Source organism: Crassostrea angulata, unplaced genomic scaffold (assembly GCF_025612915.1).
Source record: "Crassostrea angulata isolate pt1a10 unplaced genomic scaffold, ASM2561291v2 HiC_scaffold_169, whole genome shotgun sequence".
NCBI lineage: Eukaryota > Metazoa > Mollusca > Bivalvia > Ostreida > Ostreidae > Magallana > Magallana angulata.
Genome location: NW_026441722.1, coordinates 278,244 through 350,332, shown reverse-complemented (window position 1 = coordinate 350,332; position 72,089 = coordinate 278,244). Strand labels below are relative to the sequence as shown.

Genomic DNA, 72,089 nt, shown 5'->3' with positions numbered 1-72,089 from the left:
TGTAAACTGGTATCCTTTATGCCAGTTATACGCACAAATACCCCGTTTATTTGCCAAATAAAACACAAATACATGGTAACAAGTTTAGCTTTTTGCACTCACATTACGTGATACATGCACAAAATATTATTGTTACGACATTAATAAGATCATAATGAACATATTTTGCAGAGACAGCCATATTGAAATCTTAACCGCTTTTGAGTTATAGAGCTAATACTTTCAAGAACTCTAGGTCCCTAATTTGAAGGACCAGCCCCTTTTTCTTGATGTCAAATGAAAGATCTTTTAAACATAAATCTTTTTCGTTCTACATGTCTAAACAAAATATTTCCGGACAAAAAGATAAATTAAGAAAACCATGCAAAATCACAACGCTTTTTTATCTCATTTTTGGAGCCCCACCGAGCTTCGGCACTTTTTGCGCTGAAAAATAATAAATGCCCTATTGCAAATCTACATTCTTTGGACTATCATTCCTAAAATTTTGAACTCAATATCTTTTTTAGTTTATGAGAACCTTCGTGGACAAGCCGACCCTATAAAAATCATTGAATTGTTAATATCTCAAAACCGGAAGTGATGTCACCATTAAAAAAAATTTCCAATAAGGTTCAGAGTAATATCTATCAGATCTGAAAGTTTCATGTTAATCGACCAGGTAGTTTCTGAGAAATCGCCTGCACAAAATATGTAAGAAAAAAAAAGAAAAGGGAAAAAGAAACCGAACGAAAACAATAAGGTCTTCCGTTGGAAACGGAAGACCTTAACTAGACACGATCTCGTTGCGAGCAACGAGTGGGTCTTCCGTCCAATTTTTGAATAGATTAGATCAAACTTATCAATTCAAAGATAAAATCGTAGATCTAAGCGAAAAAAAGAGAAAAAATTTTGCGGCACTCGAGGCTTGAACCCGGGTCGCCTGGGCCATGCCCACGACTATAACGACTGAGCTACTCGGACTCTCGCTTCAGAACTTTGACGCTTAATTTCTCGAGAATGCCTTAATCGATTTTAAAACAAATTACATATTCTGAATCAGTAAAAAGGTCACTATAAGGTGTAAAAATTTCAAAAAAAAATATTAAAAAATAAAAAAGTCGAAAAATTCAAATTTTGAAATTTCCTTCCGGTGACAACCGGAAGTGACGGCTGACATTCTCTTGACCGAGGTGCACCAGAAAAACGGTAGTACTATCATCTCTGAAAGTTTCAGCCCTATATCTTTACTCGTTTTTGAGAAACCTGAGAGACAAAATTGACTTTAAAAAGTCGTAAAACGGCGATAACTTCCGACCGGAAGTAAATTTTGAAAAAATATCACGGGGGTACAAACTTCAGATGGCGAAGCATCATCAGTGAAAATTTGAAGGAAATCGAATCAGCCATTTCCGAGAAATCGCCTGCACAAAATGTGTAAGGAAAAAAAGAATAATAATAACTAGACACGATCTCGTTGCGAGCAACGAGGAGGTCTTCCGTCTAATTTTAGAAATTGAGATTGATGTTCGATCTTGATTTTGCTATTTAACAGCTATACATGATTTAAAACAGGAAAAGAGGGTCTACATTTTAAGGGCCACATACTATTTTGTTTCAGGTGTAAGAGCTTTGTTCAACAAGTGTTTAGAAATTCGTCACCGTTCTTGAGATATCTGTGAAAATTTTTTTTAGGTTGCATGCTGTTAAGTATATCATTTTGAGCATCTTTTCATTTATACTACATTTCCAAATATTTCCCCTTTTTGAGATATAGGTGATCAAAGTTTTGGACTTTTGACCCCTAAAAACCCCTAATTACGTAATACATTAGAAAATCATTATTTTGTTAGGGTACATAAATGTAAGAAAAACATACTTGCTTCTATGATCTATTACAAAATATCCCTCGGTAAAAAGCTATAGAAAAAAGACTTTAGAGCCCTCTACGTCCCTATCTTTAGGGGACAGCCCCTTTTTCTTGGTATCAGATAAAAGGTCATTTGATTATAAAGACATTGTTCAACAAGTGTTCAGAAATTCGTTACCATTCTTGAGATGTCTGAGAAAGAATGTTTTAGGGGCCGGTCCCTTATCTCCTTGTTGGGGCCGCTGAACCAATTTTTTTTAGGTTGCATGTTGTTAAGTATATCATTTTGAGCATCTTTTCTTTTTTACTGCATTTCAAAATATTTTTCCTTTTTGAGATATAGGTGATCAAAGTTTTGGACTTTTGACCCCTAAAAATCCCTAATTACGTAACATATGAGAAAATCGTTATACTGCTTGGCTTCATAACTGTAAGATAAACATATTTGCTTCTATAATCTATTACAAAATATCCCTCGGTAAAGAGTTATGGGTAAAATACTTTAGAGCCCTCTAGGTCCCTAATTTGAGGGGCCAGCCCTTTTTTTTTTATATCAGCAGAAAGGTCTTGTAAATTTAAACTTTTTTTACGTTGCATGTTTTAACAAAATATTTTCCAGAAAAGAGATAAAGAGAAAAAAGCACAAAAATTCACGACGCTTTTTTAATGTCAATTTTCGAGCCATAGCGAGCTTTGGCGCCAGTAGTGCTAAACATACAAAACAACAATCATGCAAAACTTCAATCCTTCTTTTACCTACCGTAGAAATTTGAGCTTAATATCTCTTATAGTTTAGGAGAACAACAGAAGACAAAATACCCATATAAAAATTAGAAAAATCTCAATATCTCAAAAACGGATGTGACGTCATCAACACAAAAAATTTCCAATCAAGTTCAGACCACTATCTATCACATCCAAAATTTTGATTGAGATCGGCCGAGCCGTTTCTTAGATATCGCGTGCACAAAAAAAGGGGGAAAATAATAATAACTAGACACGATCTCGTTGCGAGCAACGAGGAGGTCTTCCGTGCGATTTTTTGAAGGTTATATGAACTTGACTTTGATATTTGACCCTTTATCTCCTTATTGGGGCTACAAAAAAAATTGATGGTTGAATTTTGTTAGGAACATCATTCTCAGCATTTTATTCTATATTGATTTTCAAAATAATGCTTTTTAAAATATTTGTTCTGTTTGAGGTATGTTATCAAAGTTTTGTACTTCTGGTCCCTTAAAACCCATTAAAACCCTTTAATACGGAACACGTTATAAAATAATTATAATATGTTGTTAAATAAATGTGAATTGAACATTCTTGCTTCCTAAACATATAACAAAATATTTTTCAGTAAAGTGCTATGGAAGAAAGACTTTAGAGCCCTTTTGGTCCCTAAATTGAAGGGCCAGCCCCTTTTCTTGGCATCATACGAAAGTTCTTTTGATATTAAACATATTTTGTTCAACAAGTGTTTAGAAATTCTTTGCCGTTTTTGAGCTATATGGGATATGACATTTTAGGGGCCTACCCCTCATCTCCATATTGGGGCCAGATAACGAAAATTTTATGATTGAATATTGTTTAAAACATCATTCTAAGCATCTTCTATTCTTTATTGCTTTTCAAAATATTTGTCCTTTTTGAGATATATTCGATCAAAGTTTTGGACTTTTGGCCCCTTAAAACCCCTAATTACGTAACGCATAATAAAAATTTATAATGTATAGTTTTATTAGTAAAAGTTGAACATTTTTGCTTCTTAAACATATTACAAAACATTTCTCAGTAAAGTGCTATGGAAGACAGACTTTAGAGCCCTTTTGGCCCCTAAATTGAAGGGCCAGCCCCTTTTTCTTGGCATCATATGAAATAGCTGCAGGACTGTAGCTCCCGGTCTGAAAAAATTCGGATGGACGACCTGGGAGCTACAGTGCCTCCCATAGTAAAAAACTGCAATTTACTGCGCACTAAAAAATGCGCTAGTTTTGGACCGATTAATCTCATTTACGATCATATTCTGTACAAATATTTGATCCCAAAAAATTCCTCGGACATTTTACTACAGATATCGTCACTTCACTTGCCTCTGATATTCTTTTAAACACCATCAGCAGCCCTGTAAATTAAAGTGGTGCAAGTTTGTTTACATTTAAAAATGGCGACTCTCGATCTCGACGTAAATTAACATACTTCATTTTCTGAGGTCGGTTATCATTTTTAAGAGAAAGTCTGAGGCAAGTAAAGTGACGATATCAGTAGTAAATTGGCTGAAGAAATTAATGGTACTAATTATTTTTACAGAATTTGTGTGAAAATAAGGTTAATAAGTCAAAAACTAGCGCAATTTTTTGTGCGCCGTAAATTGCAGATTTTTCCTATGGTAGGCACTGTAGCTCCCAGGTCGTCCATCCGAATTTTTTCAGACCGGGAGCTACAGTCCTGCAGCTACATATGAAAGTTCTTTTGATATTAAACATAGTTTGTTCAACAAGTGTTTAGAAATTCTTTGCCGTTTTTGAGCTATCTGGGATAGGACATTTTAAGGGCCGACCCTTCATCTCCTTATTGGGGCCAGATAACGAAAATTTTATGATTGAATATTGTTTAAAACATCATTCTAAGCATCTTTTATTCTATATTGCTTTTCAAAATATTTGTCCTTTTTGAGATATATTCGATCGAAATTTTGGACTTTTGTCCCCTTAAAACCCCCTAATTACGTAATGCATAATAAAAAATTTATAATGTATGGTTTAATTAGTGAAAGATGAACATTTTTGCTTCTTAAACATATTACAAAACATTTCTCAGTAAAGTGCTATAGAAGAAAGATTTTAGAGCCCTTTTGGCCCCTAAATTGAAGGGCCAGCTCCTTTTTCTTGGCATCATACGAAAGTTCTTTTGATATTAAACATATTTTGTTCAACAAGTGTTTAGAAATTCTTTGCCGTTTAAGAGCTATCTGGGATAGGACATTTTAGGGGCCGACCCCTCATCTCCTTATTGGGGCCAGATAACGAAAATTTTATGATTGAATATTGTTTAAAACATCATTCTAAGCATCTTTTATTCTCTATTGCTTTTCAAGATATTTGTCCTTTTTGAGATATATTCGATCGAAATTTTGGACTTTTGGCCCCTTAAAACCCCTAATTACGTAACGCATAATAAAAAATTTATAATGTATAGTTTTATGAGTAAAAGATGAACATTTTTGCTTCTTAAACATATTACAAAATATTTCTCAGTAAAGTGCTATGGGAGAAAGACTTTAGAGCTTTTTTGGCCCCTTATTTGAGGGACCAGCCCCTTTTTCTTTTTTATCAAACGGAAGACCTTGTAAATATAAATTTTATTTGCTCTATATGTTATTGTAAAATATTTTCAGGAAAGGAGATAAAGAACAAAAACCATTAAAAATTACGTCGTTTTTTTAAACTCGATTTTCGGGTCCAGGCGAGCTTCGACGCCTTTGAAGCCAGACAACCACAAATGCCTTTAAACACATCTACAATCTTTTGTCTACAATCCCTGAAAATTTAAATTCAATATCTTTTTTCGTTTAGGAGGAGATAGCAGGACAAAATGACCCTCTAAAAATCACTAAAACGTCAATATCTCCCGAACGGAAATGACGTCATCAAAATAAAAAATTATATATAAGGTTTTTATCAATATCTACAAGATCTGAAATTTTCACGAAAATCGGTCAAGTCGTTTTCAAAAAATCGCTTGTACAAAAAAGCGTAAGAAAAAAAAAAAAATAAAAGGGAAAAAGAAACAAAGCAATAACAATAAGGTCTTCCGTTGGAAACGGAAGACCTTAATAAGAATAGGGAAAAAGAAACCGAAGAATAACAAGAAGGTCTTCCGTTGGAAACGGAAGACCTTAATAAGAAAAGTGAAAAAGAAACAATAGAATAATAGAAGGGTCTTCCGCTGAAGACGGAAGACCCTAATAATAATAATAACTAGACACGATCTCGTTGCGAGCAACGAGGAGGTCTTCCGTTCGATTTTTAGAAAGTGAAATGACGTCATCGACTTTAATTTTCGACAACAAAACATGATATGGAAATAGGAGTGAAGTACTAATTAATGCTTTCCTGTAATGCTTTTTTATAAGTTCTCTTACGTTGCCTTTTTAAATACTTCCATTTCTTCCAATTGAAATAAAAAAGATTAAACTTTTTTACCTCTGGTCCCTAATATCCCTAGTTAGGTATTGCATGAGAAAAACATTATATTGTAAGGATATATAAACGTATTATACCTAAAGTCTGTCCCAAGATATTTTTGCCACACACTTTCTTAAATTATTCGATATTTGTAAATATCTCTTGATTCAGACGATATTCATTCGATAGTATGAAAAAATCAAAAGATTTCCTTTTTTTGCAACGCCCCCTGCAGCTTGTCAGGTTTCAATACACGGCTAAAAAAATGTCTACGGGGATTTTGCATCAGCCATTATAATGCCCGGATGATAACGTTGAAAAATTGTGCTAGATATTCGGAGAGACTTCCGAATTGAGAAAAGATGTAAAATACCCCATTATAAATCTCTCTAGTAAATCTGTTTTCGATCCTATGAATGTTTACGAAGGAAAAATGGTAATTTGTGAATTAAGTTTGACTCCTAAAAACGTTATTACCTAATTACGTAACACATGATAAAATCAATAGATTTCTTGGATACATAACAGTTGAGATCTACACAAAATTTAAAATTTTGTTTAATTCATGTGATTTTGAATGACAGCAGTTGTGAATGGAATTGGAGATCATTGTGGAGAATAAGCAGGTATTGAAAATAATTAATGCACATGATCATGCACATGACAAATAAAGTGTCTTACATGTAAATCTTAATGTTAAAGCTGCTTGGTCCGATTTTCAATAAAATAATTGTACGCTTTTAAACGATGGTTATGCTAAGTATGTATGCAATAATATACGTTGCAGTAGTTTTCCCGGTCAGTTAAGCCATATTTCAATGAAAAAATTATGTACATGTTGAAACTCGTTGAATCCGGATGTTGTGTATTACGGCATGCTGCCAAATCCTGCGACATTATTCAGCCCATTGACATTTTCCCATCATTTTTGTTTTAAATTTGTGCAATCCGGATCCTGTCTATTCTGTAAACCAGTGCAATGAAAAAGCCTACTGCTTATAATTAGTGAGAGTTATCTCCCGTAGTCCGTCCACTTATCGATCGATCGGCCTTCTGCGAGATATTAATGGTCTATTATCCACAAATTTTTCTGTCGTTGCTATTGATTTAAACAACTGTAAATATAGATCCAAAGTAGCAACTTATTTCAGTTAATACCGTAAAGTCTTGTTATGAATTGCAAAAATTTGATAATTAGATCACCCAATTTTTTTCAGGCCGTGATTCAGGATACTGTGAGAGTAAGACTACCGATATCGTTTGTTATCCCTGTTGTATGGCTACACGTACAGAGTTGCATATTATTCTGTAAAAATGCTCAATTTTTTTAAAAATAAAATTCTCATTTATATTAAAATTTATCCATTGTTTCCCTGCATCAAAACAGTTCTCGCCATCAGGTATTTCAGCCACCTGTTGACTTTTTAATGTTTTGTTTAACAATTTACGGTTAAGCATGCACTTTTCAGGTAAATCGGAAGTTTGAAAAATTATCAATAACGATGTTTTGATTCAATAAGTATTTCCATCGTATGTATTCCGTTATGGATTTATTGTTTAAAAAAAAAATGAAATAAATGAAAATTGGTACCGTAAATAAGATCGATGAAATCTAAAATATTTCAGAACAATGGAAAATTTTGCAAGAATACACGATCAGGACCTACTGCATTAAATACTAAAATTAATTTGCAACAATGTCCTCTAAACCGGCCATTTTTTTTCAGAACCCCCCCCCCCCCCGCCGGATTAGACAAGTTGTATATTCACAAAATAATCGACATAAAAGAGTTTGGCGTTATTAAACTGGCCCCTTACGTCGAAGCTAGTATGATTATATAACGACTTTGACATCTGTCTTTTTTATATAATCTATTATAACACATAAAATATACGGCATGACTTTTTAAACAAAATTAAAGCAGTGTACATGTGTTCATTATAGTTTTGATGTCTACGTTGTTAATAATCATTACAAAACATGCAAAATGAATAAACCCAATCATTCGGAGGATAAAACCCAACGGTTTCCTTTTTTAAACATTCCATCATTGGAATAATTTTTTTTTGGGGGGGGGGGGGGGTTGTATGCCCAAAATTTATTTTTATTTACTTTGAATATTTCTAACGTTGAAAGGAGAGCAATTCCGTGTAAATACGTCTATAACTTTGTAAGATCATTCATTTGGTTTGCAGGGAAAATTATTTGATACTGTAATGGCCGACAAATCGGAACATGCAGCTTAAAGAAATTTCTCAACTTATTATACTTCGAAACGTTATTTCAAATCAGGCACCAAACAATGAAGGGAAATGGAAATATTCGGCGGATCCAAATGTTTAAATATTCTTATGATAAAAAATTGTATTTATGGCAAACATAGATTAATCAATTTTTATCTCCTACAAGATATAATCGCACCTGTTTTTTGTGTCCATCTCTTTTAAACTTTGTCCAAATTCGTGGTCGTTTCACCCTGTAAACCCCGCTGAAAGTTCACAATCGATGCGCTGTTGAACGACAGACTCGACTAGAAAAACTTGCTGCATGGGCCGTCTAACATTATTTATTTTAATGATGAATTTAGGAACTATTAGATTTCAAAAGGTGTCATTTTTTGTTAAGATACAGGAACATTGTTATTCATGCACATAAAATTTGTACAAAATAAGTTATATGTTATCTAACCAGTGTTTGAAATTTGAGACCGTTATTGAAATATTTGGGAAAGGAATTTTAGGGGTCATCCTTTCATCTTCTTATCGGGTCCGTGTAACAAAATTTGAACCATTTCCGAATAAATGTGTGCACAAAAATCGTTAATAAAAGAATGCAGGTAAAGTGAGCTTTTAACAGGGGAGCTGGGAATGCTTTAAAATTCATATTTACATGTATTAATTTACCTTGTAAAATTATCAGTCATAGGCATTAGATAACTGCTATTGCCTGATTGGTGAATTCGATTTGCCTATTGACTCCATGACATCTACAATTTCGCTTAGTTAAACGTACACATTTTTTTAAAAAAAAATGTATATAAGCATGTACTCGAATCAGGTGTTGTACTTTACAGAACGTTTTTTACGCGATCGCAAAGCGCTTCTTTTTGGGGAAGAACAGTCCTAATCAGACAGCAAATACATAATACAGCATACAGACGTTTTTATTTATATAATTATATATAATTTATGTATTAACTATTTAAGTGTGCTTGAATATGCAAATTTTAAAGACAATTCGATTTGTATTAGAGAATTAATCTACTAAGTACATGTTGTATTTTTAACCATGTGTTCGCTACTCGATCTTCACAGCTGTCCGAATACAATCAAAACTTTTACAATGAATGTACATGTACATAAAATTTTTAAAACTCACATATTCTTTCAGAATCAAAAAAAAAAAATTAATTAGTAAATGAATGAATTCAGCAATGATTATGCTTTTTAATGAATCTGACTACCATTTAGAAGAGGTCATACCAATATTGTGACCCTTATTATTTTACGGCCTGAATGTAAATAAAACTTCAACTTGTTTAAAAATGGTGAGTGAATTACGAGAGCAAAACAGCAATACTTCGTAGGTAATGGTATAATCCTTTTTCATTTTCTCTTTTATATCGTTAAAATATGATGTCTTTGTGTTTGCAGGTACATAAATAAACCCGTGTATGCATTACAGCAAGGCGCATATCTTGTGTATTGGATAACGGTAGACCGCTCGCTAGTCCAGCCGCGACCCATTTCCTCGGCCGCTGGCAAGAATCGGATACGTATAATTGTTTACATACATGAAGCTCGGAATACAGCTAGCTAGATTTTAAATGCGACTCAAATCAATTGCATAGAAGCAATTCTTTTACCCATAATGTGTTTCCCTAGAAAAGAATTAAACTGTTTAAACACTTTCTGAACGCAAGTACACTTGTCTATGGTAGTAGGTAAAGGTATAATCTTTTTTATTTACTATTAAAATCGGAATTTTTGAGTTTGCAGCTACATAGATAAAACCCACGTGTGCATTACAGACAGACGCAAATCTTGTGTATTAGATAACGGCAGACCGCTCGCTAGTCCAGCCGTGACCTATTTCCTCGGCCGCGGGCAAGGGATTGGATACGTAATTGTTCACATACACAGCTCGGAATTCAGCTAGATTTTAAATACGACTCAAATGCATTGCATAGAAGCAGTTCTTTTATCCATAATGTGTTTCACTATAGAATAACTAAAATGTTTATACACTTTCCGTATGTAAACTGGTATCCTTTATGCCAGTTATACGCACAAATACCCCGTTTATTTGCCAAATAAAACACAAATACATGGTAACAAGTCTAGCGTTTTGCACTCACATTACGCAATACACGAACAAAATATTATTGTTACGACATTAATAAGATCATAATGAACATATTTTGCAGAGACAGCCATATTGAAATCTTAACCGCTTTTGAGTTATAGAGCTTATACTTTCAAGAACTCTAGGTCCCTAATTGGAGGGGCCAGCCCCTTTTTCTTGATGTCAAATGAAAGATCTTTTAAACATAAATCTTTTTTGTTCTACATGTCTTAACAAAATATTTTCGGACAAAAAGATAAATTAAGAAAACCATGCAAAATCACAACGCTTTTTTATCTCATTTTTGGAGCCCCACCGGGCTTCGGCGCTTTTTGCGCCGAAAAATTATAAATGCGCTATTGCAATTCTACATTCTTTGGACTATCATTCCTGAAAGTTTGAACTCAATATCTTTTGTAGTTTATGAGAACCTTCGTGGACAAGCCGACCCTATAAAAATTGTTGAATTGTTAATATCTCAAAAACGGAAGTGACTTCACTATTAAAAAAAATTTCCAATAAGGTTCAGAGTAATATCTATCAGATCTGAAAGTTTCATGTTAATCGACCAGGTAGTTTCTGAGAAATCGCCTGCACAATATATGTAAGAAAAAAAAAGAATAGGGAAAAAGAAACCGAACGAAAACAATAAGGTCTTCCGTTGGAAAACGGAAGACCTTAATAAGAAAAGTGAAAAAGAAACCGAAGAATAATAGAAGGGTCTTCCGCTGAAGACGGAAGACCCTAATAAGAAAAGTGAAAAAGAAACATTACAATAATAGAAGGGTCTTCCGCTGAAGACGGAAGACCCTAATAATTTTAGGCTGTTTTTGTCAAAATCGTAATGAAAGAGTGTTTTCAACTTGTACTAAAGTCAAACAACCCCTTTAAATTGAATATTTCGGTTAGAAAATCAAAAAAAAAAAATGGAGAGAAAGAAATAGAGAGAAAGAAGAAATCTTGGCTCCGGTGTAATGAAGAATAATGACCCCCGTAGAATAATGACCGGGGGTCATTTTTCAACGTAGAATAATGACCCCCCTAACTGAAGAATAATTGGATTTTTCTGAAGAAAAAAGACCCAGGGGTTATTTTTCTTCATGTTAAACATGAAGAAAAATTACCCCCATAGAAAAATGACCCCCCCTGTAAATATGAAAAGAAATAGGTTATCCCGTAAATAAATCGCTGTATATAGTTTTTCATATCCGTTGCCACAAATTGATAGTTAACAGTTACGTCACTTTTCATATCCGGGGGTATAGGATTAGCTCCCCTTGACTTCGTCTCTGTGAGCTAAAAAGGCGAAAGCGCGAAGATTCGAAGGCGAGAGTGCGAAGTTGCAAAGGCGAAGCGATGGTAGTATCATTTCTTCGCCTTCGCAACTTAGCACTTTCGTCTTTGCATCTTCGCGCTTCGCCGTCGCATCTTTTACACTAACATGCCAAAAGTAAGTCAACTTTTCTTTTTTCTCTATATATTCTATTGAAAACAAGACTTATATTTAAAAGGGTTTAATTTTTGTTGTTATTTTTTGTCAGATTTTGAAGAAATTTTTAGTTTTTAAAGTAGATTCAATTGGCACATTTTGACATACATTGAAATAGTTTTTTTGACAACTCATATGCAAAATTTCATATTTGTAACACAACACGAAGATATTTTTTAAGGGCTCTACTATATATCCTTTGCAATATTAGAGGCTTTAGAGCCGAAAATCTTACTTTGGATTGTAAACATCAAATCTCAAGAACTGAAGGTGGGAAAAATATTTAAATATGATGCCAAAAAAAAGCTAGAGAAATTCTGAATTTATCAATCCAAGTCTTTTCAAAATTTGTCAAGGGGTTATTTTTAAATGAGTCTTTGAAAAATGTTGGATTTCAATGAAATATATAGTGAAAAGAAAAAAATTGACATACTTTTGGCACTTGAGTGTATATTCTTCATACAATGGTTTTCTCGGGGCATCAATTTCAACTGTTACCCTCCCAAACAGGCACTATTCATATAATGTTGATATATATATATATATATATATATATATATATATATATATATATATATATATATATATATATATATATATATATCAACATTATATATATATATATATATATATATATCAACATTATATATATATATATATATATATATATATATATATATATATATATATATATATATATATATATATATATATATATATATATATATATATATTATTGTATCATATGATACAATATGTATAATATAATTGTATTATATAATATTTTATTTTATCCCATGATATTGTATCATTTGATATGATACAATATTGTATCAAATTATATTGTATCATATAATATAATATTAATCATATTATTTATCAAATATGATACAGTATCATACAATACAATATCATACTATATTATACAATATTATTACTTATTAGGTTAGTTACTGACTCACTACGGATATATATTGGGTTGATCAATCTCATAGATGGCGAGGCGAAGAATCCATGAATATCCAAGATTATAAAGGATGGTTTTCATATAATATGATAAATGTGGTCTCATTAAGGTGATGCCTCATAAAGGTGATGCCTCGTCTTGGTGAGCTTTGTAATCTGTGATTACCTATTTTTTATTATTGCGGAGCTCTCTATCGTTTAAGGGTTCCGAGGCATATTTTGGCAATTTTATTTTTATAAAATTAATAAAATTTAATTATCCAGGGGGATAGGGTCAGGACCCCCTCTCCCCTTTTACTGCGTGAAATTATTAATATTAAATTTTCCGGGGGGACGGACCCCCTCTCCCCCTCTAGATCCATGCATGAGCAAGGAGTGTCGCATAATGAAATTAGAATGTTACTGTGTTTGGTCCACGGTAAACAGACAACTGGTAAGTGACAGGAGTCTGGAAGTGCATATGTACACATTATGGTGGACATTAAATTTTATGTGGACTATATAGGCTATTGGTACTTTGCGGAACGGAACGGAACCAGTTAAGAGGCCCATATACTGATTAGGCATAACCAGCACTGGTAAACATATATGTCACATGTAAACATTAAAATATTTATAAACATTCATATTAAGCGCGATGGCCTAGCGCATGCGTACCAATAATAGCCTGTATTAATTGGAAAACATTGGCAAGTGCGGTGCCTGCATTAAATTCTATGTAATCGACCGAGACTTGCTGAATGCAATCAAAAAAGGTGAAAGTGCGAAGATGCGAAGGCCAAACTGCGAAGTTGGGAAGGAGCGATAGTAGCTAGTATCGCTCCTTCGCCTTCGCACCTTCGCACTTTAGGCGGCATCACATCTTCGCGCTTCGTCGTCGCATCTTCGCACTTTTGCTCCTTCGCCTTCACACAATCGCCTTTGCAACTTCGCATCTTTGCCCTAAGGTCGAAGTGGCCCTATCAATATATGTAAATGTAATTGTTAAAGGGGCATGGTCACGATTTTGGTCAAACTTTATTTTTCTGTTTTCATTATTTACAATGCTTAAGGAAAGCATTTCTACTGATCAAATGGAATTTGAGAGTCAGTTGTAAAGTTATAAGCAAGATACAGGGCTCCCAATTCTTTGTCATGTAAACAAGACTCGTGGCCTGTTGTCGTTTACATAGGTTCAATATACCAGTAAAAAATCTTTTTCAAGCTGATTTGTCTATCTTCTTATTCATTTTAAGCATAGATAAACAGTTCCTTGCGTTTAACACATTCATTAGGTCTAAAATCGGAATTTTCACTTCAACATTCAAAATGTAAACAAAAGCTTCGTTTACATAGCAGAGAATGGCAAGATCTGTAACTTGCTTATAACTCTACGAATGACACTCAAATTTTGGTTGCCTATTGAAAATGCCTTACTAAAGCATTGTAAACATTAAAATCGAAAAAATAATTTTTGACTAAAATTGTGTCCATGCCCCTTTAAAATGACACCATACCCCGATGCAATACGTCAATGCCTTGTTAAAACGGAAGGATTTTTATTTTCTAAGATATACCCCTTTTTCACTTTAAGTTTATCTAAATATGAATTATAATTTCTGTCACTTTCTGTAAACTGCAGCAATAAAAATTACAATAGTGTAAAGACAATTTCACAAATAATAAAAAAATATACTGAAAAAACTTTAATCTACAAGGGGGTCATTATTCTACAGGGGTCACTTTTCTTCATGTGGAGTGTGCTCATTTTTATGAAAATGACACTTATTCTTCAGGCAAAGGGGTCATTTTTCTACGTAGAATAATGACCGGGGGGTCATTTTTCTGCGTAGAATAATGACCGGGGGGTCATTATTCTACGTCGAAAAATGACCCCCGGTCATTATTCTACGGGGGTCATTATTCTTCATTACACCGGCATGGCCTTTGCAGGTGTCATAACAGTATTTCAGCAAAGGTTCACGTCAAAACATGGCTGACGCTAAATAATTCCCGAATTTCTCTTTGAATTTGGGGCGTTTCCGCCTGGGAGAGGAGCTGAATTTTTGTATGAGATGAGGAACGATGTGTGAGATGTCTGACTACACAGGTTTGATAACAGTGCGATGTCATTTGAAATATTGATGCGTGTTTTTGTCTGGAGGGGGGTGAAAAGACCCGAGCTTGATTTTTCTCGTAAGTAAATCGAAAGTAGAATTTTGAGGTGTGGATCTCGGATTCGGTTAACGACAATTAGGGGAAGTAAAGTCCTAAAACAATGACTGATGCATTTTACACATGTATTTCAGTGTTGAGATTTTTTTTCGTGTCGTTTATTATTGTGTTTGACTGTTTTATTTCAACAGGATTGATAAAATCATTATAAATGTAGAAATAACGAAATCAGTAACACGTAATTTTATTCGGTAAAAATTTGATGACAGTAATTTCCACAGTTCTAACATTCAGAAGTAGTTCACACGCTATCGTAGATACAGACTAAACGGAAAACAAGAAATATACATGCAACAGAAATATTACGCGGCTGCTTACATCCCTTGTACTGTGTACATTTTAAATCCTCGTACAGGCTATACTTGCCGTTTGATCTCAGGAATTTCTTCTTAATTGTTCAATCCGCTGCATATTTGGCAGATAATAAGAATGGGGTCCGGGGTATATTTACACAAAATTTCATTAGGATTGTGTGAAGGGCTCGGGAGTTAGAATTTTTTTCTACAGTACATGTCAAGCACGCCAATCGAAACTCAAATGTCCAAAAATTCATAACTCTCTTAAAAGTGAACGAATTGGTCTGGTAATTAGTACAGTAATCTACAATGGTACTAGGTTGAAAATAAAGGTCCAAGATGAAAGATTCAGTCAAATCAGTCCAGAAAAACTTAATGATTTTGTGAATGGGGGGGGGGGGGGGGTCGGTGCGTGTAGTGTGTAAATTTTTTTTCCGCGTATAGGCTATAAGCGCCGTTTGATTCTTCTTAATTGTTCAATCCGCTGCATATTTGACAGACAATAAGAATGGGGTCCGAGGTTTATATTCACGAATTTTCATTAGAATTGAGTGAAGGACTCGGGAGTTAGATTTTTTTTGTACAGTACATGTCAAACACGACGATTGAAGCTCAAATGCCAAAAAGTTCATAACTCTGTTAATAATGAACGAATTGGTCTGGTAATTAGTACAGTAATCTAGAATGATACTAAGTTGATATTAAAAGTCCAAGATCAAAGATCAAGTAAAATCGGGTCAGAAAAACTAAATGATTTTATGAATGGGGGGGGGGGGGAGTCGGTCAGTGACTTCTATATTAAACGGAGAATATTAAATTCTAAATATCACATATTACACAATTTTTAAACAAAATACATATGTTAGAACAATGTATAAGCGTTGTTTTAAAGATGTAACTTTTGATTTTTTTCAACATGTTAACTTTATTTCAGTATGAATACATAGCTATGGATCTCAATACTCAAATACGTGGAAAAGCGATATTATTGTAACTTCTTTTACTAAATCAAAACAGAAAAGAACAGAATCCATCATTTTAAAGATAAAAAAATCAGATCTAAGCACAAAAAGAGGGGGAAAGAAATTCGGCACTCGGGGCTCGAACCCGGGTCGCCTAGGCACATGACCACGACTCTAACGACTGAGCTACTCGGACTCTCGCTTCAGAACTTTGACGCTTAATTTCTCGAGAATATTAAAAAATAAAAAAGTCGAAAAATTCAATTTTTGAAATTTCCTTCCGGTGACGACCGGAAGTGACGGCGGACATTCTCTATACCGAGGTGCACCAGAAAAACGGTAGTTCTATCATCTCTGAAAATTTCAGCCTTTTATCTTTACTCGTTTTTGAGAAACCCGACAGACAAAATTGACTTTTTAAAATCGTAAACGGACGATAACTTCTGACCGGAAGTGTTTTTTCAAAAAATAAAAATTATATATCAGCTTTAGCTAAAAACACGTTTATATTGAAAATTTGAATGAAATCGACCGAGACATCTCTGAGAAATCGTCTGCACAAAATCGGTAAGAAAAAAAAAAATTATAACTAGAGCAAAGCTCGTTGCAAAGCAACGAGTGGGTCTTCCGTTAACGTCAAGAGTAAAGCTTGATGTTCCTGCAACAAGCAGAGTGTTTAAATCAATAACAAGAGCAACTTAAAGTAAAAGATAAAAATAAATACGAATGTTACTATGTACGAATTAACAAAAACCTTAACGATTCTAAGAACGACTTAACAAAAAAATAATTCCGAAGGTGTCAAAGTACTTAACAAATTTCGAATTATTTTTGGTACGAGTATGAACTTTACGCTATTTTTGAAACCAAAAACGCAGAATCAAAATTTCTGAATGATCAATTTTTAAACCCCGATATCTGTTATGCATCGTCCGATTAAAAAACAGATTCTAGTTTTGTACTCATCATGAAAATTACCGTAGGTTACATATCTTTAATTTTTAATATTGAAAAACAATGAAAAACTAAAACAAGAGGCAAATAGGCCACATCGCTCACCTGAGGGACAATAGGTATGATAAAATCAGCTTAATGGGGTCACAATGTAAACTACCTGGACAATGTACAATAATACATGTAGATCCTGTATAAATAAAATCCATCCCCCCCCCCCCTAAATATTCTTATGTTTATAATCATTAGTTCCTTTTCTAAAAGGATGATTTTATATTGATTTTATAGTCATATCGCATGTTGAGTATTGCAGTTCTCAAAAAGATCCTTAACAATAGTTTATATATGGGATATAAACCTACATCAAACTCTGAACCTTCTTGTAAGGCCAAAGAACTGTCCTGGGGCCAAAGTCTTAACAATTATAAAGAATCATCTGGCTGATTAGTTTCTGAGAAGAAGATTTTTAAATATTTACTCTATATATTCCTATGTAAAACTTTGACCCCCCCCCCCCCCCCCCACCCATTGTGGCCCAAACCTATCCCCGGGGTCATGATTTTCACGACTTTGTATCTACACTACCTGAGGATGCTTCCACATACATGTAAGTTTCAGTTTTCCTGGCTGATTAGTTTCTGAGAAAACGATTTTTAAAGATTTTCTCTATATATTCCTATGTAAAAATCCATTCCCCCATTGTGACCCCACCATACCACCTGGGACTATGATTTGATCAAATTTGAATTTACACAGGATGCTTCTACTTTAATTTGAGCTTTTTTGGCCTATTAGTTTTTGAGAAGAAGATTTTCTCTATATATTCCTATGTAAAACTTGATCCCCCTCTTGTGGCCCCTCCCTACCCCCGGGGACCATGATTTGAACAAACTTGAATCTACACTACCTGAGGATGCCTCCACACAAGTTTAAGCTTTTCAGGCCGAATGGTTTTTGAGAAGAAGATTTTTGAAAAATACCAACAAATTTTCAATAATTCTCAATTACCTCCCCTTTAAAGAGGGCGTGGCCGTTCATTTAAACCAACTTGAATCCCCTTCACCTAGTGGTGGAGCTTAGTGCCAAATTTGGTTGAAATCTGCCCATTGGTTCTTGAGAAGAAGATGAAAATATGAAAAGTTTACAACAACGACAACGACAAATTGTGATCAGAAAAGCTCACTTGAGCCTTTGGCTCAGGTGAGTTAAAAACAAAATAAAGGAAACATAATTGCATACTTTTATTGAAAAACAATTTTTCACAGCTAACAATTCTAAATTACTTTAAACAGCCATAATTTTGTTTGTTATAATTTCTTATCAAACACAAACCACAACAAGGCATGATGCTTTCTTAAAGTTCCATTACAGTAACTGTTCATGAATTATCCGATTTTATTAATTTGAATTACTGGTAAATAGTCTGTAGAACACATTAAGGAATATGCATGTAGGTAGAGGTGACAGGTTAACCTCAAGAGCTGTGGCCACCAATAGCTGAAATCAAAAAAATCAATAAGCTGTGTTAATACATGTACCGGTACTAATAATAGCTGTGTTTACATTAACATATACATAGTATTTCTGAAAAAAAAAATACACTGACTATGCAGTGTAATTAGTATGACATATCCCGATATGTGACATTAGATGGCACAGGACAGTTTTTTTGATACATTTCATTGTAGCCTGGGGACGTGTGTCTTCGGAACCCTGTAACTAGAATTTTGCATTTTTACTTCTGAATCTCATGTACCTAACATATGGGGTCTACATATTGAATATCAATTTCAACAAGAGACATCCCTCTAACTAATGATAATCATTAAAAAAACATTTCATGAATTTTAGCAACACTCATAAGCCTTCAAGTACAGCAACTCTCAATTTTACAAAAATATTGACGGGTACATTATCCGAAACTGTCCCTTGCTACCTTTAACTTACACTGACATTCTCTGAAAAGTCATCTTGTCTTAAACTTACAAAGCTTATGCTATTCTGAGAAAAAGTATACCTCATTTTGCCAATTCCATTAGGGATTAAGAAAAATATGGCCATTTAAGTGAACCCAGCATTTTCACTTTCTTCTATTTAACACAGATTCATAGGGCTCTCCATAAATAAAGCATCTTTACCTAATCTTTTAGAGGTCAACTGTTGTTCAACCTCCCTAAATAAGAAACCTTATTCAAAACTACAATACATATACATGATATTATCATGACAAAAGCATCACATCACTTAGAAATACCCTTACATGTATACCCTCCCCCTATCTTTTGATTTTCCTAAGAAGCATTAGTTTGAATACTTTAACCTAATATTAGGAAACTTGTGGCAATTCCCTTGAGTCATTTCTCACACATATTTAAAAACAACCATCACTGATATTGATAATTGATCTTTTCTTGATAAATGGATGAAATGTAACATTTTTTTCACAAAAAGACATGCCGCCATACATGTGATTTCTTGTTTTCATGAAACAGTAAGCTTATAATCATTTTTAGTGAATATCTTATTTATTCTGGTTTCTAGTCTCCTTTTAACTTTGCTAAAATAGTAAGACCTACAAGTGTGATGTCTGCTCTTTATTAAAATGAAATTCAAACACAACCGGGTACCTGGGGACGGATGAGAATTCCATGATAAATGTTCAAATTTTACATGTTTTCCTACATTTTTGATGCATATATACAATAAATGGGTAAAAATTTGTTGTTTCTTGATCATTTAGAGAGTAATTATTATAGCAGATGTTATTTCAAGATCAAAAGTACATTTGCATATCCAACATGTAATGGTAATGGAGACAATTGGAAAGAGGGGGTAGCTTTTTGAATTCTGTAAATATATCTAAAATATCACTTTTGGATAGGAAGGAGCAAAAACTTGAGTTTTTTGACATATTGTATACTTTGATAACTGCATTTGTCTACATGTGAATTTTATTTGAAAGAAAAATATGCTGTTTTAAAAAAATTGAGTTATGTAAGTCAGGTTGCTTAATGTTATTTCATGAAATCAGACAGCAAAATTGCTGCAAACTTATAATTTAAATAATTCAATTGATCAAAACTCTTTTACTGTGCAGTATTAATTCTTATCTCGGTAATTAACTTAAGCCTATTAATTATCATCAGGATAGGAAATACCTACTTTCTAAGCCAATTTACTCTAGTGGGGGTCATTCTACAGATTTAAAAGGGATTTACTTCCCTTGTATATTATAGCTAATAAATCATGTAATGACATATATAACCAACAAAATCATCCATTTTCCCAAAATAGACTACTTTTGGTACAAAATCCACTCAAAATTACAGTTAAATGAGAAATCTGAAAATACCATCTTGAAACTTACACTAACTTTCTCTGAAAAGTCATCTTGTCTTAAACTTACAAAGCTTATGCTATTCTGAGAAAAAGTATACCTCATTTTGCCAATTCCATTAGGGATTAAGAAAAATATGGCCATTTAAGTGAACCCAGCATTTTCACTTTCTTCTATTTAACACAGATTTATAAGGCTCTCCATAAATAAAGCATCTTTACCTAATCTTTTAGAGGTCAACTGTTGTTCAACCTCCCTAAATAAGAAACCTTATTCAAAACTACATACATATACATGATATTATCATGACAAAAGCATCACATCACTTAGAAATACCCTTACATGTATACCCTCCCCCTATTTTTTGATTTTCCTAAGAAGCATTAGTTTGAACACTTTAACCAAATATTATGAAATTTAAATGCTTCTATTCTGATCAATTGAATTTTTAAGCATCGTGAAATTAAAACCATCGCACTTGAAACTTTAGTAAAAATCATGAAATTTTAACACGGTGGAATTAAAACTACTTACAGTATTTCATCCGAACAGCCTCAAAGTATAATTTCTGCTATACCATTTTTTTAAAATGAATTCTACTGGGTGTTTTTTTTCTGCAAATAAATTTAGCGAGGATTTTTTTCTCTTTTCTTATTAATGACAGGTTTTAAAAACAATATTATGTTTAGTATGTATAAAATTCCATAAACAATTTTACAAAGCTTTGGATTTTAGTGGCACAATGAAAACATGAGGGATTGCACGATAATACATGCTCATTTTGAAACTTAAAGCATTGTTGATTTCTTTTCCTAGATAGAGATATGCACAAAATGATGTTGCTCTGTGATGCTTTGCCAAGATTAAAAGCATGAGAGAGAGAGAGAGAGAGAGAGAGAGAGATCTGAGGCATATGTAGTAAAAATTATTACATACATTTGTCTTACTGTAAAAATTGTTTACAATGTAGATGTGTTCTGCATGTAAAGTTTACCTAAAATGAATCAATAAAATTCAATATATATAAAAGATCAACTAATCTCAAAGAATTTACAATGTTCTGTGCAATAATCAAATCTTGAGAAGAATGTTTTATAGATATCAGGGAACATTAACCTAAAATCTGAACTTAAAGTTCTTTTCATCTTGCACTCTGTTTTACATGCTCTTTCACAGGCGATAATCATATAAAACGGCGAGCCAGACAAAAGTTCTAATTTTAATTAGACTGAATATTTACCAAGTCAAATATATTTATATTTAATTAAGCACAATTCTGTCTGAGTTCTTTTTAAAATTCATTAATTAAGTGGAGGTGATATGGTAAAGATCTGCTATATTCAAATATTTAGGGTAAAGTTATCATCATGCAAACATGCACTCTAATCACAACATTCTACTCTTGTGTGCCTTTGGACCCCCACCCCATTTAATTGCACTGTTTTACAGTCTGTGGTGTGTTGTTCAATACAAAATAAGACATACATATACATAATAATAAATAGAAATTCAAAAGAGTAGTGTGCAAAACATACACGTGAAAATACATTGGACAGATAATATCCCGAGATTTCTCAGACTCAAATGCCCGCTGTTATATTGTTACGCACGCCAAAGGCGGAGGTTAGAGTCAGAGGAATGTCGGATTAGATTGAAAAGTGCACAAACACTTTGAAAAGAAAAAGTCAATACGACATATCCTGTATTGAAACATACCTTTATAATCTGTCATACGTTAGTTGAGCTGAAATTTCCACTATCGCGGTCTTGCAGGCCATTCTTCTGACACACCGCTATCAGCTGTTGTTCGCGGTCAAAACATGGGGAATCGTACGATAATTATTTCGATTAAAACTAATAAGACTAATAAAAAACTAACAACGTAATTATCGATCGAAGTAAGGAAATCGTTTCGATAAACACTCTGATTAACTATATAAAAAACGAGTTCGGTTTTATGACCTGTACGAAATCTTTTCAGCGGGAGTTACTTTCAGTGGGAAGTTTGCACTATTTTTTAAACCAATAAGGAGGAATCAACATTTCCGGAAAAATCAATATTTAACCCCCGATATCTCTGCAATGCAGTATCCGATTTTAAAACGAATTTAAGTTTTGTATTTAGCTTTGCAAACTATACAATATGCATATAATTTTATGTTTTTTATAAAGTTTTATGATCAGTACGAATTGTTACAGTAGAAGTTACTTTCAGTGTGAATTTTGCACTATTTTTGAAACCAAGAACGCGGCATCAAAACTTCCGTGAAAATCAGTTTTTAAACCACGATATCTCTGTAATGCATCCTCCGAATTTTAAACAGTTTTCAGCATTAGATTCAGCTTAAAAAGCTCTACAAAATACGTATACGTTTTTTGTTTGATCAAAAAATTCAATTTTTCAAAAAATTTGATTCGCTTTCCAGTTGCGACCGGAAGTGACAGATTTTTATAATATAGCTTTATTACAGAGGTAAATCGACCAAATCATAAGCATTGAAAATTTCAAGCCTCTATCTTAAAGCGTTTTTGAGAAAAGTCCAGGACAAAATGACTTTTTTTAAATTTTAAAAATGACGTAACGTCAAAACGTAAGTGACGTTGTCTTTAAAACTTTAACATCTTTGAGGTAAGTTTCAGTGAAATCGTTTGAAAACTTTTTGAGTTATGAAGCAAAAAAGGAGTCAGAAAAAAAAGAAAAAGTATAATAATAACTAGACACGATCTCGTTGCGAGCAACGAGGAGGTCTTCCGTCCGATTTTTAGAATACGGAATGACCTTGCTCTTGATCTTCGTCAACGAAACGTATCTGGAAATGGAAGCGGGGTCTAAGAGTAATGGGTGAAAGACTATCTACCCCTTTTGTGTACATTTTTTGAGGGATTAGCTCCTTTTCATTCATTTTAGTTAAAAGGTATTTTTGTGTACTGCTAATAAGTGTTTAGAAATTGGTTATCGTTTTTGAGATATATGTGAAAAATCATTTTGATATTTGGTCCTGAACTCATTTTAAGGTCTAGATTACAAACAATATATGGTTGTACATTGTAAAGCACATTATTTTGAGTATCTTTTGTTAAATACTGCTTTTCGGAATTGTCCTCCATTTTGAGATATAGAGGATCAGAGTTTTGGACTTCTGGCCCCTTAACATCCCTAATTACGTAACGAAGGAGTAAATGATTGCCATGTATAGGTAAATAACGTTAGAATAAACATAATTGCCTCTATAACGGATCAAAAATATTTCACAGTAAATATTTATCATTAAAAGTCTTTAGAGCCCCCTCAGCCCATTATTTGAAGGGCCAGCCCCCTTTTTTTATGATGTCATAAGAATGTGTTTGTCAATTTAAACACATTTTGTTCAACAAGTGTTTGAAATTCTGTACCGTTCTGGAGATATCTGGAGAGTGTCGATTTAGGGGCCGACCCTGTAATTCCTTTTAAGGACCGTATCACACAGAAAATATGGTTGCATATTGTTAAGCTTAATTTTTTAGCATCTTTTGTTCAAAATTGTTTTTCAAAATGTTCCTCCATTTAGAGATATAGAGGATCAAAGTTTTGGACTTCTGGCTCCTTAAAATCCATAATTACGTAATATAGGAGTAAATGATTGCCATGTATAGGTGAATAACGTTAGAATAAACATAATTGTTTTTATAAGGTATCACAAAAAATTTTACAGTAAAAAGTTATCATCAAAAGACTTTAGAGCCCCCTCAGCCCATTATTTGAAGGGCCAGCCCCTTTTTCTTTATCTCAAATGAAAGCTATTGTCAATTAAAACACATTTTGTTCAACAAGTGTTTAGAAATTCTGTACCGTTCTGGAGATACCTGGAGAGGGTCGTTTTAGGGGCCGACCCTGTAACTCCTTTCAGGGACCGCATAACAAAGAAATTATTGTTGAAGATTGATAAGCTTAATATTTTGAGCATCTTTTGTTCAATATTGCTTATCAAAATGTTTCTCCATTTAGAGATATTGAGCATCGAAGTTTTGGACTTCTGGCCCCTTAAAATCCCTAATTATGTAATATAGGAGTAAATAATTGTCATGTATAGGTGAATAACGTTGGATAAACATAATTGCTTCTATGACGTATCACAAAATATTTTACAGTAAAACGTTATCCTCAAAAGACTTTATAGCCTTATCGGCCCCTAATTTGAAGGGCCAGCCCCTTTTTATTGATCTTAAATGAAAGTTCGTGTCAATTCAAACACATTTTGTTCAACAAGTGTTTAGAAATTCTGTACCGTTCTGGAGATATCTGGAGAGGGTCGTTTTAGGGGCCGACCCTGTAACTCCTTTCAGGGACCGCATAACAAAGAAATTATTGTTGCAGATTGATAAGCTCAATATTTTGAGCATCTTTTGTTCAATATTGCTTATCAAAATGTTTCTCCATTTAGAGATATTAAGCATCAAAATTTTGGACTTCTGGCCCCTTAAAATCCCTAATTACGTAATATAGGAGTAAATGATTGCCATGTTTGGGTGAATAACGTTAGAATAAACATAATTGCTTCTATAACGTATCACAAAATATTTCACATTAAAAAGTTATCCTCAAAAGACTTTAGAGCCTTATCAGCCCCTTATTTGAAGGGCCAGCCCCTTTTTCTTGATCTCAAATGAAAGCTCTTGTAAAAATAAATTTTAATTGCCTTACATGTCTTAACAAAATATTTTCGAGAAAAGAGATAATTAAAGAAAACCAAGAAAACTCACTACATTTTTTATATCTCAATTTTCGGGTGCAGGCGAGCTTCGGTGCCTTTTGCGCCAAACATAAATGGCTCACTTTAGACAAAACTACAATCATTCGTCTACAATTCCTGAAAATTTGAATTTGATATCTTTTATCGTTTAGGAGGAGTTCGACGGACAAGCTGACCCTCTAAAAATCGCTAAAACGTCAATATCTCTGAATCGGAAATGACGTCATCAAAATAAAAAATTTCCAATAAGGTTCAGATCAATATCTATCAGATCTGAAAGTTTCATGAAAATCGGCCGAGCCATTTCCGAGAACTCGCGTGCACAAAATTTGTAAGAAAAAAAAACAAAAATAATAATAATAGGGAAGAAGAAACCGAAGAAAAACAATAAGGTCTTCCGTTGGAAACGGAAGACCTTAATAAAAAGAAACCGAAGAAAAACAGAAGGGTCTTCCGTTCGAAAACGGAAGACCCTAATAATAAGAATAAGACTAGACACGATCTCGTTGCGAGCAACGAGGAGGTCTTCCGTTCGATTTTTAGAATGAAATATGACATCATCGACTTTGATTTTCGACAGCAAACATGTTATGGAAAAGGAGTGAAGTACTAATGCTTTATTGTATTGTTTTTGTATAAGTTCTCTTGCTTTTTTAACCTAATCTAGCTTTAATAACCTTTCACAAAATGGCTCTCATTATAGGGCTATAGATAAAAGATTTTAGAGCTCTTTGATCCCCTAATTTAAGGGGCAAGTCCCTTTTTCTTGGATTCAAATGAAAGGACATTTAATTCTGAACACATTTTGTCAACAAGCGTTTAGAAAATTTTTGGCCCCTAAAAACCCTTTATTACGTAACACATGATAAAATCATTTCATTGCTTGAATATATAACTATAAGATAAACACATTTGCTTCTATAACATTTCACAAAATATTTCTCAGTAAAGGGCTACAGATTAAAGAATTTAGAGCCCTTTGGTCCCCTTTTATTAGGGGCCAGCCCCTTTTTCTTGATATGGAATGAAAGGTCATTAAATTCTAAACAAATTTTGTTCAACACATGTTTAGTATTTCGTTACCGTTTTGGAGATAGATGAGAGAGAAGGTTTTAGGGGCCGGTCCCTTATCTCCTTTTAGGGGCCGTTCAACGAAATTTTGACGGTTGCAATTTGTTGAGAACATCATTGTGAACAACTTTTCTTTTATACTGCATTACAAAATATTTTTCCTTTCTGAGATAAGGGTGATCAAATTTTTTGACTTTTGGCCCCTAAAAACCCTTAATTACGTAACACATGATAAAATCATTACATTGCTTGAATACAGAACTATAAGATAAACACATTTGCTTCTATAATATTTCACAAAATATCTCTCAGTAAAGGGCTACAGATTAAAAAATTTAGAGCCCTTTGGTCCCCTAATTTGAGGGGCCAGCCTCTTTTTCTTGATTTCAAATAAAAGGTCATTTAATTCTACACAAATTTTGTTCAACAAGTGTTTAGAATTTCGTTACCGTTTTGGAGATATATGAGAAAGAAGGTTTAGGGGCCGGTCCCTTATCTTCTTTTAGGGGCCGTTCAACGAAATTTTGACGGTTGCAATTTGTTGAGAACATCATTTTGAACAACTTTTCTTTTATACTGCATTACAAAATATTTTTACTTTGTGAGATATGGGTGATCGAAATTTTGGACTTTTGGCCCCTAAAAACCCTTAATTACGTAACACATCATAAAATCATTACATTGCTTGAATACATAACTGTGAGATAAACATATTTGCTTCTATAATCTATTACAAAATATCCCTCGGTGAAGAGCTATGGGTAAAAGACTTTAGAGCCTTCTAGGTCCCTAATTTGAGGGGCCAGCCCCTTTTTTCTGATATCAGCCGAAGGTCTTGTAAATATAAGCCTTTTTTACATTACATGTTTTTATAAAACATTTTCCAGAAAAAAGATAAAGAGAGAAAAGCACAAAAATTTACGACGCTTTTTTAATGTCAATTTTCGATCCCTAGCGAGCTTTGGCGCCAGAAGTGCTAAACTTACAAAACAACAACCATGCAAAACTTCAATCTTTCCTTTACCAACCGTAGAAATTTGAGCTTAATATCTCTTATACTTTAGGAGAACGACAGAAGACAAAATACCCATATAAAAATTAGAAAAATCTCAATATTTCAAAAACGGATGTGACGTCATCAACACAAAATTTTTTTGATCAGGTTCAGACCAATATCTATCATATCTGGAATTTTCATTGAGATCGGCCGAGCCGTTTCTGAGAAATCGCGTGCACAAAAATAGGAAGAAAAAAAATAATAATAAGAAGAATAGGGAAAAAGAAACAAAGCAATAACAATAAGGTCTTCCGTTGGAAACGGAAGACCTTAATAATAGGGAAAAAGAAACCGAACGAAAACAATAAGGTCTTCCGTTGGAAACGGAAGACCTTAATAATAAGAAAAGTGAAAAAGAAACATTACAATAATAGAAGGGTCTTCCGCTGAAGACGGAAGACCCTAATAAAACTTAAATTCCTTAGTTTAAAACTATAAATCTTTCAAGAGAGACATTGAATGAAGATTTTTTTTTACCTCAGTTTGTGGTGCAATTTTTCTGTACTTCGTTAATTCGCGGAATGGGGACAGTTTCACAGGTGAAACAAACGAAACTTTGGCGAGGGGGTTTGCCGGTCCACTGCAAGTACCACTCGTGTCAGGGGGGTTCGGATCAGGACGTAACTCTTAGTAACAGACGTCCGTCTGGGAGAGGGGAGGGATATAATCTGTGTTCTATATACAAAATCTATGCTTTCCCTGATCTTTTGTTTTGCAGCTTGGTTTTTTTCATCTGTTTTAATGACAGACTCAACTGATCTGAAGCGTTTTCTGCAAATACCCCCGTCACATTCTTGGATGTCGGATCTTTCATTCACTTTCTTAATGTATTCGATCCTTTCCGAGTTTAATTTAAGCTTTGACTGATAGAATTTATGAATTATGTCTTTACCGTCTGCAGTCCTTTCATGCTGTACGAAAGAAAACCCGCAAACAATGCACGAATCTCCCAAAACACACGTTTTCCTAGGTGTCATATGTTTTCTTTCGTTTAGAACACCTCGGGTATCTACGTACGCTGATGATAAAGCCGAGAAGTTCGAAGTCTCACCCAACGAATCGGAACAAGTTATTTCATTGGTTAGCTAAAAGGTCACACTGACGTGACCCTCTATGGGATGTTGTTAGATGTTTGTGTAGCGAGTAAGCGAGCGGATCAAACATCTAATTTTAATTAGATTGCCATAAAATATAGTTCCTTACTAAACTCTGTAAATTCATAACTTTCTTTTAACAATTTTATTCAATATGGTTCATTTGGAACTGTAAAATATAAATATACAAATAGAATCATGAAACAATGCAAAATTTCTGGATAAGAGGTGACATAAAATGATTACACAAAAAGAGAGGAGCGACCCTCTTTAATGGCGTTATCAAATTTATATGTCGTCTGACATTATTTTTTCACTTGTAATTTTTTTTTTAAATGTTGATATAAAAAGACCATTAAATTGTTCAAAAGTCGTAATAAAGTAAAGAAGACAAATGTATCTGTGTACATGTATGTATGATCTAATTGTGACCGCATAGATTAGCACGGTGCTAGGGAATTTTTCTGGATCTGCATCGGTCGTGTGCAATACGAACCGGGTGAGGGAATGTTGGCGTAAAGGGTATAAGGTATAAGGTTGAGGCGCGCTGTGGGCCGTAAGGTAAAAACGAAGGGTAGGTTTGCCGTATTCCCGAAGGTCCACCAGTATACAGTTCCAGAGAAATAAACCAAGTGATGAAGGATTCCGTATTTATTGGACGAGATTCAACGATGGCAACATTATAACATTTTAACAGACAAACATTTTACAAACAAGTCGGATATGGCCAGTAGTGGCCTCCGGACTCAAGAATCTGGGTGAGTCGGACGTGGCCTAGGCTGGCCGCCGTATTCCAGACTGCCGATTGACAATTGTACATAATTATTTATAAGAATCTGAACAATGAGTATAAATTGACAGGTGATGACATAAGTAAGCTGAGTGAAAGGTTCACATATATAAAATAATTAAATAAACTCAATGAGTCTTTGATGTCCAAGACATGAAAAACTGATAATTGCACAATGTTGTTTTAAGAGATTAACAGTCCTTGAGACATGGCACTCCGTATCTTTGAAATCACATATAGAGTCCGAAAAGTGTCAATCACTAAATAAATAAGTAACTTTGTAAGAAATAAACTGTGAGAAAATATTACGAAACAGATGTTGAATTTTAAAAGAAAAGTCCAAAATAAAGTTATAATTAAACAGTGAATTTTGCACGGTGATAGTTTCCCACCAGTTTAGCTTGTTGGTAAATTAACGTTATTCACTCTTCTTAATTATCGTGAAATTCCTCCTGACTATGATGTGATAGAATGTAAATTAATGTTTATCAAACGCCTTAACTGTAACAAAGAAATAGGACATCAAAGTAATCAAGTGTAGCTTTGGGAAAGATACTTATTAGAAAGGCGGGATTGAAGGACAATGGTTTCAGCTAAGAAATGTGTGTTTGACACTAATAGAGTTAATGCAATTACATAACAATTAGCGGATTAACGCAGGTGAATAAATGGGCGTTTACCTGAGAGATGGTCAGTTTAGGGATAAAGAAATATTCTCTGATTGGATGATTTATACATGTCAGTTATTTAGAGGGTCACGACAGTAAAATATTATTATATGTTTTAGAGTTGATAGTAAGTTAGTTGAAGAAAGTAGAGAGTCAGAGTTCGATAGTTAGAGGTTAAGATTCAAGGTACAAGTCGTCCGTCTAATCCGTTACGTTTTCCCTCACTGTCATATGTAGGTTAACATTAAGTTAGAATTATTAACAAGCGAGTTCCCCCTTTTTAATGTGTACGGAGTGGAGAGTAACTGTTTGTATAATTGTGTTATTAACTGGAATAAATGTGGAAAATACAGCGAGTGTTGAGCTAATTCCCTAGTAATCGCCCGGTACAGAAAATACCCCTTACGGTACAAACCCGGCGGTTATATAATAATAAAAACTTCCTGGTTGTTTCTCTAGTGGTTGACTGATAAAACCTGGTCAAAAGAGATATTTGCTTAGCTTAGTTATTTAAAGGCTCCTGGAAACTCAAATCATGATTAATTTTAACATCATTAGAAGCAACAAATATCGTTTGTTTTGGCTTATTTGTATGGTTTCAATAACAGAAGGTAAGTGAGGCATTCAATGTATTTAATTCCCACAGCACATTTTTAGTTTCTTCCTTCTTCTAACAAAAAGTGCGTTTGTTAAAACTAGGTTAGACTATATAATATCTAAACTTTGGATTAAAAGTGTGTACCTTTCATTCATTTTCAGGATATATCGATAACATTATACACTATTTGTTGTGTAATCGTGTGAACGCAATGACCAGTACTTCCTGCTTGACGCGTTATTGTTTTTACAAAACTGTTTCACGTACTTCCTCTATGAATTAAGAAATTGATTTAATACATTTTCTTTCGATTGACGTATAATACGAAAAACTGACCTCAAAATTTCATCAATGAATGTAGTGCATGTTTTTGTCATATGTTGAATATTTTTAAATCTTAAAATCGAAAGTGTCACTCATCAAAAGTGTAAAATTCTATTAAGTCGTACATACAAGACACAAGTCGTACGTACGAGATAATTAATTATACGTATGAAATATTAAATCGTTCTAACGAGAAAATATGTCGTACGAACGAGATAATATGTTGAACATACAGTATGATAAGTCATATATATTATACGATAAAACGACGTAAAAACTACATATACTAAGTCATATAAACGACATAAATTTAGTCATACCGGGTGATCCAAAATATTTGATACTGTTTTGAATATCCATTACAGTTTTAAGGAACAAATTTAAATTTAGTGAAACATACCGTATGAATATACCAGGGGTACAGTTTTATATTATGTAGGTTAAGTGCAGTTTGCGTGCTTTACATAGCAGAACTGAGATATTAAATATTAGCATCAAAATAGCAGAATTACTTCCTTTGGTTAACTTGACTTTTTTTTGTTTTGCAGGTAAAAAAAATATAGTTTTTATAATAAATTGCCATAGCGCCCTGTTTTAGACTTCTGTTTGGTTCCTCTCTTCATTTTATTCGTTTAACAGCTCTTATATTTAAGATTGTAAGGATTAATTTAATAACTCGAACATTGAATAAAATCAAATTAAGGACTCCCCACCCAGGTTTACACTAGGGTTATGAGTAGCACAACAGTAACTCATCATCAGGGCTCATCTCTAAAAGAAATGAAACTTTCTTCAATTTTGTTTCAAACCACACAACCATTCTTGATTTGTTATGCTTAGATCTACTGTTATTCACAATTATGTTATTTTGGATATCATTGAATACACTTCTACAATGTATCTAAAATATTCAGCTGTTTCAGATGATCTGTTCGAGAAATCTTGATTTTCCTTGAATGTTGTCCATAGTTGTCCTTTGTTCTTCTTTCACCATATAGGCATGAATGGTGAGCTCTAGTTTTCTTCGATCTTTACTCTTTTACTACTCTACTACTCTAAAAAGTGTTAATATGTCTGCAAAATCCAATTCATCATAGAACGGATTACAATTTAAGGTGAACGAGTTTCAAAGAACAATAGCTCGAGTTTAAAGCCATTTGGTAAAAATGGGACACCATGAAAAACCCACCACCAATTTTATGACGGCTTTTTTCATTTTGAAGTGGATTTTGTGTCGTACATTACAAATGAAATAAAATTTAAGTCACTGGAGATCAACATGATACCTTATTTAACAGTTTATCTCATCGGGTGAGAGTTTTAAAATAGTATCAGAATTTATGAATCTTCCTTTACGTATAAAAATTCGTATATGCGAGTTATTTAGTTGTAATTGCGAGAAAACTTGTCTCAAATTGAATTAAAATGTCGAGCGTAAGAGATAATAAACCCATCTTCACTAGCCAAGAATTTTCTGTCCACTTCGCTCCCCGTTAACCCTCCCCAGAACTCAGGGATGCGGTGGCGCTATCTTGTGAGCAACTTGAGTTCTGTCCCTTGCATAATTACATTTCAATTGAACAAAACAACGGGTAATATACACGCTACGGCATATATACAACTTGAAACCATGTAGACTAGCTAGAATCCGAACGTAATTAACGATGCTATTGGACTGACGATATCACCTAGAGAAAGCAAGGAATGTTTTATTTAGAGCTGCTGTATAGTGTTTGTACGATGATCGGCTAGCTTCAATTATGTAGCCCTCTCCGATTTTTTTAATATCAGGGGCCCGTTTCTCAAAAAGGCGTAAATTTGGGCCTAAGTTAGTCCGACTAACAAAGTTACGCCAATATTTAGTCGGGTCTAAGTTGCGTTTCTGAAAGATGCGTAAGTTAGGGTTTAAATGTTTAAGAACTTAGACATCTCCGCTGAGTACTAAGCATGCGCATATCGTATTTTGTTTTGCTTTGAGGCTATGATTATATGTGGTGTATCAATTTTCCAATTCATAGTACATGTAGTACCCGAAAGTACGCATGTTATACCACTGAATGTGCATAGTTCAAGCTGTTCATGACATTTTATATTAGTAAAAGTAGAACAAATGCCTATACACTTCTTAACATAATGAAATGTTAGAGAAAAACAGTTGATATGAAAGCGTCATATATAAGAGGTTTCAGAAACCAAATATGTGACAATTAAATGCATTGTAGATGATATTGAGGCACAATCTTACATATTAATTGAACGAAACAATACATAGAAATTAACTTCAATGTTAGTGTAAACTTCAAATATTTATAGAATACAGGGTCAAGGTACAGTGGATATGCCCCAATACGTCTGCAGAATAAGAAGTTTGCTTCATAGACACTGTAGATCTTTAGACATTTTCAGATGCTGGGATAAGGCTTGATTCTTTTTTATCAATTCACTATATTATTTATAGAAAATAATATGACAATGAGTAACCAACAGCAACCAACTGAAATCGAAAATATCTTTTGTATAAATAATATTACATGAACCTTGTCCATCCTCTGTTCCAATATTGAAAGAATGTAGTCAATGACATGGAAACGATTCTTGATTTTCTGCGATTCAAATGATAATAGTTTCGAAAGATATTGATAGTCAACAATTAACAAGACAGGAATTATCAACATTTGAGGCCGAGGTCTCCCCATCTCCCTTTCCTGTATTTTGGTTTAATCGATCGATTGTTTTGTTTTGGTTTTTTTCGGGGGGGGGGGGGGGGGGAAGTAATATACACCATAAACAGGGAATAAATCGCTCTGTTTAATTTTCAATCATTTCACCCTCGTTGTCAGCGGGCGAGTTTATGTTGATTTTCAATATCTAATAATAAGTAACTTAAGTAACAGCTGTGACTGGGCGAAGTCACGACAGAGTGAAACTGTTTGCAGCGTAGAAGGACGGAAATTACACGGGACAAAAATAACCCTGTATACAGTATCTTGATTAAAATAAAGATATAAAGGCAGTTATCTAAGAACACCCTTAAAAAGGCATACAAAAATCCCCTATCCCCTTCCGGATAAGACATTTTGCATCTTTGCGGTTTTAACAAGTGCATGTGAGTTTTACTTTTTTCCCTATTTGCTTTGGGTTATTGGGGTGGGGGTGTATACAATTGGTTATATAATAAGTATGACAAATGCAAGCTAGTTAAATTTGTAAATAATGCACACTGTTGTAAAACTGCTATAACAACGCTTTTGTATTGCAAGTCGACAACTTCGAAATTAAAAATAAATCCCTTGATATACGTACATTTTAAATATGATGAAACAAAACTATCATGAATTCATGTAATTAAAGATCAATTCAGTTAAATGAGTACAAATAAACAATGCATATGAATATGCACGAAGATCATCGATAGTACATGTGCCCCATACCTATTTTAAAAGAATTACCCCGGCCACAAATGTTGTTAAATATGAACGCAATTGATTACTTCTTCCTAGAATTAATAAGATTAATGAATTTGATTTCCAAAAATTCAAGGTGTGCATGTGAAATTTTATAATATTCGATAACCTTGACAAACGCTTGTCAACAGATCTAAAATTGATGCACACTCTGCACGCTTCTAAAACATATTTATAAGTAATATTTTAACAAACAAAAATTGATTGTATCTAAATGTATGCGAGTTCATAAACATTCCAAAATACATGTAGCTTTCATACGGTTTTGTAAAGATACTAGGAGTAAAAAAATGAAAATGAGAATGCATACGTGTTGTAAAGTTTTCAGTAACATGTATAGGTAAAGAACAAACAACCACACACAAGGAGAAATTACAAATGTAAGCGTTTTGAGTTGCTCCTATTCATAATTTTGAAATCAGTTTCGTTTCACTGGTTCAAATTTGATTAGAAACATTAAATTCTAGTACATGCTTACTGAGTATTGATTAAAAACATTGATTGATCTTTAATTACTTGAATTTATGATAGTTTTGTTTCATCATATTTAAGATGTACGTATATCAAGGGATTTTTGTTTATTTCGAAGTTGTCAACTTGCAATACAAAAGCGTTGTTTTAGCAGTTTTACAACAGTGTGCATTATTTACAAATTTAACTAGCCTATTATATAACCAATTGTATACATCCCCTACCATATACTATAGTAACCCAAAGCAAATAAGGAAAAAGTAAAACTCACATGCGCTTGTTAAAACTGCAAAGATGCAAAATGTCTTATCCGGAAGGGGATAGGGGATTTTTGTATGCCTTTTTAAGGGTGTTCTTAGATAACTGCCTTTATATCTTTATTTTAATCAAGATACTGTATACAGGGTTATTTTGGTCCCGTGTAATTTCCGTCCTTCTACGCTGCAAACAGTTTCACTCTGTCGTGACTTCGCCCAGTCACAGCTGTTACTTAAGTTACTTATTATTAGATATTGAAAATCAACATAAACTCGCCCGCTGACAACGAGGGTGAAATGATTGAAAATTAAACAGAGCGATTTATTCCCTGTTTATGGTGTATATTACTTCCCCCCCCCCCCCCCGAAAAACCCCCAAAACAGCAATCGATCGATTAAACCAAAAACAGGAAAGGGAGTTTGGGGAGACCCCGGCCTCAAATGTTGATAATTCCTGTTTTGTTAACTGTTGACTATTAATATCTTTCAAAACTGTTATCATCTGAATCGCAGAAAATCAAGAATAGTTTCCATGTCATTGTCTACTTTCTTTTAATATTGGAACAGAGGATGGAATCTTATTTATACAGTAGATATTTTCGATTTCAGTTGGTTGCTGTTATATTCATGGTCATATTATTTTCTATAAATAATATAGTGAATTGATAAAAAAGAATCAAGCCTTATACCAGCATCTGAAAATGTCTAAAAATCTACGGTGTCTATGAAGCATACTTCTCATTCTGCAGACGTATTGGGGCATATCCACTGTACCTTGTCCCTGTATTCTATAAATATTTGAAGTTTACACGAACATTGAAGTTAATTTCTCTGTTTTGTTTCGTTCAATTAATATGTAAGATTGTGCCTCAATATCATCTACAATGCATTTAATTGTCAAATATTTGGTTTCTGAAACCTCTTATATATGCCGCTTTCAAATCAACTGTTTTTCTCTAAAATTTCATTATGTAAAGAAAAGTATCTATAGACATTTGTTCTACTTTTATTAATATAAAATGTCATGAACAGCTTGAACTATGCACATTCAGTGGTAAAGTAAAACATGCGTACTTTCGGGTACTACATGTACTATGAATTGAAGAATTGATCCACCACATGTAATCATAGCCTCAAAGCAAAACAAAATACGATATGCGCATGCTTATTACTCAGCGGAGATGTCTAAGTCTTTCGACATTTAAACCCTAACTTACGCCTCTTTCAGAAACGCAACTTAGACCCGACTAAATATTGGCGTAACTTTGTTAGTCGGACTAACTTAGGCCCAGATTTACGCCTTTTTGAGAAACGGACTCCAGCATGTTTACTGGTGTATCAACCTCTAATAAAACGCCGCTTAATGATACAAATATCATTAAGCGTTGCAATTGCAACCCCTAATGCTAAAAATTCTTGCACTTATATTGACAACATCAACCGCTAATGATAACACGCCCCTTAATGATACAATTTTATCATTATGCGTTGCAAATGCACAGCAGACCTAACGCTTAATGAAACAAGCCAAAAGCTTTATTGCCAACCCCTAATGATACAAACACTTATATCATTAAGCGTTGAATTTGCACTCTTATTGATATAATGCTATACCTTAAAATATCTTAATGTACAACACTGGTCTACAATGAACGTACGACTTGTTGTCAATGTCTTTAGTGGTTATAATACAATATAAGTTAACGTTATTTACATTTATAAAACTCAATCAAAATCGCATTTTATATCAAAGAACTTATCCCCCACTTAATAATAATGCATTATAATGGTACTGTACATGAATACATGCACTTGTGTATGTATCCTTGGACTGTAACTAACATCTTTAGTAAAGAGAATATTAAACATAACATGCATTTAAATCAAGTACAATGGTACATGTATGAAATTGAATTGCATATGCCTATAAGTCTAATTGAAATACTAAATATTGTCAAAGATTTGCACACAAATTCCTTTAAACAATAATTTAAACCCGTAAAATGGTAGCACCAATGATACATTTAAACCCAATCCTAATCTAAAAATACTGGGACAAGTTGCCAAATAGCGAACTATGTTGCAGAATAACATGTGCGGTTTGATTTCAAAAATTACGGTAGAAATAACTGTCCTATTCAGAAGAAAACCATGGTCCCCAAGCCCTTTGAAATAAATTATATCAACAGACTTACTTTGTAAAATCTGGTTAAAATAAGTCTGACAAAGTCAGATTCGATAAAGTCAATTATAAGATATTCTAAAATACTTAACTAAAAGTTAAATGTTTGTCTTAGCATTTATGTATACATTTTTATTCATATTGCAGCCTGAAAGCACTGGTTGTTGAAAGTCACCATAAAACATTTATCTAACTAGATTTTCGTTACGAGTAACGAATAAGTCTTCGCGGGGGTGTTAAGAAAGAATATGGGCAATTTATCGTCTTATTTTGACTGTTATATTCAAAATCGTGAAATGAAATAAATATTTTAAATAAGATTAGTATTATTCACTAAAATAGATGTCAGTGCAATAAAATTTGGTAGTACATTATTGCCACATTGGTGCATTATCACATGACAACTATAAATAACTTAAGTATATTCCTTAACATAAAATGAGATAGAACAACACTACCCAGCGGTTTCCAAAATTAAATAAACATACCAAGTGAAGGCAAAACATCTCGGACTTTAAAAATTGCGGCTGACTACAGTGGACGTGTTTGAGTGGTCCCGGGGCAGGGTGTGCAGTTTTCCTATTGTAACATTGTTATTTAACCCTTTTTTCCTTCAAAAAAAGTGTAAAATTTATCAAGGAAAGTCTCTACGTGTGTAAGTGTTTTTTTTTTTTTCAAAAACGAGTTTCGAGTTTAAACGGTGTATTGAATCCTGTTTCGAAGCGAGTCAACAGTGATCACTACTAGCACGAGAAAATGGCTTATGTGAGTAGAACGAGGAAACCTTAGGTAGCGTCTCCTGGAAAGCAGACAACTGAAGTACGTCTTGATGATTTACGTGCAGATTTATCAGATATAAAAGATGAACTGCAAAAAAACTGTAAAAGAGGATACTCTGGAAAACTTAGTCACATCGATTATCAAAAATATCTTGCAACAAAACAACAAAGAACTCGGAAAACTGATTGACGAAAAGGTAGAGAAAAGATGTAAACAAATTGAAGAGAAATATGAATAGAAACTAGATAATATGACTCAAAACAAAGATATTTTGGAGAAGAAAGCTGAAACCCTAACTGAAAAACTACTGGAATGCAAAAAAGAATTAAGAGAATACAAAGAAAATCTAACTGAAACTCAAGAAGCGGCAGTCGAGGCCTTTCGGAGATCTAATCATAACGAACAGTATTCGATAAAATACACTTTTAAAATTATGAATCTAAAGGAAACAGAGAAGGAAAACACAAGGGAAAAGGTGAAAACGTTTATGAAGGAAAACGCGGGAGTCGCTCTAAACGACCAACAAATCGTAGTAGCGCATAGAACCCCAGGGGAAAAAGGAAAAGGTAGACCGTTTTTGGTTAAAGTTATCAACACCGATGTCAAGTCCAGGGTAATGAGAAAAAGATCTGCGGTCAAAGATAACGGATTCCGACTGGTGGATGATGTCACAAAAGCCAATATGAGTCTGATTAAGCGTCTCTCAGAGCACCAAAGTATCGAAAGTGCCTGGTATTTTAATGTTTCGGTCTACGGAAAAGTCGGTGACAAGAGAATGAAGTTTGACATCACTGACGATATTGACAATAAAGTGAAAAAAGCAGCGCGATAAAGCGTTCAATGTACCCCGGAAAAATATCTTCCATTTAAGTTCTATATTTACTGTGATCATTCAAACTTCCGGTTTAGAGTCAGCATGTAAACCATCCCGATGGACTCCCATCCCTGCCCATAAACTGTGGTAAGACCAACACAGACCGTCATGAAGTCAAAAAATCTTTTTAGTTACACTTTATTTTGTTAGTAAGTGTGTGTGTATGGAGGAACTGTATGGATGTGAATACCTATTTTTCTTACAAAGCACAGGTGATGGGTGATTGTAATAAAATGGCAACGGTGAACTGTCAAGGGTTAGCAACTCTTTCAAAACGACAAGATGTCCTTAATTAATTTTTACAAAACAAAAAACTATTCTGTACTCTGTCCGCAAGATACACATTTTGTTTTAGATACTGAACCATATATTGAAGCACAATGGGGTTACAAGTGTTTTTTTTTTTTAAATTCCTTTACTTCAAATTCAAGAGGAGTATACGTTCTTTTTGATAATGATTTTGAATTTAAGATTCTCAGAGAGAAAAAAAAAAGATAATGATGGAAACATGTTGGCTTTGGATCTTGTTATTAAGGAAAATAAAATAACTCTCATTAATGTTTATGGACCGAACACTGATACTCCTGGTTTTGAAAAAAGTCCGAGAGAATTTGATAATGACTACTTTGTTCTCTGTGGTGATTTGAACATTGCACTTAATGCTTCAATTGATACTTACAACTATTTACATGTTTATAATCCCAAAGCAAGGAACAAAGTGCTAGAAATTATGAAAGATTTACAATGGTTGACTACTGCAGAATCTTGTACCCAGAAGATAAAATTTATACTTGGAAGAAAAAAATCCCTAGAGACTAGCTCGCCTTGTCTACATACTAATTTCGGAGAGTTTATCAAATGTTGTTAACATCATTTCCATAAAGCCAGGTTATAGCTGTGATTATGGAAATAAAATTTAATGCGTTTACTAAAGGGCATGGTCTTTGGAAGTTAAATAATAGTTTAATACATGATGAAGTATATGTAGAAAAACTAAAACAAACTAAACAACTAGTAAAGGAAACTTTTCTTAAAAATCAAACAAATTATACCGATAATCTTTATTACTTTGATACCATTGATGATAGCACATTCCTTGAAGTTCTTCTTATTGAAATAAGGGGAATAACTATTTCTTATGCATCTTACAAAAAAAAGAAAGAGAAAAACAAGAAACATTATTATATGAAGAAATAGAACAGTTGGAATCGGAACAGCCTTTAAAGATACATCTATGCTTTAGGAGAAAAGGTTATCTTTAGAGAAAATAAGAAAAACCAAAATGCAAGGTCACATAATAAGGTCACGTACAAGATGGATGGAAGAAGGGGAGAAACCCACTAAATACTTTTTTAACCTAGAATCTCGTAATTTTATTAATAAAACAATAAAAAGGGTTGATGTCGGGAACAATACAATTATATATGATCAATTTGAAATACTCAAACAAATATAATCATTCTATGAGACTCTGTACACTGATTATGATACAGATCTGATTGATATTGACTTAAATGATATTATAGATAATTCTTATGTTAAGAAATTAGATGACCATACTTCTAAACTACTTGCAAAAATATATATGAAAGTGAAATTCTTGACGTGTTAAAAAACATGAAAAATAATAAGTATCCTGGAAGCGACGGCTTTACTGCTGAGTTTTTCATTTTTTTTTGGAATGACTTAAAGTGTTTTATTTTACAAGCAATCAACTGTTTATTCACCAAAAATCAATTACCGATTACCCAAAGACTTGGTATAATATCTTGTTTACCCAAAGGGGATAAACCTCGGCAGTTTCTAAAACATTGGAGGCCAATTACGTTATTAAATGTGTTTTATTAGCTTATATTGGCCGTTTGAGTCGTAGATTAAAAGCTATACTTGATTTCATTATCTCTGATACACAGTCGGGATTCATGAAAGGTAGATATATTGGTGAAAACACAAGATTTGTTTATGACATAATGGCATACACAGAATCAGAGCATATACCTGGGTTATTAGTTTTAATCGACTTTGAGAAAGCTTTTGATTCAATTTCTTGGTCCTTTATATACAAGGTTTTAAATTACTTTGGTTTTGGGAAAAACTATATAGACTGGATTAAGATTTTAAATACAAAATTTAAAGTATTTGTTTTACAATGCGGACATCTATCTGAACAAATCAGTATAGAAAGAGGTTGTAGACAGGGTGATCCTATTGCCCCATGTTTATTCATGCTCTGCGCAGAAATTCTATCTATTCTTATAAAACAAAACAATAATATTAAAGGCATTTTTGTTATTGATAAAGAACATACAATTTTACAATATGCAGATGATACTTTGCTAACTCTTGATGGCTCACCAAGTTCTTTATTTACTGCTCTTGATAAACTAGATTTTTTTTTCTAAATTTTCTGAATTAAAGGTAAATTGTTCAAATACTAAAACTATTTGGATTGGCTCTAAAAATTCTCAAAAAGGTCTTCCATCATACTAGATGGAAACTAGACTGGGTTAAACAACTTTTGTTTTGTTTGAAATTCATTTTTCAGTGAATTTAGAAAACATTACTGAATTAAATTATGATATTATTTTACCAAAAATTAAATCACTGATGCAACAATGGAATAGACGAATACTCACGCCAATTGACCGAGTGACATTTGTTAAAACTCTTATTTTGCCAAAACTTAATCATTTATTTATTTCTCTTCCCTCACCAAAATGTGAAAAAATAACTTTACAGTACCGATCAGACCCAACCTAACAGAAAGTAAACCCCAAATAAACCATGGGTTTACTCTGGGTTTACTTCGGGTTTACTAGAGTGGACCCAGAGTAAACCCAAAGTAAACCCAGAGTGGACACAGAGAGTAAACCCAGTCAGAAGTATACCCCTGAAAGCAGACGCTAATTGTGTATTCGGAATATACAACGTGCAGGAATAACAGGCAGTAGGATGCTAAGATAAAAGATAAAAGACGCGTCTGCTTCACACTTCAGTGCGAACAGTTGACATCAAAAGCAATTTCCAAGTAAATCTAAAGTAAACCCCGAGTAAACCCAAAGTAAACCCCGAGTGAACCCAAATTTTCAAAAAGTTAACCCAGAGTAAACCCAAAGTAAACCCCAAAAGTAAACCCGGGGTTTAGTTGGGGTTTACTCTGGTGTTAGGTTGGGTTAGGTTAGGACAAATAGTTTTCGAAAAATCGCGTGCGCAAAATATGTGGGAAAAAAATAACTAGAAGCGATTTCGTTACGAGTAACGAGTAGGTCTTCCGTTCAAGTTTCTAAACGATAAAATTGAAAATTCCCATCAACCCCTCCCTTTCAGATAATGTATACGATTGTCAATATCCTTTATAATGCTTAACAAAGTATTTTGCTTTTTCACATACAGCACAATAAAGATTTAAGATTTTAGTTCTCTAATTACATCATCAATGGGTGTGACACTGAGTTTTACAAACTGATATTGTTACGATCAACAACTTTGCTTCTATAGTGCCTCGATCGTTTTTAAGTTATGTGTAAGAGATTTAAAGAGTGTCTTGGCTTCTAATTTCAGGGGCCAGCCCCTTTTTCTTGATTTCATTCAAAAGGTCTCACGAATAGTAACATTTTTGGTTCTTACACCTATCTTAAATTGTTGTTTATTTTATAGATACAAATGATTGAATATTTAAGACGCCAGCCATTTAGGTCCTTAATGGGGATATACATTGGTGTTTTAATTAGTGGAATCGATTAGTATGATCAATGCAGACGTTTTCTTTTCTACAATGCTTAACAAAATAGGTCTCCTTCTCTAGATATCGTCAAAGTTTAAGTACTTTGGCCCCTTAAAATCTCTGATTACGTAATAAATGGATGTGGCAATGTTTTTTGTTTAATATATATTATTACGATCAACAACCCTGCTTCTATAATGCATTACAATATCGTTATCATTTTTAAGTTAATTGAAATAGAGTTTGCAAAAGTCTTGGCCCCTTAATAAAGGTCCAGCCCTTTTTATTGATTTCCTTGAAAAGAACTTTTGATTCTTTACAACTTTTGATATATATCTTTTAACAAAATATCAACTGATAAAAAAGATAGAAATCAAAACGTATGAAGATTTTGAATGAAAATTTGTATCCAATTTTTGGGCCTAAGTAAGCTCCAAGAAATGGCGCCACTGGCGTAAAACAACATAATAGTGCACAACTTCTAACTATAGACTACCTATTAAAACAATTCATAGTCATATCTCTGATAGTTTTTTTTAGATCAGCTCAGCACAAAATAGGGCATAACAAATTACAAAATCGGTCGTAAATCATGACCGGAAGTAACGACAACAAAAAATTCAAAAACGTATCAAATTCAGATAATGTCCTACCATCTGTGAAAAAATTGTAGAGATCAGTTGAATAGTTTTCGAGAAATCGCGTGCACACAATTTGGGGTGATAAATAATAATAAACAGTACAAAAACAATAAGGTTTTCCGCTGAAAACAAATGACCTTAATAATAAGAAACAGTACGAAAAGTAAAAGGTTTTCCGCTGGAAACGGAATGTCTTAATAATAAGAAACAGTACGAAAAGTATAAGGTCTTCTGTTGGAAACAGACCTTAATGATATTGTAAAATTCAAAAACTTGCTACTAACATTCACTTTTAAACATTGTTTTAAAGAAATTTTTATCGATAAGATAAAGAGCTGTTCGTTTTAAAATGCATTTTTCCATGTTAAAAAATTGATTGATCCGCCTCTCTCTACACAAAATATGCGTCAAAATTTACAGTATGAAGTCACATCGGCAAGTGCTCCGCGATCAGTCAGCTGTTTATATTTATCGTTGTTGGACCTTTTTTACTACAAAGTTGCTCGTATTGGTAATTTTTAATGTAGTTTTAATGTGCAGGTTTAAGTTCTTTTTGAAGAATTTTATCTACATAACATTTTGCATTAATAGTTTTAATAATGATTTTTGTCAATTTACAAACAGAACAAATTTTCTTAACACCCTTTATTACAAAAGCAAAGTGTTTATTGTACAGTTGTTTATCTATACGGTACCATACCTAAGTCATATGTTACGTAATTAGGGGTTTCAAAAACAGAAACCCAAAACTCTGATCATTAATATCTAAAAAAGGAGAAAAAATTTGAAAAGCATTGTAGAAAAAAAGTTGCTCTAAATAATTTTCTTAACAATATGGGACCTAAAAATTGTTTGTTGGTGGCCCCATCAAGGATTTAAAGGGTCGGCCCCTAAAACACAGTTGTTCGGATATCCCTAGAACGGTTACAATTCGTGAATACTTGTTGAGCAAAATATCTTTGTATTTTCGAGACCTTTCATTTGATATCAGGAAAAAGGGATTGATTCCTCAAATTAGGGGCCGGAAGGGCAGCAAAGTATTTTCAAAATAACTTATATTTTTAGCCATCATTTGTTATTAATCTTAAATTAAAAAAAGAGCTTATTAATCATAATTTAAAACTGGAATCTGTTTTCAAATCGCACAATGCATTACAGAGATATAAAAAGGGGTTAAAAAATGATAATTCCGGAAATTTCAATTCTACATTCTTAGTTAAGAAAATTGCTTTATGTTAAGAGTTTAACTAACTCGTACCTAAAATTATTCGATAATTGTTAATTGTACTTCTACACATTTCGAATAAAGTACCCGTCAATATTTTTGTAAAATTGAGAGTTACGGTACTTGAAGGCTTATGAGTGTTGCTAAAATTCATGAAATGATTTTTAATGACTATCATTAGTTAGAGGGGTGTCATTTGTTGAAATTGATATGCAATATGTAGGCCCCTTATGTTAGGTACATGAGAATCAGAAGTAAAATGCGAAACCTGCGGCTTTGACTGTTGTGCTGACTTTACACAGTAAAATTGCAAGTTACAGACGGGAGGTAAAATAACACGAAAAGTAGGTGGATGGGACATTGTAAACTATACACCGGTAAGTTTCTGACATGTGATAGTGCAGCATGCACGCGATGCGGAAGGTCAACCCTCTGCAGGGAATTAGCTGGGGGGGGGGGGTCTAAAAAGCTGAAAAATCATGAAAAATTAGCAAAATATGAAAGAGTCAAAATCTCATAAAAACAATATGTAGAGAATTTCACAGGTTTTGATTAGTAATTTTCTTCAGAAATTGGTGATTGGCCTTATTAAGAGTGAATTAAAGGTATTTGTGCTGAATGGGAACTGAGGAAATTCTAGTTACAGAGTTCCGAAGACATGCATCCCTTGGCTACAATGAATTGGATACAAAAAAACTGTCCCCTGCCACCTTTGGTTTTGTATTTGCTAAGTCGTTCTTGAAATTGAGAAGGGTTTTGTAAAATCGTACTTAGAATCATTCGGATTTTGTTAACTCGTACCTAGAATAATTTGATTTTTTTCTTTTTGTTTTAGTTACTTACGTTTATTTGTTTAAAAACTTTGCTGTTTACCGGAACTTCTAGCTTTACTTTCGACATTAACGGAAGACCATCTTGTTGCTTTGGAACTAGCTTTGCTCTAGTTATTATTCTTTAATGTTCACAAAGTTTGTGCACGGGATTTCTCGGAAACTATCTAACTGATTTACACAATTTTATTTTTACAGATTATTGGAAGTGATCTGAATTTATTTTTTAAAATATTTTTGCCGTCGTCACTTCCGATTTATCGCTGATTTTGTAACTTTTACGACCCATTTTGTGCATGCTTGATCTCCATCGACAACTTTGCTTTTATGACGTATTACAAAATCTTTATCGTTTTAATTTATCTGTAAAAGAGTTTACGAGTGTCTTGGCCCCTAATTAAAAGGAACATCCCCTTTTTGTTGATTTCTTTAAATATGCCTTAAGAATACTAAAATTGTTGGTCTTACACCCATCTTAAATTAATGTTCATTTTTTAGATACAAATGAATTAATATTTAAGGGGCCAGCCCTCTTGATCCTAAATGGGGACAGACTATAATTCTATAATGCATTACAAAATCTCTAACGTTTCTAAGTTATCTGTAATATGAAGGTCTCATAAATACTAACATTTTTTGTTCTTTTTAATTCAATTTTAATTCCAAATTTTTATACGGTTTGGTCTGTTTCTTTTTATCAGTTGATATTTTGTTAAGACATATATTACAAAAGTGGTAATACCAAGTGAAAAATCTAGAAAAATGTGAGCTCTGTATGGTGCTTATTATTCTACGATTGACTCTGAAATGTTGGTTGATCATTAGAAATGTCTTGCTAAACGTTAAATACTTGTACAACAAATTCAAAAGATGATATGCTGTAACTATTTTCTGGGGCCCCCTCTTTTTACGGTGCATTATATGAATTCCATACAATATGATAAAAGTGGTCTCAGAAAGGCGATGTCTCATAAAGTTGATGCCTCGTCTCTGTGATCTTTGTAATTTGTGATTAGTACTGATTATCTGTGTTTTAAATAATAAATTGAACTCCATTTATAAAATAAATGAACATATATTTTAAAATATTCATTAATTCCCTATGATGGGTATAAATTAATAATCAATCGTATTCCCTCGCTTTAAAAAAACCCAGTTTTTACCTGGTACTGGTTCCACAATACCGCGACGGTGTGGACTAGGTGAGATGCGGTATCCTTAGGATTCGCAGTTTTTTCTCAGTTAACTGTGCTAAATTTTGATCAACTTCACACCACGAGGGATCGTGGTAAATATGCAAACTACGTTGACCGTAGTGTTAGTCTGGGAACCAGAAACACTGTTTACTTAATTATCTAACAACACTCGCTTTCATTGTACACCAGTCGCATATAGGTGCAAGATTTAATGCATTTGCAACGCATAATTGAACAAATAAACAAGTAGGGATCAAATTAAAGAAAAAAAAAGGTTGTACCGGTGTATTGGTGGTTTGAGTCCTGTTACCAAAGTGTGATATACGTCCGTAGACCCACTAAGCCAATCATTTCGTTGAACAATTGATCGAAATGTTAAAACTAGAAGACTTAATAAAGAGGTGTAGCGCACTTAATATACGATTTGGCCTCAGATATAGCCTTTTGCAAACATCAGACATTTTCAATATTATATACATGTGTATATATATATATATGTATATATATATATGTATGCATATATATATATATATATATATATATATATATATATATATATATATATATATATATATATATATATATATATATATATATATATATATATATATATATATATATATATATATATATATTTATTTTACTCATACGTGTGGTGTATATTACCCGTGTGATAAACCTTTGCTATATCACACCGCGGGTGATGCTATATCAAATACTTCCGGTCGGAACTACTTTTGACACAGCCCCTCGCTTCAACGCTTCAGTGACCTATTTTCGAAGATTTGCTAGTACTTTCAACATAACTATATCTACTACAAAAATTAATATAAAATTGATTTTACCAAAGATTTAAATTACAAATATGAAGGAAAACACATAACTGCTTAGCACAGGCGTCGGAACAGTGGGGGGGGGGGGGGGGGTGGTTAACCCCTCCCCTTACCTTTTTTGCAAAGTTATTCATAACCGTAACCACAAGACCCTTTTTTCTTGTTTGTCAAGATTTTTGATAGATTTACCCTAGTTCCAACTTTCAATTTGCATTGTGAAATTTATAAAACTAGAAATTACGTTAACTATCAAGGAGTTCATCCTGACGACGCGATGAAAACAGAGCGCTCTGGTTGTGTTTATATACAAGAACGTACCGAAATAATGTTTCATGAGACTTTTATTCCACCACCAGTAAGCATCCTTATTCACTATTTTCAATTTTGAATCATAAGGCTAGCCTAGTGTTTGTTTTATTAAACATCATGCATCAACAAATGTTCCTCGTTCGAGTCAATTCAAACTAACGAGCATTCGCAACTTCGTGTAGGCTATGTCAACAAACTTGATTATTCAAGTCTTCTAATCGGAATTTCCATTTAATCAAATGAATAAGCTCTAAGAAAAATTGTCTTAAGCTAAAAAATTATTTTAAGGTTTATTTCAGTGAAACTTTACATTAAAACAGTTAGATTTATCTCAGGAATGACGTACTAAATTGTATTGCGCTAGTCAAAATAGCCGCATAACACAACGTTGCATCATCGTTTTTAATCTTAAAAAAACCCCAAAAACAATTCGGGTCACATAAGGGACTGTCTCAAAAGCTTCATAATATAAATCAAATTGTATGAGATAAATAGAACATCTATGTATATATATATATATATATATATATATATATATATATATATATATATATATATATATATATATATATATATATATATATATATATATATATATATATATATATATATATATATATATATATATACACAGTGCTGCTATCCTGAAAGTTGACAAGGATAGGATGTGCTTTATATGTATGTATATATATATATATATAAATAAATAAATATATATATATATATATATATATATATATATATATATATATATATATATATATATATATATATATTGAAACACAATAAAATCCACAGTGGTCGGCGAGTTATAGATAAAAATTAAATAAGAAAACACGAAAAACGTTCAATATAGCTTAAGCGCTTTCATTTTAAAATCTTCAGAAGCTATATATGGCTTATATAGCTTCTGAAGATTTTAAAATGAAAGTGCTTAAGCTATATTGAACGTTTTTCGTGTTTTCTTATTTAATTTATATATATATATATATATATATATATATATATATATATATATATATATATATATATATATATATATATATATATATATATATATTGAAAATGCATCTGCTGAAAATGTTAAATGCGTGGCCTAGTGGTAACGCGGACGTCTTTTTGATTTGGTGGTCGCTGGATCGAATTCACTAAGTTGTAATTTTTTTTCTCACTTAAATTGAAACATGAACAGAATAGAGAGTATAATTAACATGTATCTAATATTCTGGTTTTTCTAATAATTCAAATTATTTTGTTTAATTAAGTCTGAGTATGAGCACACCATATATATATATATATATATATATATATATATATATATATATATATATATATATATATATATATATATATATATATATATATATATATATATATATAATTATATAGATCTCTTCATTACCACTATACATGTACTCTATTTACACTTAGATCCATTGCATTTTGCTTGAACTTATCACGGTTCAGAATATTAACAACTGTTACACACAGATTTTCCGAATTTTTGAGAAATTAGTTGTTGCAGACATCATTATAAAATCAGTACGGTGTATCCAGGTTTCGAAACTCATATTGCGACAGCCAGGTTAATGAAGCTATTTTAAATTAATTTATCATAGGCACTAGAACACATGTTATATGTTTTGGTTTTATAGATTTAAACCTGTAGCCATTTGCTACTATTTATAGCGTATAGCCTGTAGAACAGGTATTCAAGTTAAGCACGATTTTAATTCATTCGAAGGCTTTTCTTTGCCGCATTTACACAATCCCCACCCACCCACCAATTTATTTATTGACATTTAAAAATCGAAGGACTGTGCACAATAAAATGTAAATTGTTTTATTTCAGAAAGAAGTTTGAGGAATTTTTATATGTATGTGTACGTGTAAATAAATACAGCAAATACGCGCTTCCTTCACTAATCATGTGTTTTGTTATTATTGTAAATAATTTATGTTCGGTTGAGTGGAGCGAATAAGAACATAAGTAACAGGTACTTTCCGTCCAAACACAGGTGTAGGGAAAAGGCGCTATACCTCTTTGGCTTCCTAAAAGGTATATTTATGGTACAAATAAAAAGAATTTAGATTATTTAGAGCTATCTAAAATTGCTGAGGTTCAGAGATTTTTAAGACATTGGTAAAAGTTCCAAGTAACTACTCAGAGTATTAGAGGATAAGCATTAAAAGGCAATTCATACACCATAGAGAAAAACCTCAGTGTTGTAAGGTATATCTGGCTAAAGGTCATTTTAGGTGGAAAGACCTAACTATGTGTACAGTGGTAACAACGTTATTGTTGACAAGCCAATCGTGTTAAATCGTTCGTGTAACGTGGGTGATCGTTCGTGTAACGTGCGGGATCGTGCGTGTATCAGGAACATTGGTTTGCGTTTTTTACCGTGCGTGATCGTGCGGTTTTTTCGTTTTGTAACTTTTTTTACGGAATGCCAGGATTTATTCTTAAAACAAAGACAAGTAGTTTTTGTAAAACAATGTGAATTAAAAACTTTTTATTATATAAGAACATTGACAGTTGTTAACATTCAATCTCTCTTTCGTCCTTAAATACATTTTTTTTTATTTCTATAGCTCATTCAATCCTTTGTTCGGTCGAGTTAGTTTTGCTTAATTTTACAATCAGCCTATATCAAGCATCAATTGTGTCTTGACAAATAATTTCAATCATATTAGCAAAAGCGACACGTTGAATGAAAGCGGCTAAGCTTACCCATTCCCCGTTTTAAACTAAACGATTATTCCCAACGTTTTTCTTTCAAATGAGAATACGATACGCATTATTATCTAGTAGATTGTATACACATTCGTTTGAATTAAAATTTATTTAGACGCTTTAAAATATAGAATGAATAGAAATAAATCAATTATTTACTGTACATTATGAAAATATTTGATGTGAAAAATCGAAATTCTATGGAACAAGGTAACAAATTTACCTGTATCACGCATAATTCTATCGTACGTAAGAGAATTAAATTACATAAACAGTCAACTCGTATGTAAATAATTTCGTGTAGTTTATGCATTATCTTCATTTCAACTACACGTAGTTTTCTTAAACTTATGATTGAAGTTAATATTTGTTATGTAGACAAAATATTAACTTGTGTGTGAATCCTTTATATTTGTGTATGGATGTGTAAAAGTGTTAACTCGTGAAATACAAAACAGTGCATGACTAAAGTACATGCCGCTTTTCAGTAACACACAAACATAAAGCAATACAAATTAAAGTAATACGTTTCCTTAATTCTAATCTTAAAAATTAATTTTGATTTTGCGTGTTTAATGGTGTAGAATCGTTCGGTTGCGTGTTTTATCGTTTTTGTTCGTGTATCGTGAAGATTCAGTAAGTTAGTGATCGTCCGTGTATCGTGCGTGATCGTTCGTGTATCGTGCGTGATCGTTCGTGTATCAGAATCGTGCGTGTCGTTTGTCAACAATAACGTTGCTACCACTGTAAGTTCTACAGGAGCTTATATAAATTATTCTGGCAAGATTTTACGCATAAATAGAGAAAAGTCTTCCTATAAATTTTAACAACAAAGGGACAGTATGTGTATCAGTGTAGTAATTTGTAAATCTTTCTAAACAAGATCTGCTCAACTGAATTGTTTAGAAGATTTGTGTTTAATAGCATAACGCCGTCAAAAGTTTCTATGTTTAACGTAACCCACATGCATAGGTTAAGGATTAAACAACAAACAAAGCCCTTTAATTTCCTAATTTGGTTTCTTCAAGTTATATATTTCGTAAACACTGCAGTCTGTAGAAACTCAAAATTTTAAAAGCACATTTAATAGACTATAAATCAGATACTGAATGGGGTTGTTAGGGGAAATCATAACTAAGAGTAGTCTACATGTCTAACATGGGAAACACACCATGTGTAACCGAAAAAGTAGTTACTTAAGAAGTAAGGTATCATTTTTGGATGTATATCGGGATAACACTACGGGATGGTCACGTGATCAAATCCCATAAAGCCCGAAGGGCTTTATGGAATTTGATCATGTACCTATCCGTATTTATATCCCGATATACATCCAAAAATGATACCTTATTTCTTAAATTTACATTTGTTGCAAATTTTGACAATAACAATGCTCCATACTTTCTCTTTTGTGATGACCTAGTAAGCCGCTTCGATTAAGATGACGTAACCAAAAATATTGCAACTATGTTGCAAGCATTAATTTTCATTATCGTGATAAATAAATATGACACTATTTTTGACAAGACAACACTTTTGTATTACTAAAAAGGGAAACAGAAAAGAAAATTCACATGTACAATTGAAAAAAATCCCCGATTGAATCCATAATGATGTTATGCAGAAATAACAGCTGATGGCGTAACCAGTGTTATATAACGGAAAACATTTGCAAGTGTAGATATTGTTTTTTGTTAATATAAATTGTTAAATCTATTAAATTATTTGCTTGTGTACTTTTAATTCTGTTTTTGTAGCTCTCGTACAGATTTCCATAGAGCCATCCAACAATGTACAGGAGAATGATACAGTAAAAATACGATGCTTGTTAAGCACTGGGAAACACATCGCACAGTTTAATTTACCAGAGAGCACATCATGTATTGTGATATTTCAAAACAATACTTGTAGTCCATTTTGTAATAAATATTTGATTTGTGAAAATAGTGAAACATTTTTACTGCAAACCAAAGCACAGAGGACATGGAATAACAAGACAGTATCTTGTGAGGAGTATGGTGGTGGCGAAAGAAGTGAAGCTATCACATTTAATATCAAAGGTAAATTAGTGGAAACTATTGAGAATGAAAAATATATTACAAAATGAAAAGCAAAAAAAAAAAAAAATACTGAAAAGAACCTATTCACACATGCACAACTATTAATGACAAAACTACGATCTGTATCATTACAAGTAAACTTCAGTTTAAGGCTAACCAAGACGGAGTTTTGGGAGAAGGTAGGGGGCTTGATTGTGCTTTACCCTTGGTGTTGGCATCCAGTAAAATTTATTGGAGCACTTGCCAATTATTAGTGGTAGTAACTTCACTAAACTTGCATGGATAATGCATCCAGGTGCACTTAAGGAATAGACATACTCTGATGGTTATACCGCATGCAAACAAGGTTTAGGGGTATATATGTATAACGTTTTTACCTTAACAAAATATCAAAAAGTGTAACACTACCCCGAAGTTCATTTGTATGTGTTATACAATAATTCGATCAGCAATTAGTTCATTATTATTAGTTTTACAGCTAGAATCCTATTGTTACTCGCATAAAAGAAATATTGTTATTATTTATCGGAAACCCCCTCGACTTAATCAATTTCATTGAAAATACTTCGTATTTTTTATTTACAGCAACGAAGCACAGGATTCTAGCAGCACTTTTCAAGTAGTTTAAGTCATATGCTTTTGATATTTCCCTAATTCAACTTTCATAATATTCGAGGTAGTGTTACACTTTTTCCTTTTTTGTACACACTGACAGAGGAAAGGCCGGTCTAGCCACATAAATGTCTATCTGCTTACCTTATAACACTCGCTAATAAAACAATAAAGCAAAACATCCATGTCCGTTTTATCCTGATTATATCCAAACTGACATTTATCTAAATCTTGTGTATCGGTATTAAATAAGTAATATTTCGGCATTGTTTACACTGCATTCCGATGATTTGTGACCCGACATTGATCTTTTCTACTAAACATGCATGTGACGTCATCAATGGTAAATATACGTTATACAGAGAAATCGAAGATGTATTCAGATAGAAGAGTTTCTAGTAACATTTTACGTCTGTAGTGTTTAGCTCACCTGAGCTGAAAGCTCAAGTGAGCTATTCTGATCACATTTTGTCCGTCGTCCGTCTGTCTGTCCGTCTGTATTTTTTTCACATTTTGAACTTCTTCTCTAAAACCACTGAGCCAATTTCAATCAAATTTGGCACAAAACATTCTTATAAAAAGGTGATTATAAATTGCAAAAATGAAAGACCGATCTGTATTTAAAAAGGAGAAAACTTCGAAACTAGAAAAAGGGAGTGCATTATAAAAAATCTTCTTCTCAAGAACTACTGAGTCAAATTCAACGTAATTTTGCATTGATAATTCTTATGGAAAGGAAAATATAAATTGCAAAAATTATCGGCGAATTCTGTTTCAAATTTGAGTAATTTACAAAAATAAAAAAAGAGATAATCGCGGTCAATGAGTTTATAACTTCGGGTTCGGTATTCCATATCGAAAACGAAAGTTCTTTGTATAAAGCAGCCGTTGACGCATAGTCTCGTTCAATCAGACGCTCGGCTGTCTCCGTATATCTTCGACGAGCAGAGAGTCTGGTAAAGCGTCACGAAAATGATTGTGACCTCAAAACGAGGCTTACCAAATACTGGTATTGAATTTGATTGGTTCAAAAAATCACACCTCCTTTTACATGTAAACAATGACGGGAACAACTATTTGTGATCGAATGAATTTGCCGTTTAAACTGAATGATCTCAACTGGAAAGTTTAATAACGGTTATGAATGGAAAGGATTTATTTGCAGTGTTACCTTTTGGGATAGGGTAGAACCAATAAATGTTTTTAAGGTATTTCAATTTAAAATCTATAGCTACTGTGTAAAACTTGGAAATGAAACGAAAGTCGGAATCAAAATCATATTCGCTTCTCATACTAGAGTTCTACTTCCTGTTTCTAGATCCCCAAGTATCACGTGACTTAGGGTATATAAGGAGAGTTTCTGAGCTCTCAGGGGACTTCTGAACAGACAGCCGAGGTGAGAAGAAGCCGTAAAGGAAGCAGTAATTAGGGTGAAACCTAGAACACGAATAAATACCTTACGTGCCTGCATAAGGCTTTCGAGGTTTTATTGTATGTGTTGTGATAACAGAATAAGTTCTGTTGAGGAAGCGCGTGCGCTCTAGTAGAAAGTGAATTGTACATATGACTGATTTAAAGCTTTGATTGAGAAATTTGATTTGTATTATAATTGCTCAGGCAGAGCAACCGAATCTTCGAACCCGGAAAACGTTACATAAATTTAGTGGCAGCGTCGGGATTCGGTTATAGATAATCATTTATTTATTTCTTTATAATCAGCTGTGATCAATTAATATGGATGAGATGATAGATGAAGAAATATCATTTTTAGAGCAGAGCTGCGATCGATTGCGCAAAGAAATAGAAAGGTTTTCTACACCTAGGGAAAGAAGAACGCAAGCGCGCGATTCTGGAATCGCTACACTGAACGGAGCGAGCGGAGGTCAGTATTACGACCCTGAGAATACAGTTGTATTGCAGGCTAATGAAGAAAGGGTTGGTATTGATGATATGGAGCGCACAAGCCATGTTACAGTGCGCCGGGCAAAGGCACACAGTGAAGGTGATACTAGTGAGGCTTTGCTTGCGGATGCGCTGGGTGATCACATATTAGTCACTGAAACAGCGAGCGCGCCGCCAGCCGCGGGAGCGCCAATACTGTCGAGTGCGACATTGACACGTGCGCCATCAGAGCGGAGAAATGCGGATGCGTTGAGGAGAAAAAGTATCAATTACGCACCAATTCGTGAGCTACAAACTGAAAGTAGACAGTCAGCGGTTCCGAGAGGAGACATTGAAGCTTGCACAGATCCAGGAAGTAAGGGCACTAGATGCAACATCAAACCAGCAACATTTGATGGCTCTCATTCATGGCTGGACTACAAATCTCATTTTGACGCCTGCGCTGCCCTTAACAATTGGTCAGAGAAGGAGAAAGGATTATACTTAGCTGTTTCGCTGCGTGGGGCAGCTCAAGGTATACTTGGGAATGTTTCTAATGAAATGGGACAACGGTATGATTTGCTGGTAAAAGCTCTAGAGGAACGTTTTGCGCCGCCAAACCAGAAGGAACTCTATCGAGCGCAATTAAAGGAAAGAAGACAGAAAGCGTCTGAGACCCTGTCGGAATTAGGTCAGGCTATTCATAGGTTGACTTGTTTAGCTTATCCGACGGCACCGTCTGAGGTTAGGGAGACGCTAGGTAAAGATGCGTTTATCGATGCATTAGTCAACTCGGATATGAGACTGCGCATCAAACAGAGCAGACCTGAAAATCTAAATGACGCAATTCGTCTTGCTGTGGAGCTAGATGCGTATTTCAAAACAGAAAAGCGAGGAGACTTGCGCATGATTGAGAGTGATGAAAGCGCACAACCTCAGACAACGCAGCTAATGGATTTAATGAAGGCAATGCAGACTAAATTAGATGAATTAGAAAAACAGGTTCAAAATGGGGCACGACAAAGACGACCTATACAGACTTCAGGCGGAAACCTCAGCAATGGCGTGGTTTGCTATTACTGTAAGGAAAAGGGTCATATTCGGAGAAACTGTCCCAGTTTGAAGAGTAGAGGGGCGGATAAGAAAAGTGAGCCTTCTAGAAAAAGTCCGGGCGAGGGGAAAACTCGACGAATTCGTAGCAATCGCAGGAAAAACAAGTGTATGAACGCAAATATAGGCGCAAACACTTCAAACCATGAAGCTGGTATCTTTCTACAAACTAAGGTCAATGAAGTCCAAGCAAAGATGCTGATCGACACAGGCGCTTCGTTGACATTAATATCAAGGAAGATATACGATTTGATACCACAACACACTCGTCCGATTCTAGAAGAAAGTTCACAAAGAGTATTAAATGCAAGTGGAGATGCGCTCCCTCAATATGGAAGAGCAATATTTGGTATCGAGGTTTGTCAGTCTGAAACACATATTCCAGCGATAGTGACGGATATCACTGTCGATGGAATACTTGGCCTTGATTTCCTAAAAATGGGAAATGGTATTATAAATCTCGGAACTAATACTTTGCGGCTAAATGATGAGGAGTGCGCAGTCTCTTGTGAAGGAGCAATAGGCTGTTTTCGTATCACTGCTGCCGACGACGTTCATATTCCCCCACGAAGTGAATTAGTCATAAATGGTAAAATATCGGGAGACAATAAATGCAGTACCATAGATTACATTGTCGAGCCAGAAGAAAAATTTCTGGAAAGGGGTCGTGCGCTAGTTGGGCGAACGTTGGTTAAAGGTGGAGAGAATATACCTGTTCGACTTATGAATATTACAGATATACTGCAAACGATATACAAGGACACAACCATAGCTAAGATGACGTCTATTGATGCAGAGAAGAGCAAGGCTAGATTTGAAAAGCAGTCATCTGTCGAGCTGCGAGAGGATTTGCGCGATCTCCTATATCGAGGTAAAGATAACCTTACGCACTCACAAGCCAAAGACGCTGAAAAATTCTTACGCAAATATCAACATCTGTTTGCAAGTTCAAATTTTGACCTTGGACGAACAGCAGTAGTTAAGCATAAGATAAATACTGGAACAGTTGAGAAACCAATTAGGCAAGGCGTGCGCCGCATTCCTTTGCATTTGTCACATGAAGTCGACAAACAAGTCAGTGAAATGCTAGAAAGAGATGTTATAGAACCTTCCAATAGCCCTTGGGCATCGCCTGTTGTTCTAGTGCGCAAAAAGGACGGGACAATGCGATTCTGTATTGATTATCGCCGCTTGAATGAAGTAACTATCAAAGATGCATATCCCCTCCCAAATATTGACGAAGCATTTGACCATCTCTCGGGTCATGCTATGTTCTCCACATTAGACCTTAACAGTGGGTATTGGCAGGTTGGCATGGAAGAAAAGGATAAAGCTAAGACAGCTTTCGTAACGCGGAAAGGTCTATTTCAATTTAAGGTTATGCCTTTTGGTCTAACCTGTGCGCCTGCGACGTTTGAACGTCTGATGGAGACTGTTCTGGCGGGTCTCCAGTGGGACATTTGCCTAGTGTATCTTGACGACATAATAGTTATTGGAAATTCCTTTGAGAACATGATAGAGAACTTGGGAAAGGTATTTGATAGACTTCAGCAAGCTGGACTGAAATTAAAGGCAAAGAAGTGCAACCTTTTTGCAACTAAAGTGAAATACCTGGGACACATAATATCTCATGAGGGCATTGCTACAGACCCGGAAAAGATTGCAGCAGTTGCCCAGTGGCCAACTCCTTCCAATGTGTCTGACATTCGCTCATTTTGAGGGTTGTGCAGTTATTAAAGACGCTTTATTCGAGATTTTGCCTCGGAGGCAAAACCATTGCATCGTCTTACAGAAAAGGGGCGAAAGTTTCAGTGGACGCAAGAAGCACAGAGCGCTGATGAAAATCTTCGAAACAGGTTAATATCTGCAGCAATACTGGCGTTACCTGATGTGTCCAAACGATTCATTCTTGATACAGACGCAAGTAACTGCTCAATAGGCGCTGTGCTTTCGCAGGAAATCAACGGAAACGAGCGGGTGATAGCGTATGCCAGTCGTGCACTATCTAAAACAGAGAGAAGGTATTGTGTGACGAGAAAAGAATTGCTCGTTGTTGTCCATTTCATAAAGCACTTTAGGCACTATCTTTATGGAAAACAGTTTCTGTTAAGGACTGACCATGGGTCACTGAGATGGCTTCTCAGGTTCAAAAACCCGGAAGGACAATTAGCGCGATGGCTAGAAGTCATCAGCACCTATGATATGGAGATAGAGCATCGCCCGGGCAGAAAACACGGGAACGCGGATGCTCTTAGTAGAATCCCATGCACCCAGTGTGGATTTGATTCTAATTGGGAGACAAAAGATTCAAAATCTTTAGTTAGGGTATTGCACTCATCTACTGAGGTCGAGGAGAACAAAAATGAGTTGGCGAGCGCTAGTCTAAGAGGATCTCAAGATGAGAGCAAAGACATTCAATTAGTTCGCAAATGGATTGACCTCGGTAAAAGACCCTCATTTTCTGATGTTTCGCAGCATGGGTACGTGATCAAATCGTTGTGGAACCAATTTGAAAGACTAAGCATCCAGGATGGTTTGCTTGTGCGTCGATGGGTATTGCTTCCGTCAAATCGAGAGATCTATCAAGCCATAGTGCCAGACTGTGAGAGGAGAAATGTCTTGGAGATGTGTCACGACAATAAGACGTCAGGTCACCTAGGAGTGACAAAGACGCTGGCAAAAATAAGACAACGATACTATTGGCCAGGTCTACAGAGAGATGTACATCAGTACATAGCGGGATGTAACACGTGTACTAAGCGGAAAAATCCTATTCCGAAACGCCGCGCTCCTATGCAAATCACAACATCTGGTGTGCCTATGGAGAGAGTAGCAACTGACATTTTGTGTGAGTTGCCCGAGACGGACCGAGGAAATCGTCACATTCTCGTCGTTTCGGACTACTTTACAAAATGGACAGAGGCATTTGCTCTTCCAGATATGGAAGCGGAGACCATTGCTCGAACCAATATGGAACAAGTTATCGTTAGGTTTGGTGTTCCATCCATCATTCATTCTGATCAAGGCCGACAGTATGAGAGTAAGCTGTTCACAGAAATGTGCAAATTGCTGGGCATTACAAAAACACGGACAACGCCCTACCATCCTAAATCCGATGGAATGGTTGAGCGATTCAACCGCACCTTGCTTTCAATGCTGAGCGCCTATGTCAGAGACAACCAACGAGATTGGGATTTGTGTTTTCCTTATATCCTCATGGCTTATCGATCAACGATGCATGAGACAACAAATTTCTCTCCTAATATGCTTATGTTAGGTCGAGAGGCAACAACACCTTTAGATTTAATGTACGAGATGCCGACAGAAATTAAAGAAATACCAGCTCATCAATGGGTTTGGATATTGCGCGAACGTTTGGAGAAGGCGCATGCCATTGTCAGAGACAATGTAAAGGGAGAGATGCTTCGTCAGAAGAAGTACCATGATGTTAAAGTATCTTGGTCGTCATTTAAACCAGGCGATATGGTATATGTATACTTCCCAGTAAGGAAAAGCGGATGCTCTCCCAAGCTTACTTCTTTTTGGAGGGGTCCTTATAAAGTAGATAATAAGCTGTCAGATGTATTGTACACAGTTGCATGTGGTTTTCGAGAAAAGAGCACTGTCATTCATTGTGACCGAATGAGAAAGAGCCATGCTCAGACATTAAGGGGAGAGGACAATTCTGACAACGAGCCTGAAAACAAAGGTGACTTACAGATAGGTGACAGTTCACCTCATGACGATGTTCACATTGAAGAAACGGAGCCATTCATTTCCGTTGAGGAAACTGGCGCGAGCGGAAACTGCCGACCGAGACGCGATAGAAATGCGCCAAAGTGGTTACAAGACTATGAAGTCGACTATAGCGGCTAGATACTAAACTTGAGTAGTTGTTCAGAGTGCAAGCGATATCTTGACTTTTGTTTGTACGGGAAAAGGTTAGAGATAGTTGACCTGTTGTAAATCATAGCCGATAAAATGGGTGCAGCTAGGAGGAAAAGACCACTGTCACATCGCGTGAAGACGAGAGTTGGTTTTAGATAAATTTAAGTTGATGTGTTTTTCTTTGATTAAGGCAGATTCATTATTGGCTGATTTTTCATTATTTGTAAGGCATGCAGACTGCTCATAGATCATTTGCTGATTTCATATTTTTTACTCATGCTAATAGATCTTTTCACTGATTTTTGTAATGAGCGCACTGTTTTTGAATTATTTTTGTTGATCATGACCCTCTCTTGAATCAAGTTGTTTTATTGTTAGTTTTGTTATGTTCCACGCGCATTACCAGATCATATTGTTATTTTTATATGCGGGACGCATTCCTGGAGGCGTGGGTATTGAAACGAAAGTCGGAATCAAAATCATATTCGCTTCTCATACTAGAGTTCTACTTCCTGTTTCTAGATCCCCAAGTATCACGTGACTTAGGGTATATAAGTAGAGTTTCTGAGCTCTCAGGGGACTTCTGAACAGACAGCCGAGGTGAGAAGAAGCTGTAAAGGAAGCAGTAATTAGGGTGAAACCTAGAACACGAATAAATACCTTACGTGCCTGCATAAGGCTTTCGAGGTTTTATTGTATGTGTTGTGATAACAGAATAAGTTCTGTTGAGGAAGCGCGTGCGCTCTAGTAGAAAGTGAATTGTACATATTACTGATTTAAAGCTTTGATTGAGAAATTTGATTTGTATTATAATTGCTCAGGCAGAGCAACCGAATCTTCGAACCCGGAAAACGTTACAGAAACAAACATTCACCGCTTCGTCAAATTTAAGTTCTGAGTCTGTGGAAAGCGAGACTAAAGTATTAAACTAAATCGACGTAAGATCCTTAATTTTAACAGCAATAAAATTAAGAACTGTATATCACACAAACTCAAACCGGTACACATTAACACAACGATTCAAAATGAAACTAAATTGGCACCCCCTATCGGTAGCGGTTATCAACGTGACGCTTTACCAGACTCTCTGCTCGTCGGAGATTTACGGAGACAGCCGAGCGTCTGGTTGAACAAGACTAGTTGACGCATGGCAAACGGGTCAAACTGACAAACATGTATTTGCTTGTTGTGCAACAGTTTACGTGTGAAGGGATACTTGAAACATGCTAAACATATTTGTGCCGATTTCGTGAAGTGAATTGGGGTTAAATCTTTCAATGCGTTTACATTTTCATTCGTGACCGTGGTTTTACGTTGTTTTGAATTTCATTTATGCTGTTAAACTTGAGGGGAAATATCGTCTTTATTTTGGAATTTTTACGTATCGAATCAAATAGAGACTTCAGTAAATCAGACAGTTAATTGTTTACCTGCGCAAAATAAGCAAAATCGGATGCACTAACAACATATTATATTATAAATACTATACATTCTATTGGTAATTCGGTACGATCTTTACGTAATGGTTAATTATAATGCAACGTGTTTTGTTAAGATGCTGTGCATTTTCAGTCTAAACGGAGATTGTTTTTGCTGCTAGAAATATATAGGTGTATATATATTATGAAAAATAAATTGTGCTCTTTCTTTGTTTTAGTGCATGTTTCTTCTCTTTTAATAGTTGACAATTTCCTCTTTACAAACCATATTCAGCTGTGTCAAGTTTCGAATTATAAGCAAGATACAGAGCTTTGCTCGCAGAACTGAGGCCATGCTTTTGTTTATTCTTAATAGGAAATACCAATTTTAAAAATCTTAAGATGAATGTAATTAACTCTTGTAAACAAAAAATTGACTCAAACCAGGCAGAATTGTGAATTCTGTATTTTGCTTATAATTCTGCGATTGACGCTGAAATTTCGATTTATTATTCGAAATGTCTCACTAAACGTTAAATACTTGTACAGAAAAATTAAAAGGATGATATTCTGTAACAACTTTTTGGGGCCCACTCTTTATACGATGAATATACACCAACTCTTTGGTTTTTCAGACACAATTAAATTAAAACGACCTCTTTAAAACAGTTTAAAACACTACTGTTACAAGGATAAATCTATTATCGTTATAAAATATTGCAGCGGAAAACCATCTTGATTTGTAGCCATTTGTTACTGTTGATTTTGAATAAAGATGAAAATAAAGGAAGGGCCTTAGTAAAATAGAGCAATATGTCTGTCAATACATTGCAGTCTAAGGCTCATTGAGAGGGGTTGGGGGGGGGGGGGCTAGACCTTATCAGAAATCTAGACAAGCAAAAAAGAAAAAGATTTTGAATACGGCTATGTCTGACTTTGCCAAACAAGTGATGGAGGGACCCCCCCCCCCCCTTCACCCAGTACCAACGCCTGTGTATTGATTATACATGTAATAGCTCTTTAACATATCACATGATAACATTTTTCATTCGAGTGTATTCATCGATCAAGTGAGAAAGGTTATAAAGCGTCGCACGAGTTCACGCCTGGTAAATGGCAATAGTTTATAATGTGGAAGACCAATTAAATTTTTGAATGTTTTTAATTTGAGCACCTTGAAGTACAATTTTCCTCATTCACATATAGGACTTTTTTTTAATAATAATAAAATACAATAACCAGCTAGTACAATGTAGTTGAAGATGAACATGTACCTATATGCATATTTTCATACATAATTTGATCGTTTTATAAAGTGAGGGGGCAGAACTAAAATAAAGGGAATTGGAAATTAAGAGTGTACCCCTACCAAAATTTAGTTTTATATCTTGCATAGGATCTTATTTTTGGTAAAAATGGTATTTCATAAGGGTATAATGTCATAGATTTAGTGTAGGAAAATAAGTGTAAAATTTGGATACAGTTTATTTTATGGTATTCTTTTTTTTATTTTTTCTACCGAGGGGCCATATGGCACAATATCCTTTGAACGCCCATATAAAGCCATTGGTGCTCAGGTGAGCGATTTGGCCCCATGGGCCTCTTGTTTCCTCTTTGTTTAGAACTGGGATTTGTTTTCTTTATCTTCTTTCAAGTATCCATGTATAACAGGGTCCTATCACATGATTATGGTTTATATAGTATATATTATAAATGTATGTAAACAATGCCCCTACCCCTCCCCCCTCTCTCTCTCTCTTTCGCAAAATTTACTTTCACTACACAAGACCTGTACAGTATCAAATAGTCAAAAGTTCTCCAAATTGATTATATCAACTAATGCAAGAGATTTGTCACGTATGTACATGTATATGTTGTGAAAGTGAAAAAATCAATTCGAAAAAGAGTCATTATCAACGTGTTGCATATTGCATACAGAGAGTTGGGAGGGGAGGGGTTGGGTTAAGCACTGCAGTATACATATACGTGACGGTTCGTCATAGATCAGATTAATTATAAAGTTTATTTAAGGCAAAATGCAGATGTCACGTAAACAGCATTCGGTCTAATATAATGCTATTTGTGAATGGCTGCAACATTGCATCTTCCATTAATATGATGCAGCGATGCCATTAATCATTACCTTTAGATTCAAGTTTCATGCATGTGTATATTTAGGAAACAATTGAACTTCAATATCAGAACATTAAACAACGCAAAACGTTTTGTGACCTTTACTGTGGGTTGAAATGAACACAATTTGGTCTCTGCAATTATTTTTTTCTAAAACAAGTATTTGATATAGGTATTGGCCGATACTGAGAGAAGTCTGACTTAAATTACAATATACATTGAAAATAAAACCCATGTCATTCTAATTCTATGGCAGTATTACATTCAAAAATTACTTTGGATTTTAAAAGTAGACTTGATCAAAATCTATTAGAATCAATCACTCATACATGTACCTGTAGTCAAAAATATGTTTCAATAGAATTATTCCTGGAAGACACTAAAAGCCATCTAGTGTGATGATTCATGTGTATTGCACTTAAATCAGTAAAATTCAATAAAATCATCAAAATGTAAATAAAATATGAAATTAAAATAAAGGCCAACATTATTGTACAGGCCAAATTTGAGGCCAGGCCAACATTTTGGACCAAGCCAAACTTGAGACCTACAATGTACAGTCCTCATTTAAAAAAGTGGTTTGTTTTTGTTTATTTGTATTCCAGCTTTAAATTACAAGAGCTGGCCACTTTGTTTATGGTTAAAACAACGCAGTTGAATTCCAACCCCTTCCTTCCATGGTACCATTTTAAGTTTACAAGTAAAAAAGGATGATACGTGCCTGTACTTACACAACTTTATTAAACATGTAATGGCAGCGATGCAGAGTTTAAAGTTAGTTATCAGACATCTAGAGTAACGTTAGTGTGATCGTGATAAATCCAATATTCCGAATTTACACGCGAGTTGCTGTCTTATGTTTACCTGCAAGATAAGTGTTTGGTTGTCAGATATTCAGTATAGCTAAATAGAACAGATACTTAAAAATCCGCTTTGTATGTCGTTTCATATCTGTCTTCTGTTTTTTTTTCTTCTGAAAATTTGCAATACGTAGTCATTAGGTTTACGTTTGTCTTTTAAATCATCTACTATAATAATGGGGCATATTTAGCAAAGCGAGCACATCATAATGCATATACCTCAGGGGGAGACCCCTAAAAAGGCTTAGAAGGGGCTCCACAGGGCAAGCTGACAAGTACTTTAGGATAAACACAGACATCGCTTTGTTCAAAGTGATGTTATATATGTAAAAGAGTAAAACGGGAGGCGCATACTTATTCTGTCTTATCTTTCATATGCATCATAATGCATATACCTCAGGGGGGGACCCTTAAAAGGCTTAGAAGGGGCTCCACAAGGCAAGCTGACAAGTACTTTAGGATAAACACAGACATCGCTTTGTTCAAAGTGATGTTATATATGTAAAAGAGTAAAACGGGAGGCGCATACTTATTCTGTCTAATCTTTCATATGCTTTCGCTGCCCCCCCCCCTCCCCCGGCGAACTCTTACCAAACATGAATGCTAAATGTATCGCCTTTACTTTCTATGTAATTTATAAGTGAGGTCAAAATTCTATGGGAGTTAGTTTTTCAACATGCGGGGGGTCGTAGATCTACAGGTCTTGAATGGTTTTCTACTGTAGAAAAAGAACCCTACTTGTCATAGAATAATGACCCTAGGTCAGTTTTCTCCGTAAAAATTTGACCCCGGGTTAAATTTCATCTTAGAAAATCTTCTTCTCTACTCTCATATCTATTTGTAAAAACTAAATGCATAATTTTGATTTCCATGAGGCCCTCTACCTAAATTGTGAAATTCATGACCCCTGTGTCAGGGGTTCAGGCTCTAAGGTGGGGCCAATATGGCCATATAGTAAAAATTAATTAAATCTTAGAAAATCGTCTTCTCTACTCCCATATATATTTGTTAAAAACTAAATGTCTGGTTATAATGTACATGAATCCCTTTATCAAATTTGTGAAATTCGTGACCCATGTGTCAGGGGTTCAGGCTCTAGGGTGGGGCCAATATGGCCATATAGTAAAAATGTATCAAATTTTTAAAAAATCTTCTTCTTTACTCCCACACACGTGGGCAAAAAACTGAGTTTATTGTTATGATGTCCACTACCTCTTTTACCTTAATTGTGAAATTCATGGCCCCTTGGTCAGAGGTTCAGGACATGGGGAGGGGGGGGGGTATGGCAATATAGTGTTAAGGCATATAATGTTTAAAAATATTCTCTTTTCTCACACGTCTGTATGAAAAACTGAATTTATAACTATGTTTACTAGGAAGCCCTCTACTAAAATTTTAAATTTCATGTCCCCTGAAGTATGGGTTTTGAATCTAGGACAGGGCCAGAATGGATGTATAGGTGTTAATGCATATAATGTTTAAAACTTATCATGTTTACTCCAACACATGCATTTTGCCAATATTTATTTGTCAATTTAGCATCCCTTTTTATTTTTTAAATAATACATACATTTTTTGAATGGACCTACTGTACTTGCGTGGTCATTGAGCAATAGGTAAAAATAGTGGTAGGGTGATTTCACCTTGCCTCGGACACCTTTGGATATTTCCCTTTGATCATGCATCAATTATCGTCGAAATATAAATAAAACTTGTTTTGAAAGTTACAGGTTTTCCCCTTGCTTAATTATAGGAGAAAAAAAAATTGAAGTGTTGAACTATTTCACCATGGATCGGACAATATTTACCAAGTATCAGACAGCTATACAGTAGAGATTAAAAATAACAACATGTTCTGGTTTAAATGCAAAAAATACAAAGGTTGGGAGAATTTTAATGTAAATCCTCGAATCTACAGTCAGGAATCTAGACAAATGATTCTGTTTAAGGTACCTCACTATACCTACACTTATACTTTTGAAGACACTACGTCACAAGATGGCGATTTAAATGTTTTGTTAAATTGTTTATATCTTTCGATTGGGTTGCATAGTGTCGTAGCTCAGTGGTTAAAGTATTGGGCTTCTGAACTGCAGATTAGGAGTTCGATTCCGCCTGGAACTTTTGTTCATGTTAACTGAATTAAATTTTTGAAAATGTTATTTTTCATCCAAAATTGCAGATCTTTTGCCTATTAGACTTAATTACTTCTTATCCATAATGATATCTATCAAAATCAAGTAATTTTCTGCTGATTTGAGAAAATATTTCACGGTGTAGTGAGCCGCCTTAGAGAAGTATTTATCATGAGGGGTTTTTTATCGCGCCAGGAACTTAGGTTTAAAAAGGCTGTATCCGGAAAACTCGAATTTTAAATGGTTAGAGGAAAATGTATGTATCAATTATTTTTAAACTTTTTATTTCACTTCACATTTAAAGTGTATCTCATCACAAGGAGTGGGCATCTAATCTCATTATGAGAAGAAATCATGCATTGAAACCTGTCTGACGCATGGTTTATTTGTGTCCAATCCATTTTGAAATGAACACATGGAGCAAAAATGACCTTGATAATAATTGATCAAATTTCTTAGACTTATTTTAATAAAATTTTGATTTAAAACTTGCTTTTTTTTTATTTTTAAGGTAGAGAGTGCATTTTCACTTTTTTAAGGAATTTACTTGATCCCTTCCGTATCTGAACTGCGTATTACATTATTACATCTTACAGATTTGGCTTCTCTCGCCTCATGTGTACAATTATTGTGTAAATTAGTTACATAATATTCGGAAGCTATGTTTAAATCCTCAGGGTAAATCATGTGACTGACCAAAATGTCGAATGTACGGTTTTGGATCAAAATACGAAGACCGATGACCACGTTAGACAAGTGACTGCTCTTTAGGGAGCAATCATATAGAAAGAAGAATTGAAATGACTGCATACAAAAGCTGACTGCTTAAAAGGGCTGACCACTTCGGCAGTTTAAATTGTATGTTATATAACCAAATGTTTATAGTCCAGATTTTTAACTATATATTTTAGAAAAAAAACTCGTTACGTACGAGGGTCAATCAAAAAATACGAAGACTTTTGTCATAGCAATGTTACTTAACGTCATATCATTACTAAATTTGGTAGACATAATTTAACAACAGTTTCAAACAATTTGCAAGAAAAAAAGTTAATAAATTCCTTTATTTCTAAGAATTATTTAGAATCTAATCCTGCAAAAATGAGGTCACGGCGCACGGTCAAAATTTGTGTTATGTCAACAATAAACCATATAATGTTGAAAGTAATATCTCTATAAATTGGGCTTAAAATCAAATAATATTGAAACCTTCAATTAAGTTCTGTCTCGGTATTGTATGTTCCAAATAAAGACGCGATATATTGTTTTGTCGAACAGATATTAGTAACTAATGACAGATAGTCCTCTTTAGAATTGACTAAAAACATCGACGTCGCCGGACGTCACGGCGCAACGAGAGGTACAAACAAAATGGATTTAACCCAGGAAAAAGCCGACACAAGCTGTGAAAATGCTCAATGGTGCAAAAAATAAGTCAACAATTATTTGCAAGTTTGTGTTTAACTGTAAAAAATTTTGTGGGAGTCGTGGTAATTGTATTTTGAATATAAAACAGTCCGAAAGAGAGTAGAATATCTGTAAATATTTGTTAAAAAAATAAGTAACATCAACCGACGTTCAGGGTTATCGTTACAGTAAACCAAGAGATAGACGGTTAGAAAATGAAAACTTTGAAGAACTAACTTATGATTCTCGAACAAATGTGTGCAAATAAGATGTTAAGTGGTTCAGTGCAATTTTAAATTGTAAGAATAGAGGCACAAGAGACTAAGCGTGATATAAAGATGGGGTTTATCTATAAACTGTGTGTGTTTAATATTGACGTCATGTTTTGAACGTTACCGTGCGCCGTGGTGACAAAACATGTTGTTTTTAAAAAGGGGTAACAAAAATACCGTTTCATCAAATGGACTAAAACTTCGCACATCAATAACATAAGTGTTGGTGCACAGATTAATCTGATAGTGTTGACTTTAATGAAAAATATATGATAGACAGCCGCATTGTCTTCGTATTTTTTGATTGACCCTCGTAATTAAGGGTTTTATGGGGCCAAAAGTCAGAAGATCGTTTATATCTCAAGAGGGACACATATTTTAAAGACAATATAGAAAAGAAGATGCTTAAAATGATGTTCCTAATAAAATTCAACCATCAAAAATGAGAATTGTAAAATGATACATAATAAACTTACGGAAAATACAACCACACGCAAGCACAAAATACAACTGTAAATGTTTTAAGTACGTTTGTTCTTTATTGATGGACTATTCTCAATATTATAAAATCAGTTTTGTTTTATAGGTTCAAATGTTGTTCAGAAACAATATATCGGTTCCAGACTTTGTTTTTTAAAACATGCATGTAGTACTTCTTCAAATGTGAAGATAAATATTATAAAATATAGGCTATTAAGTTGAATTAAGTGAAATTTTTAAAATAGGGTTTAAAATTTAATTTAAAATTGATGCTTTTTTTTAAATTAAAAAACAAATTATCTGCCAATACTTAAATACATTTTAAGTATGTATACACTTTGACTTGTTATTATGGTATAACCTACATGTATAATTTAGAATTACAGCATTTTTAATTATTGTGTTTTAATCAGTTACCAGGGGTAATACTATACCCTTCTTTAATTCCTCATACATCGTATATGATATACGTTTTTTTTTAAAATTAAGACCATCATTTATTAAATTGATTAATCTTAATTTATTTAAAATTAGGAACAATTATCGAATAATAGGTACACATTTTAATGTTATACATGTACAGATATTTAATAAATGTACTTTTTCTTAATTGCATGGAATACAAACTCAAAATGAAGAATCTCTGTTTACTTTGCCTTAGAATCAAAACGCTTTCGCCTTTAAGTTTCTGCCTTTTTGTAAAATGCAACAAAGTCTGCTTTTGGAGTTTAATACATGATTTAGTCCAGGTTAAGCTTACGCCTAGACGTAACAGGCCCAAGGTGGTCATTGACATTTGAATTTACATAAATATTAATTTTATAGTACATATAAAAAATGGTGTTACATTTCTTATTTATACTTAATGTGTGCTATTCATTTTTTACAGTACCAGCGAAGAAAGTGACGTTCACTTATGATAAAATCACAGTAAATGTAGGGCAACAGATAAACCTCACTTGTCAAACTGATGATTGTAATCCAGCAGCTGCCATCACTTGGTATAAAGAATCATCACCAGTTATGGACAGTAACTTTCATATTTCTCACACCATTGGTCAGTTTGACCTGATCAAGACAACTTCAGTTTTTATGTATACTGGAGCGAAAGATGACAACATGCAAAATGTGTTCTGTAAAGCCTCCAATTGGCCTGGAGTGACAGTGGAATCAGTCAGCTATTCTTTGAATGTCAGATGTAAGTTATCTTCATGCTAAAATATATGTCTGTAATTGTTTTAAAAGATTGACAAATAAGATGTTTCTTGTCTTTAAATAACATTTTCTATTGTTAAGGCCCCGCTCTGCGGGCGCCGTATAATAGTGATCATGCAAAAAAATAAAAAAAATAAGAGCATAATATTTCCTCTTTAGCCCTATCTGGCTCATAGTTCGCATTAACAGAGCTTCTAGGTAAATGGTGTGCAGCAAGTTTTAAGGTAAAATGTGAAGGTCATAGCAGATTATTTTTTTTAATCTAATTTTTTACCACAGATTGTTTTCCCATTGGCATAATTTTGCACAGATTACATCCAAAAAAGCCTGTTTGTAAGGGGAAATGAGCTTGACTTAAAATAAGAACTATGCCAACCTCAAAATTGAAAGGTCAATGTCAAAGCAAAATCCTCTTAAATGCTTTTATCCTATTAACCATTATTTAAGCGGGGCCCTTTAAGATGGTTACCATCTCAACGATGTCTTGTTATTACCGTACAGCCGTTTGTTTTGACGGGACACAAATTGAGCAGATTTGGGCCTACAAGGTATGAAGCAACCTCTAATGATACAACGTCCACTAATGATATAATGTTGCATTAGTGGTCAGGATGTTGACCACTAATGATATAATTTTATCATTAACGAACAACCTAACCGTCCGCTAATGATATAATTTTAGATTTATATCATTAGCGGTCAAAAACCGTAACCTCTAATGATATGGAAAAAAAAATGAGAAATAAGGACTACCTTGACCACTAATGATACACATTTGCACACATTTTTAATTGCATTAGTGGATGGATTTCCAACCTTTAATGATATAATATGATATAATTTAATATAAAATTATATATATATATATATATTTGATTTGATTTTCATACGATACTGCATAAGAATTGGTTAATTTTTTTTTTTTTGGTGGGGGGGGGGGGCGTTATTTGATCATATACATGTATTTTGTCCTTTAAAATACACCATTCTGACATTACCCTGATATTTTGCCTTTTTACTTGAACTGAAATAGTCGCATATAGACAAAATACATACCATTTATGACTTCGTCTGTTTACTTGAAGATCCAAATTGATTATCATTAATCAAAAAGGAGTTGTGCTAAATATTATTAGTTGAAGAAAGTTTGAAGAAAAGCAGTTTTACGATATTAAAACATTATTGATAAACTTTTAGCGGGATTTTATTAACATGAAAAAGTTCCAATTCATAAGACTTATTCTGCCTGGTGCAGGCAGATAGCTAACCTTGCACAACGCAAACAAAAGTCACACGGGTTTCATATTTTATTTTGTGTGGAAACGTTGCCGTCATGAATAATATTGGTAAAAAACTACAACAAATAGAAATAACAAATTACTAAATAGGAAAATATAGAATTTAACTTTATACCTTTAACTGTAAATTACTTTAAAGATCATAATGGTGTGCCATACTTTTAAGAATGTTTTATCTGTAAAATAAATTTCCATCTGTAACTATACTTCAAAAATACAATTTAATACTAACAAATTTGAGCAATTACTTCAATAAAAAAGACTTACTTAGTGGTTCGAGGCACGCATCTAACAAGATTGAAGACGATTGACAAAGTGAGACCGGACTGGTCAGTAAGGCTGACAGGAAGTGAGTGATTGACCAGATATAGTTAACTTGTACCAAAAATGATTACCAGGTATATTAAACTCAAAGTGGTTAGCTTGTAAAAAAATATTTCTGAAGAATTTTGAAATTAAACCATAGACAACACAAGACTATTTGCTATTATGGTCTGTAGCACAATTGAATCACTAATTTATTGCTAAGTTGAATATGTGGGTTTGTTAATTATACCTTAGAACAACAAAGAATATGAAATAATGTTGGTTGAATTAAAACTACTTCAACAATGGTGATTATGTCGGTGTAACAAAAAATGTTAACCCGGGTTGAAAATTGACCCGGGTTTGATAAAATTATATCATTAGTGGTCAACATTCTGTCCACTAATGCAACATTATATCGTTAGTGGACAGTGTATCATTATATAAATAGTGCCTGTTTGGGAGGGTAACAGTTGAAATTGACACCCCGAGAGAACCATTGTCAACCGACGCGAAGCGGAGGTTGACAATGGTTTTCGAGGGGTGTCAATTTCAACTGTTATCCT

General features: G+C 33.9%; 1 protein-coding gene across 1 annotated transcript; it reads left to right on the top strand.

Moving 5' to 3' along the window:
* Window positions 1-52,326: 52,326 nt before the first annotated feature.
* Window positions 52,327-70,095, top strand: LOC128169674 (uncharacterized). The gene is made up of 4 exons (XM_052835776.1): window positions 52,327-52,333; window positions 52,422-52,508; window positions 69,594-69,902; window positions 70,079-70,095. Exons 1-4 carry the CDS (start codon window positions 52,327-52,329, stop codon window positions 70,093-70,095), a joined length of 420 nt encoding a protein of 139 aa, XP_052691736.1.
* Window positions 70,096-72,089: the final 1,994 nt, after the last annotated feature.

Excerpts from the sequence above, each read along its gene's own strand:
- LOC128169674 (XM_052835776.1), top strand. Across the intron at positions 52,509-69,593 it reads TATCACATTTAATATCAAAG|TACCAGCGAAGAAAGTGACG; the intron begins GTAAATTAGTGG and ends CATTTTTTACAG.